Here is a 72,089-nt window from a genome sequence, read left to right as displayed (position 1 = left end):
GCTTACCACTACCAACCTGAAACTGAACCTGATTCGGGGATGTCTGATCCACTCCTACACAGGAATGGGAGAGAGACAGTCTTGGGATTGTGTGGTCTGCCCCCTCACAGGGGCAGGAGAGGCACAGTCAAACCAGTAAGCCGCGGCTCTCTAGAAAGTCTATTTGTAAGTGTTGTCTGATTCTTGTACCTGCAATTATTGTTCTGTGTTTCTTTCTTGTGCTGTGCCTGACTGACAGATGGACGATGGGGAACATTCCTTCCACTCCCCTAGACTTAACTTTAGCTCACTGGAAAGAAGTTAACAAAATTGCCCACAATAATACTGTGGGAGGTGTCTGAATGATGTGGTTAATTGGACTTTGATGTAAAAGACAAAGAGAAATTGAAAGCAAAAGGGCCTAGGACGAGATTGAGTACTGAGCAGACTAGATCTAGTGGTGAATTAGGAAAGAAAGTAAAATTAAATCCAATTGGAAACCAGAAAAAAATTGTGTTGCGGAAAAGGAAAAATTTCCTGTATTGTTTCAGGACTGATCTGGACTGTTCTCTGTTTTCTGTATCTCCTGACTGTGATGGACAAAATGGGACAGACTCACTTAGCCCCCTGGATTTATGTTTAGCTCATTGGAAAGATGTACAGGTGACAGCTCACAATCAGAGTATGAGTGTCCACAAAAAAGAACTCTGGGGGACCTTCACCCAGCCTTCTTAAGCAGAAAAATATCTGGTGTGCAAAAATGTTTTGTTAGAACTATCAAGCCCTGGAAAATGAAGCTGGAGAATGCTAAAATCATTTGTTAAAAGTTTTGTCTTAATTTGGGTGTTACAGGAATAAGATTGGCGAGAATACCTCTTGCCACTGGAAAATGTACAGCCGATGTTTATTTTGTGTGCTTAAAGATCTTTTGAATATATGTATATGTGTAAGTGTTCATGTGTGAATATACACATGTTCAAGAGTATGATGTAAAATTCAGTGAGTTTAAGTTTAAATTCAAATGGTCATCAAGTTTGGGCATTACCAAATGCTTTAAAGGATTATTGCGTTCTTTTAAAGAGAAACCATAGTTTTAAAAAATGTTTCTTTAATTAAAAAAATCAGGGTTAAGTGTCAGAAATTCGGATGTAAAGGTTTATTACTGTTAAAAAAAACTGCTTGGGTTTCTCAGTCAGAGACAAGTAGAAAAGGACAGGAAAAACCTAGGACGGGCCTGTGTGCCTATCCTCAGGAGTGAGGGGTGATCGGGCAAAGGTGCAGCTTAGCCAGCCCACGTGGTTACACAGGCCCTGGAGGGAATCCACGTGGTGGGATAGCCATAAGGGGGTGTCCATTCATGGTGGAAGAGGACAAGCCAGCACCAAGACAGTTCATCAAGCTCTGAGGAGTAGGATGAAGATAGGTTGTTGGGTAGGATAGGCCAATAGAGGCCTTTCTTTTGTCTCTTTTGTTTTTAGGTGAACTTTGGAAACCTTGTGGTAAAAATGAATGATTTGACTGGAATTTCTAAAACTGCCCCTTGAGAGATACTAAGAATTGGAAAAGTTTTTTAAATGGTTAAAAAGTTTATTTATCTGATGTGATTCGATTCCTGTGCTATTTTTGCCCTGTGGATGTATTGAAAAAACAAAGGTGTTGAGACTGGATTTCTTGTTTTTGTAATTCTGGTGAAAACACGATGTTAAATGTACTTTTGTTACAATTGTTTTGGGTATCAGTTTAATGATTCAGGTACTAAACTTTATGAGTATACTGTTATGTAATAGTAATTGAAATTCTTGCATTAAGGAAAAGTTGTCATTTGAGTTCAAAGGTCTATATGCAGTAACTGGGACTGAAGAGAAAAAAAAGGCTCTTTTAAACAGGCAGCCCATAGGCAAAGAGCGGTACCTGGTTTCAGAATGCCTGTAAGCTTCAGAGTTGTTCCAGATAAAAGCTAAAGTGTTAGTGTTAAAGCAGAGGTTAATAAAAGGCTTTTCAGATCAAGAATGCATTTCTGGATAAGAGATTTGAAAATAAAACTTGTTGTAAATGTTTGTTTTAAGTTGGATAGAGGAAAATGATGGCTACCAAAATGAGTGTTTAATTGCCATTCCAGTTTGTTTGTAGGTTTTTTGTAACAGTTTCCAGCAGGGCCAGAGAAAAGGACAGGTGATTCTTACAAGTTTGTCAAGATGTAATATTGGACCTTAATAAGTTCCAGGTAAGAGCATGCTTAAAAACTACTTCTGTGTGGACCACCTTGTTGCTTTTAAATGGAGCAAAGTGGCCTCTTGTAAGACTCATTGATCTGAAATCTGTGGTTCGAAGCCAGCTCGGGCAGAGAAAGGTCCCTGTGAGGGTCTTCATCTATAGATGGCCAGCAGAATGCTGGGAACAGAGTCGTGAGTCGCTTTGAAGCTCAAAGTAGTAGGGTGCTAGTCTTGAGCTGGAGAGCTGAGGAACAGCACTCAGGCCCTGAGTCCAAGTTCAGTGACGGACCAAGAGAAATGCCAAAGGTGCATTTACACCAGGTTGGAAAAGTCACTCCTAGGACAAAAGTGATGGAGCATCCAGAGGCAGTACGCCACTTCTTGGATGGCAGAGATGATTTCAGATCCTAGAATCACTCCTGTTTGGCCTTTCAATTGTTAATCAGAGCTGAGATGTCCTAGAAGAATAGTTCGTAAGCATGCCTTTTATTTCCCATGTCTCTCTACTTTGCAACTGGACAGGAACTTGCCAGTTATCTGTGATAGTGGGTAGTAAAGCTAAGTTTGTTAAATGGGGGATAGTTTAAAAATCCCGACCCCCTGCATCTGCTCAAAGCCCTAACTGGCAGTGAATTTTGAGCTGGTACATCTGTTCAGAAAAGAAATCTTATATTGAGATCTGTTAAAGGCCTGCAAAGGTAATGTAGGCATTTTTTACGTCATCAGAGATAAGTTCACCAGCCAGTCAGGAAAAAGCTTTTATAAACTTGAATGTTAGAACGCTACACTGCTGTAGCCCAAAAATAAGTTAAAAGTTAATTTTCAGTTTGGAGTAAAGCTCCCAATGGACATCTCATCCTGGCAACCACTTGGTAAAGTAGGCCAAAGTTCTGTAGGTTCCTGGCTAGGAAAGGCCAAAGCCCCTGAGTCAGCCTGAAGAAGTTACAGAAGATGGATGATTCTCACCCATCAGATCCCCTTTAAAGATCAAGGCCCAGAGAAATGAATCCAAAGGCCACTGCCTAAACCAGTATGGTTCCAGCCTGGAAGAGCCAGTGTAAAAGTAAGGATTGTCTTCAACTGTCAAGAATGCTTGAGTAAGTCTTTAATGGTGTGAAGAAGAAGAAGAGAGTATGAGTGGGGATGTGTTAAGTTTTATAAGACACAGCTTATAACACAGTAGAAGGAAAGACTTCAGAAAGAGAACTGGGGAAACAAAATTATTTCCTTTAGATTAAAAGGTTTTGGCATGTTAAAAGTGAGGAAGACAATCCGCAGAAAGTTTATGAAGCAAATGGTATGAGTATGTCTTAAAATTAGAGCTTATGAGTAAAGTTGTTATGTAATCAAATTGGCCATAATATAAATAGGGTCAGAGTTGGGGCTTCATTGTGAAACTATGTTTATCTGTACCTGCATCTGCAGGGCTAAGGGACTTGTGTGACGTCATCTAAATGATAACCAGAAAGATCTCATGTAAATATCTTTAACTACTTCACTCCCTCACTGAGACGGTTTTGTACGTAAAGCCTGGATTTTCTCATGTGTAGCCTTAGGATCAGGTTTGGGATCCCCTCCCATATTTCATAAACTTGAAATGGCATTTGTTATGCTTGTCTGGATTGTGGGACCCTGTATGATTACCAATTCTCAGTCAGAATTTAACTTATAAGCAAGGAGATCCATGATTGGTTCTCGAGTTACCTATCAGAAGGGGGGAATGAAGAATTAAAGTAAACTCCATTTTGAGACAGTAGCCATTTTGCTCTTTATATTAAACTATGAGGGGCCCAGAGCATGCATGAATTCCAGGAACTGACTTGTTTGGGCAAAAACTGCTAACCTGTAAATTTCTTGAACAAAGCTATCTTGAAGACAGAACAGGAGCTTAGAATGGAAGTCTCAAAAAATCTACAGGAAATCAAGAAAGAAATGGAAGCAAAAATGGATACAATGCACTTCTCTGTTAAAGAAGAACTTAACATCATGAGAAAAAAAATGCATGAAAAAATAGATTTAAAATACAACTCTTTAAAAGAAGAAATCTCCATGATGAGAGCTGATCTGGCAACCATAAACAGCTCACTGTCATCCATAAACACCACAATTGAAGCCACATCACAAAGAATTGACCATATCAAATCCCGAATCTCTGTTTTGGATGACGATGCAGCTGATAAGGACCAGAAAATTACCACACTCCAAGAAACAGTTAAACTCTAGGGCAAACTAATCCAGGAGCTGGTGGAAAAAGACAAGAGATATAATCTGTGCATAATTGGAATAGATGAAGGAGTGGAGTACCAGAGCAGAGGGCTACAACATAATTTCAATAGAGTTATTGCAGAAAATTTCCCAATCTCACGAGGGATCTCACCCAAGTCACGGAAGCCTATAGGACACCTGGCAGATCAGACCCTAGAAAATCCTCGCCAAGGCACATAAAAATCAAGACTTCAGATCTCAAGAATAAAGAGCAAATTTTGAATGCAGCCAAAATGAAGAAAGAGCTATATTCCAATGGAAAAAAGATCATAATCACACCAGACCCCTCCACACCAACCTACAATGCATGAAGAACGTGGGAGAACACAATGCAAGTCCTCCAGGCCAAAAATTGCCAACCCAGAATTAGATATCCAGCAAAACTAGAATTCACCTTTGAGGGAAAAAACAGATCTATGCATAGCAAAAAGGATGTAAAGGAGTATGTGAATAAAAAACCAGCCTTACAGCGAATTCTAAGAGGGGAACCCCTTCAACAGAAAATGTACAGGACCCCCAGATAGAAACAGAAAGAAACTACAATAGCAAGAGCCCAACAGAAAGAGCAGCTCAATAAAGACAAGAAAAAAAGGAGAGGATAAACAGCCTAACAGGAAAATGGAAGGGGAAAAACCACTCTTATTCTTGATCTTTTTGAATATAAACAGTATAAACTCTCCGATAAAGAGGAGCAGACTGACAGAGTGGATCCCCCAAAAAAGTTGCTATCTGTTGTCTTCAAGAGACCATCTTACAGCAAGGGACAAAAACAGGCTCCAAATGAAAGGACAACAATAAAGTACGGTTCCCTTTTGGCCACATCCCCTCCAACATTTGTTATTGTTAGTTTTCTTGATAGGGGACATTCTTACTGGGGTGAGGTACAATCTCTATGTTGTTTTGATTTTCATTTCTTTTATGGCCAGTGAGGTAGAGCACTTTTTCATGTGTCTCTTGGCGATTCTCATTTCCACATCAGAGAAGTCTCTTTTTAAGACTTTAGCCCACTTGTTGAGGGTGCTGTTGGTTCTTTGAGGTTTTTTTTTTTTTCCTTATTTATTGACAAAGTGATGTACAGAGAGGTTACAGTTTCATATGTTAGGCCTTGGATACATTTCTTGTACTGTTTTGCAGGAATTTAAATAATTTAGTTATGCATATATTTTAGATATGAGGTATTTGTCTGTTGTATGGCCGGTAAAGATCTTTTCCCAGTCTGTGGGCTTTCTTTTTATCTTGCAAGCTATGTCCTTTGTCCTGCAGATGCTCTGCAGTTTGATGCAGTCACATTTGTCCATCCTTTCTTTGATTTGTAGCGTTTCTGGTTCTTTGTTAAGGAAGTTCTGTCCTGTGCCAAGGAGCCCAAGTATTTCTCCTACTCCTTCCTTTAGTGTTTTCAGGGTATCTGTTTTAATTTTGAGGTCTTTGATCAATTTGGAATTGATTTTGGTGCAGGGTGATATAAAAGGATCTACTTTTAGTTTGTTGCAGGTGTTGAACCACTTGTGCCAGCACCATTTGTTAAAGAGGCTATCTTTCTTCCATCCTATTTTTTAGCTCCTTTACCAAAGATTAAGTAAGCATATTCTGTGTGTTCATTTGTGGATCTTCAATTCTGTTCCATTGGTCTTCAGGCCTGTTCTGGTGCCAATACCAAGGTGCTTTTCTTACTATAGCTTTATAATACAGTTTGAAGTTCAGTATTGCAATTCCTCCACCACTGTTCTTTCTGCTTAGGAATATTTTTGCTCTTCTGGGTCTTTTATTGTTCCATATGAATTTCTGGATTGCTTCCTCTATTTCATTAAAATGGTTTTGGGATATTAATGGGTATGGCATTGAATTTGTATATAGCCGTTGGCATATGGGCATTTTGACTATATTAATCCTCCCAATCCAGGAGCATGGGAGGTTTTTCCATTTCCTTAGTTCTGTCTTAATTTTGTTTTTCATGTTTTTAAAGTTCTTATCATAGAGGTCTTTCACTACTTTGGTTAAGGTTATTCCTAAGTATTTTATGTTTTTTGAGGCTATTGCAAAAGGAGTTGCTTTCCTGATTTCAGCCTCAGTCTTTGGTTCATTAGCACATAGAAATGCTGTGATTTTTGAGGGTTTATTTTATATCCTGCTACATTGCCAAAGTTTTGATCAGCTTAAAATAATCATACATCATGATCAAACTGCATTCATCCCACGGATGCAATGTTGCTTCAATATGCACAGTCAATTAATGTAATCCACCATATCAACTGGAGCAAGGTAAAGAATCACATGGCTATATCTCCAGATGCAGAAAAGGCATTCTATAAAATCCAGCACCCATTTATGATAAAAGCCCTGGAAAAGTTGGGATTCCATGGAACACTCCTCAGTATAATAAAGGCAGTCTATGACAAACAGCAAGCATAATTCTTAATGGTGAAACACTAAAGCCATTCCCTTTAAAATCAGGAGCTAGACAGGGATGTCTGCTCTCTCTCCTCCTTCTTCCACATAGTACTAAAATTCCTAGCCATAGCAATTGGGCAAGAAAAAACATAAAGGGGATCCATATAGGAAAAGATGAAGGTAAACTTTCTCTCTTCACAGATGACATGATCCTATACCTAAAGAACCCCATAGACTGTACTCCCAAGCTACTAGATTAACGTATATCTATAGGTGATTCAGTCTGCATTATTTTGTAGAACTGTTGTAAAAATAAGGAATCTCTAAAACCATTATTAACTCAAGTAAAAGTGGAAAAATTTTCTTTTCACATACTGTGTCCCACAGTTAATCCTTACAATACTAGAGTTGTGTGAACTATTCTTTGTTACAAATGAGCAAATAACTTCTCAGAGGAATAAATTGTTGATTTAAAGTCATAGGGGTCATGGCTTATGGAACTGGAATTTCTACCCATATTTCTTTGACTTCAGAGACCTTGTTCTCACCATCAAGCTATCCTGTAATGCCTGTTACTAAAAGAAACAATCAAAAACAACGATATAATGTTCAACTGAAGGGCAGAGTTAGTTTTGCATTAATTTTTTAATTAGTGAATTGGGCTTTTTCTATGTGTTTTCTTTCCATTTATTCCATGAGAGGATTGTGTGAACAAGAGATAGCACAGCATGGTGTTCTGTACTGCTACCTGGAGTTTTCCTAAGTCCAGGCAAGCCTTTAATTCCAAGATCATGTTAGCCCATAGTTGAACTTAAAATAAGCCCAGTGCCAGTGGCTAACATGTACAATCATAGATACTCAAGAGGCTGAGACAGGAGGATCACAGTTGGAAGCCAGCCCAGGCAAGAGAGTCTTTGGGACTCTTATCTCCATTTAACCACCAAAAAGCCAGATTTGGAGCTGTGGCTCAAGTGATAGAATGTTAGTCTTGAGCAAATACGCTCAGGGACACCCAGGCTCTAAGTTCTAGCTTTTGGACTGGCTCCAAAGGAAAACTACAACAACAGCAAAAAGATCAACTTAAAAGAAATAGAATAAAAATCCAGCCTGATGCACATGGCTAAGGATCTATTGTCCTTGATACTCCCATTCTTAGATGGCAGCTAATCTATTTATATGTTCAGAGAGGCAAATATTCTCAGAAGTCAATATTGACATTTTGAAAGAGTCTTCTCTGCTTAGTTTTCATGAATGGAAAAACTTTAATTAAAAAATTCTAGTAGCAAGCTTGTGATGGCATTTAGTAATAGTCCACATTTCAACTAAATCCACTTCTTCATATTTAATAAGAAATGTAAATATAGTATTGACCCCCTAAAAAGAAAAGAAATATAAATGAATATACTAGATTAGTATTGTAGGAAATATAGCATGATTCCTTAGTCAAAACTTCTGTACAGCTTCTGAACTCCATTAGAGTTTCTCATGTAAACATATGCATTTGTATATTTGTGAGTGTGTGAGTATTGATGCAAGGGCATATGCCAGTGGAGGTATCCAGTTAATTTTCTTCTCTGTGGTTCTCAATATTCTCCATAGCTCTGTTCTCTGTACTGTACCACTGTTCTTTGGGGAAAAGCAAGTTTAGTTCTGTGGGCCTCTGTTCACAATGTTTTCTTTAAAGACATCTTATATAATACATGTGACCAATTTGTTAGTATTGAATTCACATCCTCCTGCCCAAGTGAGGGTTAACAGATTCTTACATTTTCTCTTTAAGGCACTTTGCATCCTTCCTGCACTTAGAAGTATCAGACTGCACCTCAGCACTACAATAAATTGAACACATTTCAGTGGTGAACTCACCAACAAAAAGGCACAAGAAATACAAAAACGCATGACCCTATACCACAAAAAAGACAGTACAAAAGTGAAGCAGTGAGGCAGAATCTTACCTTTTTTCCACCTGATGTTGGGAATGTATATTTTGGTTAACTCATATTTTTCATTGCTCTCTGTAAGTCTAAAAATGAAAAATGCAAAATCGCATGAGTATTCATCTTGCAATTATATATTTGTGTTAGTATGTGGGTGAATCCACAAATGTGAAATTGATAAATGAGGAAAAACTTTGCATACATGTATTTCTGCATACACATGTGCATATGCACATGTGCATGTGTGTTTATAGGAATGTATTAAGATATTGTTGAATTATGGTTAATATTTTATTTTTCTATCAATATTATCTAAGGAAGCATTATTAAAATGAAGTTAGACCTGATTACAATAGCATTGTTTAGATGCAGTCTGAGGGAATTAACTCATTCCTTCCAATTTTTACTAACAAACCCCAGCATATCACCTTACTTGTTTAATACATTACATGTCTTTGATTTAATTTTTATTCATATACTAATTACTAATTTTATGTAATTGTCTAAGATGATTTACTCAACCCAGTCTTTGAGGCAGTTTTGAAATGACATTCCTAGGATGAAAAGGTAGCTGTTTTGTAAGAATTTGTGATCAAATCAAATAGGCCTCCAATCATCTTTCTTTTCTCTTATACTTGTCACATATCTAGTCCAATTCAAGATAAAAGGCCAGAACAAATATTGCAGTACGTTGTGTATTCAGCATCTATCTGTATGTCACCTTAGACAGCCTGCCATAGATGATGCACTCACCCATGAACCTTTGGGGGTCCTCGAGGTTTGCCAACATACAGGTAGTGACCTTGACCTCATGGATCACCCATTACATTCTGGCCCTGCACTCCAGGCACCATGGATACAGAGGAGTTCCCTTGGAAATGTCAATGCTATAAGTATGCACCAATTATCAATTATAGTAATGCTATAAAGACAGTGGCATGGGAAGAGTTGTTCTGTGAAAAACCTCAGAATGTGAAGTTGAACATCATGTTCAGACAAAACTAATGCCTGCAATTCATTTCAGTGGTACTACCCTTGAAGGGCAAGTCAATCCCTTTTAATCTTAAATGAAAACAAGGTAACTATCGTTAAAAGAGGGAATTAGAGCTTAAGGGCCTACAGTACTATTTCCTCTCATTTTACAGAAAAGTCAACTGAGACTCAAGATTAAGAATCAGCTCCCCCTGGCCTTTTACCCAGAAAGAGCATTCCATTTGGGATTGAGAGCACAGATTGCAGATAGACTAGCTAGTTTCTAAACTGGTTTATAATCCTAGATCTGCCACTTGTGATCTTAACAAAGATTGTTTCAGTTATCTTTAACCCCTTTTCCCTTTGTGAATCAGAGGTAGTACTAGTATCTACCTCATGGGATTGTTGAAAAAAACAAGTGAACTCTATCTCATTAATAAATGTGAAGTGTTCTGAATAATTACTAAGCAAGTGGCAACCGTCTATTGGGTAAGACTTTCAGAATTTTCCTAATGCTCTTTTTCTTCTCTTTAAAAATTGTTTTTCTTCTGTGGACCCAAAGTGCATCTCATATATGCAAGTTGTGCCTAGGTGGCATAAATATTTTGTCAAATATTTTGAGCTAGGGTGTAGCTCAATTGCTCTAGTCTAACAGGTGAGAGGCTTTGGGTTTCATACTAGTATGGCACACACATGCATGTGGGTATAAGTGGAAAAACATTTAAAAAATATGTGTGTTTGAGCACATTAGAAGTAACTAGTATGCAAATGTCCTTTTAGACACACAATTATTATCATTAAAGGTGTGATCTAGTACCTCCCTACATTGAGAAAGATGCAGCTAATTGATTCCCTTTGTCAGCAAATGAATATTGCCAAACTTGTCAATTTAAAATAGCAAATAACTGCTGAGCTATCATTCCTGACTTTTGAAACTACTTTAATATCAAATTAATACTCGATTAAGATCAAAGCTTTTGGGCTGGGAATATGGCCTAGTGGCAAGAGCGCTTGCTTCCTACACATGAAGCTCTGGTTTCGATTCCCCAGCACCACATATATGGAAAACGGCCAGAAGGGGTGCTGTGGCTCAGGTGGCAGAGTGCTAGCCTTGACCGGGAAGAAGCCAGGGATGGTGCTCAGGCCCTGAGTCCAAGGCCCAGGACTGGCCCAAAAAAAAAAAAAAAAAAAAAAATCAAAGCTTTTGAAAACTATTTAATGTCTCAACTTGCTTTCTGTAAAGTTTTGTTAGAAAAATTCATGTTTGGTTATTTGTTCCTATTTCTCTTAGAGTTTATAGTTGAAAACCCATGGGATGATGACTTGATTCTTAAACTTTTATCTGGGCTTTCTAAACCAGTGAGTTCTTACCCAAATGCTTTTGAACACCAGTATAGACTTCCAGCCATCAAGCCCAAGACTGAATTCCAATTGGATGAGAATTAAAATGGAGAATATAGTTTTGAAGTCTTATTTGCTTGTGCAAAATTAATGTGTATATGAGATGGTAAAAATAATATATCCTGGAACACATAGCGAAACCAGTTAAACCAGAAGGAAGTGTGGTATTTAGTAAATACTAACATACTGTGGGTTTTTATTTGTGACAAGTCTGTTCTAGTTATGTAAAGAGTCAACATTCCAGGCTCTAGTGGCTCATGTCTGTAATCCTTGCTACTCAGGAGGCTGAGATCTGAAAATTGTGATTCAAAGCCAGCCCAGGCATCAAAGCCAAGGAGACTCTTATCTCCAATTAATTACCAGAAAAGTCAGAAGTGGCACTGTGGCTCAAGTGGTAAAGAACTATCTCTGTGCAACAAAAAAAGCTCAAGGACAGTGCACAGACCCTGAATTAAAGCCCGAGGATCAGCACTCCCCTCTGCCCTTCCCCAAAAAAGGTAACCACAGGGCAACTAGATGTAGATTGCACAGAACTTTGTCCTTTGTTGTAAAAACATATACATGGTCCCAAAACATTATTGACTCTTTATAACAGATTTTTTACATGTTGTTACTGACATCTCAAGAGTCATACAATGCAGAAAGCATGGGTACCCTTTCTTATTTTTTAAATTTAATTTTATTGCCAAGGTGCTGTACAGAGTGGTTACTGTTAGATACGTAGGGTAATGAGGAAATTGTTGTCAATCTTGTCACCCCCACACTCATTTTTCTCCCACTTTCTCTCCTCCCCCAACAGTGGTACCCTTTGTAAAATGTGAAAACCTTGCTGAGAAGGAGACACATGCCCGGGGCCACACAGCTCAGTGTTCTGAGACATCAGAGCTGCACTTGCACCTCTGTGCCAGAAATTTGCTAAGAGGCCTCTTTGGTGCCAGGAATTTTTTTTCACTTTTCGTCTAGACCTTTCCCAATGTATTATATCTACTTTTGTTTATTAGAGCACTTGAACACCAAGAAAAATTTTACAGATTATTCATTGTGCTATAGTCATTAATAATTCAAGCATTTTTGTCATTTTAACACCTGTCTTCCAAGGTTCTTTGCTAGTCACATCAATTATCTTCTTGGAGAAAGAGCTTTTGCCCATAGCTGTAAAGCTACCCTTGGAGATGAGAATGGGGCAAAAAATCAGCAGAAATATGTTTTAAAGGTAAATGATCTGAGTAGGTTATTATTTAAGCGATATAGAATTAAATTTCATAGCAAAAGGAATTTGCCTTTTTTCCCTTTAAACTGTGTTTTCATTGAGATCTGAAGTGAACAATTACATAAGAGCTATCCTGGGAAGTCTCAGAATTGCCTTGCCACTAAAATGATCTTGTAGGAGTAAGCCTCATGTTGCAAAACAGTTCATAGTTTGTCATCATTTTCTACACCATGTCCTTCATTGGGATGGATGGGCATTGTTTTCTTGATATTCTTTCCACAATGTGAGATGCGATATGAATACCATTATCTGATCTGTATTGCAGGTCCAGAAGCCTTCCAACCCCTGGGAATTCTAGCTTGGGACCCAGCTAGAGAGACTGAAGCCAACCATGGAATCCATGTTTATCAAATTCTCTTCTGCCCACTTATCCCATCTCAGGATACCATTTTCATTGTTTCTAGAATGCCATTGTTCTCTATAAAAATACCCCTGAAAACGTGAGGTCCCAGTGTCTTGTCATCTCTTTTACTATGAAATGCTCCACATGACTGAGCAAGTTCACAGCGGTGAGATCATTCATGAAGACTTTAAGCCAGAAAATTTCATCCAGGGAAACAGGCAAGTGCAATGAGACAGGCCTCTTTCACACTTCTCTAGTAGCTTTTTCAGTTTGTACTAATGCATCTTGGTCCTTGTTTTTGTTTAATCTAGATTTTTGGAACATAATGATGATGATTTAGTTGCTGTCTTGGTGCTGATTGACCTGGGGCAGAGTATAGATATGAGACTTTTTCCAAAAGAAACAACATTTATGGCCAAGTGTGGAACTTCTAGTTTTCAGTATACATAAATGCTCAGTAACAAGCCATGAAACTACCAGGTATGGGAGTAAAAGAAGAGCTTGAAAACATGTTCCTATAGCTCTCCCATTAGATGTTCTAAGTGAAATTGGAGTTCTATTTAGTGTGAACTGGTGTTTTGAACAGATGAAGGAAAGGTCTGTGAAACCTTCAAAAGGAAGTCATGCTTCCAGGATCCAGCTTGATCTGTAGATGAGAGCAGCTTGGTGTCCTTTTGGGGCCAGGATTAGCCGGGAGACCCAGCCTACTGACCTTAGGCAGAATTGAGTTGGTGCTGCATGCCCCTTGCTATTCTCACAGGCAAGAAGGTGGAACTGATGGCTATAGATGGTGCCACCAGATGTCTTTCCAGATTAGTGCATACAAAAGATTGCTGGAAATGGATTACTGTTATCCTAAAGGAATGCTTCAGAACTTCCATCATGGGTAGCCACCAAGTAAAGAGAATACTGATGAGGACAAATGTAAAGTTTGACGCTAGGGTAAGCAAATCTGCTACCCAGGATCCATGTGGGTCGAAACTATGGCTTTTCAGAAGCCATAGTTAGAATGGGCCAGGATGGGAGTCTGGATTCTATACTGTGACTGCCAGTGGGGTCTCCAGCTGCATGAATGCTATTAATCTAGTATCTCCTCAGGCCTAGAGGGGGACTGTCAGTCTGTTATTCCACAGACTTGGGGCACAATGGAGGGTTCTTTTCAGTTATAAACACATTGTATACCCAGAGGCCCTGGAGCAGTCAGAAAATAACTACCACAATCCCAGGGGAGGGAGTTGGAACTCCCAAGATGAGGGATTCGACAGTTGTATTTGCCACATGTAACATAATAAAAGACTTGGGAATAACATTAGGTACAGAAGTACATAGCTTTGGCAGGGACCACCTTGGGAGGCAAGGCCATTGCTCTCCCATGTTAGCTTCAGGCAGGGCCTAGACAGGCAGTGGGGCAGCTCAGCACATTTCAGAAAATCCTTTAAGCCCCATGGTTATATAGCTTAGCACCCAAGTTAAAGTCACATCTTTATAGGCTTTATAGAAACAGGCAGGCAGGCAGGCAATCAGGCAGGCGGGAAGGCGGGAAGGCAGGAAGGCAGAAGATAGACCTAAGCCTAGGTGTCTAGTGGTGCTGGTGTCATTCTGGGTGTTCCAGGTGGGGGCTGGCTGTGGGTTCCGACCTATGTTGTGCCTTGCGAGCCATGGGGATGTGGAGTCTGGAGATTTCTTTCCACACTCTGTCTCAGGAGCTCAGAGCTGGCCGGCAAGCATGTCAACTAGGAGAATTCACTTCATAGAAGGCGATTGCCGTCCTCCCCCTGCTATAACTTTATTCTTTTGCCAAATGAATGGGTGAACTTCCCTTGTGCATATATATATATATACATATATATGTACATATATATATATATCAGTATATTTTTTGTTGTCGTTTTTGTTTCTTTATTTGTTTTGTTCTTTTTCTAGAGCTGAAGATAGAACTCTGGGGCTTGCACTTTCCAGGCAGGCACCTTTCTGCTGAGTTAATCCCCCACCCCTCATTTTTGTTTTTAATGGAATGGGGTGCTTGGCATTTCTGAGCCCCGGGCTCTGCAACTCTACCCCTCCTGTGATGCCTAGTTACTATCTATCCTTCCTCCAACTGAAGAATTGTTCTTCTCTCTCTCTCTCTCTCTGTCTCTCAGAGATAGAGACACTTTGGGGGGGGGCAGTGATTTCCAGGTAAGGGTATTATGCAGCCTGCCATGAAACAGACCCTTAGAACTGAGATAAGGAAGGCAGTGGCCCAGGTTCCCCTCCCTCCCTTCAGGAAGGCATGCATTCTGTCAGACAAATATTAATTACTGGGGATTGAGGGGATGAGAAATGCATCCCTCTGGAATGAAGGAATGCATTCTGTTGACTCTCTTTGAAGCAAAGATGGCACTTCTTTGTCAAGTTATCTTTTTGTTTGTTTGTTTTGTTTTGTTTTTTGTTTTGCCAGGCCAGGGGCTTGAACTCAGGGCCTGGCCACTGTACCTGGCTTGTTTTTGCTCAGCTAGCCCTCTACTGCTTGAGCCACAGTGCCACTTCTGGCTTTTTCTATATATGTGGTGCTGAGGAATCAATCCCAGGTCTTCATGTATACAACGACAGCACTCAATCACTAGGCCATATTCCCAGCCACAAGTTATCTTGTCTCATTTCTCCCCAACTGACATTGTTCCTTTATTAAGTGAAGTAAGTCCATGAATGAATATCTGCTATAGTGGCTGTAAGCTTACCACATCTCAATTTCACTAATCTACTCAGTGGCTACATTTCTCCAAAAAGGACTTTATGCCCATAATTTAATTGTTAATTAATTATTTTTCCCCAGTCATGGGGCTTGAACTCTCGGGCACTGTCCCTGAGCTTATTTTGCTCAAGGCTAGCTCTCTACCACTTTAGCCACAGTGCTACTTCTGCCTTTTTCTGTGTAAGCGCTACTGAGGAATCAAACCCAAGGCTTCATGCATGCTAGGCAAGCACTCTACCACTAAGCCACATACCCAGACCCCTTTCTTCCTTTCTGTCTCACTGTTTGGCCCCTCCTTTCCCACACCTGCCCATCAAACAAATTGCTTGTAGATCCCAGAATTGTGTGTGTGTGTGTGTTTGTGGCATGTGTGTGTTTGTGTGTGTGTGTGTGTGTGTGCACACAGATGCCAGAACTGGGGTTTGAAGCCAAAGGTTCGTCATTCTCCCTTAGCTTTTTCCCTCAAGGCTGGTGCTTTGCCAGTTGAACCACAGCTCCACATCTTGGCCTATTTGCTGGTTCCTGGGAGATAAGAGAGAAGGGCAGAATTTCCTGCACCATCTTGCTTTGAAGCACACTCAGACCCTAGCCACCTGGGGAGCTTGGATGACAGGCTTGAGCCACTGACACCCAGTTTAGATCCTTATTATTGTTGCTATTGTCCATTTTTTCCCTAATGTGAGAGAACCAAAAATCTTGACTAGAGTTCTGTTGTGATTTTTTTAGGCTGGTTGTGGGACTTTGACTCAGGGCATCAATGCTGTCCATTAGCTCTTTCACTCAAGGCTAGCACTCTACCACTTTGAGCCACAGTTCCACTTCTAGTTTCCTGGTGGTTCATTGGAGACAAAGTTCTCACAGACGTTTTTGTCCAGGCTGACTTTGAATTGTGCTCTTCAGCTCTCAGCCTTCTGAGTGGCTAGGATCACATGCATGAGGTAGAATAAATTTTGAGTCCTAGTGTCAAGTGTAAGCAGGATATGAGGTGTGGAGAGGCAGGGAAAGCTCTTCCTGCACTATGAAAACCAAGAAAAACTTAGCCCTCTCACATGGCACACTGTGGCAAATTTCCTCCCTATTCCTACATTGATCACACATAGCCAAATAAGCCTTGGACCAGAGATGAATAGACTCCATTTTCTTTCTTTTTCTAGGATTGAGGGAGGAAATCAGTTAGCAAAAAGCAGCCCCTTGGAGAATAGAAGAACTTGGCAGTGAGGCAGCTGACTTAACTAAAGGAATGTGACAGGCAAATACAGTTGATTTTATTCTTGTGAAACAACAAACAAAAACAAAAATCCTATCCTTGTGCTGATCAAATAGCACACACAAAAGACTATCTTAAAGGAAGAGGATACAGAGCTAGGTGCTGATGGCTCACACCTGTTATCCTAGCTATGCAAGAGGCTGAGGATCTGAGGATCTCCTCAAGATCCTCAAGACCTGAGGATCATGGTTCAAGGCCAGTATTGACAAGAAAGCCCTTGAGGCTCCTTATCCCCAATGAACCACCAAAAAAAAAAGCTATATATGGAGCAGTGGCCCAAAGTGGTAAAATGCTGGCCTTGAGGGGAGAAAAAAAAGAGCTCAGGGATAGCACCCAGACCCTGAGTTCAATTCCCAGGACTAGTATCAAAAATAAAGTTTTATATGAGACCCATGTAAATCCTGTGGCCAGCCCAGTCAGTGCCCATTACAGGAGCGAGTCCCAGGAATTTGAAATGGGTTATCTTCTTTAGGAAATCACCACCACCTTACTTTTTTCTCAGTCATGGGACTTGAACTTAGGGCCCGGGGACTGTCCCTGAGTTATTTTGTACAAGGCTTGCACTCTACCACTTGAGCCACAGCACAACATCAGGTTTTCTGGTGGTTTGCTGGAAATGAGTCTTACCAACTTTTCTTCCTCCAGCTGGACTTGAACCATGATCCTCCAGATCTCAACCTCCTGAGTATCTTGGATGACAAGTGGGAGCCATCAAGAGCCTGGCAGGGAGGCCCATTTGAGAAGGAGATTTTTGCCTGGTCAGAGGCTGTGGTTAGATGAGTGCAAAATGTTCTTGGGACAGGAGCCCCTTATCAGGAAGTGGGTGCTGAATTCCATCTGTCATAAAGATGAGTGTGCCCAGCTTGAACAACTCATTAATGATGGCCTAAAGATATAGGATCTACCTAGCTTTGAATATTTATATTTCCAGTATGCCTACTTCTGCACCTCCCACCCACAGTACTGAGTTTTGAACTTAGAACCACACATGCTGGGCAGATGTTCAGCTGATGAGTTAGCAACTCTAGCCCCTCAACTGTTTTATATTTTTTATTTTCATTATTACTTTCTGTGCTGGTCGTGAAGCTTGAACTCTGGGGCTTGGGTGCTGACCTTGAGCTTTTGCACTCAAGGCTAGTGCTCTACTGCTTTGAGCCACAACTCCATTTCTAACTTTAGTTGTGGTTCATCAGAGATTAGAGTCTCATGGACTTTCCTGCCTGGGGCTGGCTTTGAGCCACCATCCTTGTCCAGACCTCAGTTTCTAGAATACCTAGGATGACAGGTGTGGTGGGCCACTGGGGCCAGTTTATGTAGGTCTTAAGATTGCTTTTCTCTCCATGATGACATGGGCCAAATCACAGCTACTTTGCTCTGTAGCCTGGGCAGACAGAAAGCTACCTCTTGTTCACAGACACATTCAAATCTATCCTTTCCCCCATTTCACAGTTAATTCAGAGTTGTGGCTGAAGCTGGCTCTGATGCCCAAAGAATTCCATCAAACATCATCCATCTTTCTCAGGACTAAGGATCTAGAATGTGCCTGGTTACTGGAATGGAAAACTGACCTACCCTGGGTCAGCCAAACTTTGTGTCTTTGTATCCAGATCCTAGGACCTACTGTTTGATGTGACTCCAAGAATTGAGTCAAGAGGCCTGGAGGGAGATGACTTATGGACCAGAGCAGCCGAGCTGCAGCCAAATGGGATGGTTGCCTCCCAAGGAAGGGTACTGCCCTAGCCTGTGTCCTGCAAGGGTTAACAGGATGTCTCTAGGAAACAGCCATGTGTCTCACATTCAAGCTCATTGGACAGCCTAGGGGTGGGGGGCACATGAATCAGTTTCCAGAACCAACCCAGAGGCTCTGGGAAGCCTGCCTGAGATTTTCAGTTATCCTTTAGCCACGTTGATTGGGTGCCCACTCCTGCACCTGCCTCCTGGGTACCATCTGCTAATGAAAACTGTTAAAGTACAATTCCTCCTGGGGCAGTGGGCTGGAACCAAGGCAAAGTTTACTCCATGATCTCTCAGGCATGTGTGGGTTCTAAAATTGACACCACAGATATTCCTAGAAGAGAGACCAGATAAAGAATTAAAATTTCCTGTTTTTTATTGCATAGTAAGATGACTAGCGCTAACCATAATATCCTGTGTATTTCAAAAGTTAGGTAAAAGGATGTTGAGTGCTTTAATCACAGAGGAATATGGTGGCCAGGTACAGTGGTATGCACCTGCAACCCTGGCTACACAGTTTTTATAGGTAAGGGAATTGCTTTCAGTCCAAACATGTGACTCTGAGATATAAGTAAAGCAAAAAGGGCTGGAGCTGGTAGAGTGCTAGCCTACCAAGGAAGAGGCCCTGAGTTGTGTGTGTGTGTGTGTGTGTGTGAGAGAGAGAGAGACAGAGAGAGAGAGAGAGAGAGAGAGAGAGAGAGAGAGAGAGTTTTAGAGAGAGAATGTTTGAGAGGGAGCTATGTTTAATGGGATAGAACCATCATTCACCTCATTATACATGCTAATTAAAAATAATTTAAGCCGGGCTGGGAATATGGTCTACTGGCAATAGTGCTTGCCTCGTATACATGAGGCCCTGGGTTCAATTCCTCAGCACCACATATACAGAAAATGGCCAGAAGTGGCACTGTGGCTCAAGTGGCAGAGTGCTAGCCTTGAGCAAAAACGAAGCCAGGGACAGTGCTCAGGCCCTGAGTTCACGGCCTAGGACTGGCCAAAACAAAACAAAAAAAATAATAATTTAAGCCAAGTGCTGGTGGCTCATGCCTATAATCCTAGTGACTCTGGTGGCTGAGATCTGAGGAGGCAGGTTTTAAGTTTTCCAGGTAGATCTCTGAGAGACTTTTTATCTCCAATTAAACTGCAAAAAGCCAAAAGTTGAGGCATGGCTTAAGTGGTACAGTGACATCCTTGAGCAAAAAAAAGTCAAGTGTGAGGGTGAGGCTGTAAGTTCAAGTTACATTACTGGCACCAGAAAAGAAAGAAAAAGAAAAAGATTTCATACAAGTAAAAGCACATGCCAGTGTAGGTTATTTTCCTTCCTTTCTTATTACAAAAATTTAAAACTGAAATTAGGCACTGTCTCCAAGTAGTGCAAAAATAGCTAAATGGAATAGTCCCAATAAGCTGGGAATAGACTTTAACACACTATTTAAAAGTGTGGCCTATATTGTGAAAGATATCATAAATTCCTGAAGAAAAGCAGTGTGTGTGTGTGTGTGTGTGTGTGTGTGTGTGTGTGTGTGTCTGTGCATGCATGTGTGCTAGGATAATTACCTAATTATTTTGAGCCAAAATAAAATGCTACCATAATACCCAGTGTTCACCAGAATCAATTCCAGAGGGGTAAATAATCCGTTATAAAAGGTGGAACAACAGTTGGGCTGCTCATGGCTCATGCCTATCATCCAAGCCACTCAGGCAGCTATCTGAGGATTCTAGTTCAAAGCCTGTCCAGGACAGGAAAGTCCAGGAGACTTACTACCTATTAATTACATGCCCAAAAAGCAGTGTGCTGGGAATATGGCTTAGTTGCATAGTGTTTGCCTAGCAGGCATGACACCCTGGCTTCGATTCCTGAGCACCAAATAAACAGGAAAAGTCGGATGGCTCAAGTGGTAGCATGCTAGTTTTGAGCAAAAGAAGATCAGGGACAGAGTCCAGGCCCTGAGTTCAAGTCCCAGGACTAGAAAAAAAAAGCAGGCAGTGGAGTTGTGGCTCAAGTGGTGGAGCACTAACCTTGAATGACAAACATAAGTGACAGCTTGCAGGTTCTGAATTTAAGCCCCAGATCTGATACAAAAATAAAACTAAAAGAAGTAATGAAAGTAGAAAAATGGCAAATATCTAATGTTTAATGCCTTGATGAGCTTGAAGACATGTTAGGGCTGAGAACTGCAGATCAATGGTAGAATATACTGCCTAGCAATCGTGACACTGTGGATTTGATCTCCAGTACTACGATATAAATAATAATAATGAATTGTTTAAAAAAAATTACTGAAGCACCAACACTTCGTGTCTGCTGTCATCCCAGCTACTCAGGAGGCCACGGTTCACAAACAGCCTGAGCAGGAAACTGTGAGCCTTGCCGCCAAATAATCACCAAAAAGTCGGAAGTGGAGCCACATCTTTCCGACCTTCTGTTTGCTGCCATGGATGAGGAGGCCGGGCTGAGTGTACAAGCTTCCCCATCATTCTTCCCGCCAATCAGTAGTGTGAAGGGCTGTGGGGTGTAGGGGCGGGCCGCCTTTGCTGGACACTTCCGGGCACCAGCCAATAGAAACAGAAATTGCTCAGCCAATGAGCGTCACTCGTCTTCTCGGGTCTCTTGAGCTACCTTGGAAATGGACCAGGTGATTCCAAACACGGAGGGGAGTGAGGGGTGCGAAGTTGGCTATTGCTCGTCGATGTCCCCGCCTTCGGGCTGGTTTCTCCCCCTTCCTATCCCGGAGCAGTGGACCCGCCTGCAGGAGGAGGCAGAGCCACCGGGAGCCCTCAAGTGGATTCTCTGGCTTCTTTCTCGCCCAGGGGCCGGTGAGGCACCCGGGGGCCTTGGAAGGGTTTGTTTCCTGGCTTGGTGTCTCCCTCAGCCGCCTCAGGTATCGTGCAACTCTGTGGGTCGCTCTTTAGGCCTGTGTCTTGGCCTTTCTCCTCAAACTCTGCTCCGAGGGGCCTGGGTGGAGGCCCACGGGTCCCCAGACCTGGCTAAACCAGGGTGGCGGTTGGGGAGAAGAAACGCGGGGTGCTCCACTGTGGACCCCGAGCCTTGGCCCGCTGGGTGATGCGGGTGGGGTGAGATGGTGGGGTTTCCGGTAACCTAGAAAAAGGGAGAGCCAGCTGGGTGACTGTTTCGGGGGAGCAGAAAGAGTTGTGGAGATAGACCATGGGAGGGTTCCTTGGATGGCGGGTGCTGACTGTAGAGTGTCTCTCTATAGATTCATTTTCTGTAGTTTTCTGTATTTGAGTTAATTTTCCAGGTAAGAAGTTACAGTTGGTTTTTTTGGTATGTGTGCACACATGACAGTACAGAACTTGAACTCAGGGCATAGATGGTGTCCCTCAGTTTTTTTCTGCACTCAAGGCTTGGTGCTGTGCCATTTGAGCCACGCCTCCACTTCTGGCATTTTGCTAGTTAATTGGACCTAAGAATCTTTCAGGAGCTGGGAACTCGTGCCTCTTGCTTATAATCCTAGCTACTCAGGAGGCTGAGATCTGAGGATCATGGTTCAGAGCCAGTGAACCACTGAAAAGCCAGAAGAAGAGCTCTGGCTCAAGTGGTAGAACACTAGCCTTGAGCACAAGAGCTCAGGGACAGCACGCAGGACCTTCAGTTCAATTCTAGACCAAAAGAAAAAAAAATCCCCGGGACTTTCCTGTCCAGGGTGGCTTGAAACTAGGAGCTTCAGATTTCAGCCTCCTGATTAGCTAAGGGTCACAGGTGTGAGACACTGGCACCTGGTTAGAAGTTTCTTTTTCCTCTTCCTTCTAGTCTTGGGGAATTGAATTGAGCCCAAAACTTTATATCTTTATAGGCCAGCACTGTACTACTGAGCTACATCTGCAGCCCAAGATCTTATCGAAAGAAAATTGAATTATTTATGACTTGCCGTTTCATTAGTCTTCTTCATTATATCATTACATACGGGCCTTATCTATAATTATGTTAATTATTATCTAAAATTATGAATGGGATTTATAAATGCTTTATTTGCATATTGTGCTATTCACACATTTATTTGCAAATTTGCATATGCATCCACACATCATTCATCCACCTTGTATCTCTCAGCGTCATTTCTGTTTTCTTTTTAGGAGCTAAAGATTCTTTCTTGCCCTCTGTGAGGAGTCAACCCACCAATGGAAAACTTCATTCTCTGTGAGGAGATTGGCAGGGGAAAAAAGACAATTGTCTATAAAGGGCAGCAGGAGGGAAAATCAACTTTGTGGCCATCTTTTGTATGGAAAAGTGCAAAAGACCAGAAATTACCAATTGGGTAAGTCTGCAGTGTTTCCATCTGCCTTGGGAGAGGCAGCACTCTGATCAGAACAGCGACTAGCCAAATGCTGAGTTTGCTAGTGGACACCTGTAATCCCAGCAGCTGGGAGGTGACAGGATGTCAAGTTCAAGAATATCTAGTTAGACACTGTCTTAATAAACCAAAGGCTGGGAATGTAGCTCAGTGGTAGAGCCCTTGGGCTATCATACACAAGACCCTGGGTTTGGTACCATCAAAACAAAATGAGAGAGAGAGAGAGAGAGAGAGAGAGAGAAAGAGAGAGAGAGAGAGAGAGAGAAACAAGTTAATAAATGAGGCCATTGGGCTGGGCAGTATGGCTCACCTGTATAATCCTTGCTACTCAAGAGGCTGCGATCTGAAGATCACGGTTCAAAGCCAGCCAGGGCAAGAAAGCCCTGGAGATTTTGTTATTGTTGTTGGTCATGGGTCTTGAACTCAGGGTTTTGTGTTTTTCTTTTACTTTTTCACTCAAGGCTGGTGCTCATCACTTGAACCCCACCTTCATTTCCAGATTTGTGCTGGTTGATGGGAGAGGAGAATCTCTTTCCATTTGTGTGCTCGGGGTTCGAACTGGGATCCTCAGAGCTCCACCTCCCAAGTAGCCATCCTAACAGGTGTGATGTTTATAAAGATCATGCATTGTTAGCCTATTTCCCTATGGCCAATGTTCCTCCCCCTCCTTTCTAATGTCTGGAAATAAGTAAATTACATCATTAAAAAAAATCTCCTGATTACACAGTCAAGTAGGTTTTATGATCAATAGTTCAAGAACTTTTTATCTCTCCTCTTCTCGGTAGGTCCGTCTCACATATGAAATTAAGCACAAGAATATTGTGACCTTTCATGAATGGTACGAGACCAGCAGTCACCTGTGGCTCGTGGTAGAGCTCTGCACAGGTGAGAGTGGGTGCCATGTGTTGCAAGAATTGCTGTGAACATAGTCATAGCACAATCTAGCATATTCCTTGAGCAGATCAGTGACCCTTGTGATATTCTTCATGTGTGAACAGGTTAAGAAGAATGGGAGCCCAGCACAGGCCTGCAATCCCAAGTACTCAGGAGGCTGAGAGCTGAGGATCCTGGTTTGAAGCCTGCCTAGGCAGATAAATCTGAGAGACTCTTCCAATTAACAGAGGCTGGAAAGGGAGATGTGACACAAGTGGTAGAGCTCCAACCTTGAGAGGAAAAGCTAAGGGATAGCTCCCAGGCCCTGAGCTCAAGTCCCAGTACTGGCACATGCATAGTCAGAAATCCATCTCACCTTTGATTAAGATCTGCACTGGTTTTGTAAGGAAACAATCATAATGGCAGCTAATACTTAAATATTCATTGAAACTGTGATTAATTAAAGTACTATTGAGCCAGATGCCAGTGCTCACACCTCTAATCTCAGCATCTCAGGAGGCTGAGATCTGAGGATCGTGGTTTAAAGCCAGCCTGTGCAGAAAAGTCCATGAGACTCGGAAAAAGTCAAAAGTGGTGCTGTGGCTCAAGTGGTAAAGTGCTAGCCTTGAGCACAAAGAGGCCCAGGGACAGCACCCAGGCCCTGGGTTCGAGCACCAGGCCTGGCAAATAAAAACGACTGTTGATTCTAAGAACTTTAATGTTAGCGAGGGAATGAGGGAAAGATTCAAACCCCACATACCAGACTCAGAGAAGATGTATCATTAATTTCTATCTCACACCTTCAGTGTCTACCAAGAAAGAGGATGGTTCCTACTTTCAACCCTCTTAGTTTCAACCCTCTTAGTTTGAACAAGTCCTTTCAAGTTGAATTCTGGTTGGCTCACACCTATAAATCCTAGCTACTCAGGAGGACATCTGAGGATCACAGTTCAGAGCTAGCCTAGGGTAGAAAAGTCCATTTGGTGAGACTCTATCTGCCGTTAACCAGCCAAGAGCTGGTTTGAGCATGGCTCAAAGGGTAGAGCACCAGCCTTGAGCAGAACAGCTAAGCAAAGGAGTGAAGTCCTGAGCCAAATCTCAGTGCTGGCACATATTACTCCCCGCCAAAAAAAATTATAAGACAGAGCCTCATCCACCCTACAATTTTTTTTCACCAATCCTGGGACTTGAACTCGGGGCCTGGGCACTGTCCTTTGGTTGCTTTTGCTCAAGGTTAGCATTCTACAACTTGAGCCACAGCGTCACTTCTGTTGTTTTCTGCATATGTGATACTGAGGAATCGAACCCTTGGCTTCATACATGCTAGGCAAGTGCTCTACCACTAAGCCACATTCCCAGCCCATACCTTACGTGTTTATAGTTTGTTACTATTATTATTATCAAAAAGAGAATTGCACTTGAGAAAAGCTTGTAGAGATTTGAGCTAGCAAATGTCACCACCTAGTGGCCATTTCTTGTCACAGTAGTTTCTTTGCACACTTTGCTGGGAATCCATTGGAGAAGATGGGTGTGTCAGTTGCCACCTCGGCTTTTAGCTTGAAAGTTTTTATATTTTAGCACTAATAGAGGGGGGTGAATGGAACTAGACACCAGTAGCTCGCACCCATCATCCTAGCTACTCAGGAGGCAGAGATCTGAGGATCATGATTCAAAACCAGCCAAGGCAGGAAAGTCTTTAGGACACTATTCTCTAGTAAACTTCCCCCAAAGAAAAGAAAGAAAGAAAAAGGAAAAGAAAAGAAAAAGCTGGAAGCCGGGACCTGTGGCTCAAGTGGCAGAGGACCAGCCTTGAGGGAAAAAAGAAGCACAGGGACAGCCCCCAGGTTCTGAGTTCAAACCCTAGGACCAGCAAAAATCAAAGCATTAAGTTTGCATCCTTCTATGCATACATTGAATAATAATCAAGGACCATCAAATGTTTAGATAGTTTAACTTCTCAGGAGGCGTGAGATCTGAGAATTGAGGTTCAAAGTCAGACTAGGCAGATAAATCAGAGAGGCTCCCCCCTGCACCCCCATTCACCCTGCCAGTCCTGGGGCTAGAACTCAGGGCCTGGGAACTGCCTCTTAATTAGTTAATTTATTTTTTTCCTGCCTGGGCTGCCTTTGAACTGTGATCTTCAAAACTCAGCTTCCTCGAGTAGCTGGGATTATAGGTGTGAGCCGTGGTACCCAGCTTCACTCTTTCCTTAAAATGGTGGTGGGTTATGGAGGTGACTTTTACTCAACTCCTTGCAGCTGGCTCCTGAGAGACAGTTATTGCTCAGGACAAAAACCTTCTGGAAGATGTAGTCTGAGCATTTGGTGCTGATGTGATTGCTGGATGACACCTTCTCCACACCCTGGGCTTTGTGTTTTGTGACATTTCTCCAGGCAAGATAAGCCACTAATTTTCATTTCCTAACTTCTTACCTCTCAGATTACAGATTTTTTCCCCTGCCCTGTTCTGGAATAAACACAGCATCTGGGCTCTGTCCCTGAGCTTTTGTACTCAAGGCTGGCGCTCTACCTCTTGAGATACAGTGCCACTTTCAGCATTTTGCGAGTTCTTTGGAAAGAATAATCTCATGGACTTTTCTGCCCAGGCTGGCTTTGAACTGTGATCCTCTGTATCTCAGCCTCCTGAGTAGCTAGGATGATAGTCATGAGTCACCAGTGCCCGACTTTTTATTATTACTACTTTTTGTGTGTGTTTAAGGTTGTGATTTGCATTTATAACCAGAGAGAGAGTTTCGGTGTTATGTGTGATTACCTTGGCTTCCTCCTGTTTAGTAGCAGAACCATCATGGCATGTTCTGAGCTCCAAGATTTCAAGGTAATTTTGAAGAGCCCTCAGTTGACAAGAAAAGGTCCAAGGAGTGGCCAGCAAATGTGCCGCTCTTTCAGACTATGTTAGCTTTTTAAAAAACATTTAAAATTTTTATTTTTTGTCAGTTGTAGTCCTTGAACTCAGGACCTGGGTGCTGCCTTGAGCTCTTTTGCTGAAGGCTAGCCCTCAATCACCTGAGTCACAGCACCACTTCTGGTTTTCTGGTGGTTCATTGGACATAAGAGTCTCACAGACTTTCCTGCTTGGGCTGGCTTTGAACTATTATCTTTAGATCTCAGCTTCCTGAGCAGCTAGGATGGCAGGCATGAGCCACTGGTGCCTGGCTTTCAATCTTTATTTTAAAATCTTTATGTTCTGCTCATGAGAATTGTTATTTTCCTTCTACAGAAATCCCACTGAATTGTGCCCTAAGCATATCACTTTTCTCCTCAGCTATGGCAAATGGAAAATCTATAAGAGAGCCTATGACAGAAGAAAATCTCATCTTTGTTTCTATGACAGTGCGGTATTTTGAACTTGGGGCCTGTGTGTGCTAGGCAGGTGCTCTATCACTTGAGCTAGGTCCCCAGTCCTTTGTCTTTGATGTGTTTTTTTTTCCACTTGGCAGTAATTGGATTTAAACACAAGTCCCGGTGGTTGCTCATCTAAGCCACACCTGCAGCTCTGTTGACTCTGATTTTGAGATTAGGGTGTGTCACTTCTTGCTTAGACGTGGACTGGGATCCTCTTGATGTTTTCTTCCTGGCATAACAGGCTTTGACTCCCATACTCAGCTTCTTCTGTTTCCAAGGAGTCTTGTAGACTTCTCTTCCTGGGTTTTCCTAGATTTTAATCCTCCTGTTTACATTCCTGTGTGCCTGAGATGATAAGCACCTGCCACAACACTCAGCTTTTCTTGGTTGAGATGGGGTCCTGCCTACCTTTATCCCCAACTGGCCTTGAACCAAAAGTCCTTTCAACCTCTCAGGACAGCTAGGATTAGAGGAGTGAGCCATTGTGCCCAGCTTGGTTGTATTTCTAAGATGTTGAAAACTGAAAATTGTAGTATAGAAGCCCATGGAATCATGAATGTATTCCCTTATTCCTTATTCTCACCAAGCGCAAATATGAAAGTTCCCTTTCAAGTGTTTACTGAAGTAAAGCTGTACATATTTTTCATCACTTATGAAGTACTTGATCTATTTTATTATGTTCATCCTCCCTATACAAGCCTACTTGTACAATATAATAAAACTAATATTTTAAGTTTTCTACTTAAAATACACATAGAACCAACCCAGATGCCCCTCAGTAGATGAATGGATCAGGAAAATGTGGTACATATACACAATGGAATTTTATGCCTCTATCAGAAAGAATGACATTGCCCCATTTGTAAGGAAATGGAAGGACTTGGAAAAAATTATACTAAGTGAAGTGAGCCAGACCCAAAGAAACATGGACTCTATGGTCTCCCTTATAGGGAATAATTAGTACAGGTTTAGGCAAGTCATAGCAGAGCCTCACAAGAGCCCAACAGCTATACCCTTATGAACACATAATATGATGCTAAGAGAAATGAACTCCATGTTATGGAAACGATTGTTATATCACAGTTGTAACTACTTTCAATGTCCCATCTGTATCTGTAGCTTCTATTATTGATGATGTTTTTGTATCACATTCCAGTGGTTGTACCTACACTATCTCTGTAATCTTATCTGAGTATATTGGGAAGCGTGTATACTGGTATTAGAAGTAGGAAATTGAAAGGGAATACCAAAATTGAGAAACACAGGGTAAAAAAAGACAAACTACAAATGCAATACTCGCAAAACTCTATGGTGAAAATGAACTGAACACCTCAGGGGGGAAAAGGGAAAGGGGGGAAGGGGGGTATGAGGGACAAGGTAACAAACAGTACAAGAAATGTATGCAAAGCCTAACATATGAAACTGTAACCTCTCTGTACATCAGTTTGATAATAAAAATTTGAAAAAAAATAAATAAAAATAATGAGACTTCAAAAAAAAAAAAAAAAGAGGGCTGGGGATATGGCCTAGTGGCAAGAGTGCCTGCCTCATATACATGAGGCCCTGGGTTCAATTCCCCAGTACCACATATACAGAAAACGGCCAGAAGTGGCGCTGTGGCTCAAGTGGCAGAGTGCTAGCCTTGAGCAAAAGGAAGCCAGGGACAGTGCTCAGGCCCTGAGTCCAAGCCCCAGGACTGGCAAAAAAAAAAGAAAACCTGAAATTTGTAAATAAAAGATACAATAAATTAGCCAGGGAATAACCTTAAAGTGACCCCAAAATCACAGTGTTATGTTAGCAGAAATGAACTAAAAGCTTTTTTATTTTGATGAGAACCTAGATCCTTATTATACCCTAACATTTTCTTGAATGTAATAATAATTATTATTATTTATGTTGTTCCTGAGTCTTGAACTCAGGACCTAGGCACTGTCCCTAAGACTTTTTTGCACAAGACTGGTACTGGGCTTAGGCTGGAACTTTGGAAAACTGAATACCACTAAATCAACTCTTGTATATTTTTAAGTTTTCATCTGACCCCAAGAACCAGCAATGGGGCTGTAAATCCTGAGGACCTTGCTCTAAACTCCCTCAGAAGAGCCCTCCTTTAAACAAGGTGAGTGAGCACTCAGGAGTACTTGTCTGCTTAAGAAATAGGCAGCTTGGCACTGTGGCTCACACCTGTAGTCCTACCTACTCAGAAGACTGACATCTCAGGATTACAATTTAAACCTCGTGAGACTCTTATCTCAGGTGAACAACGAGGAAATCGGAAGTGGCACTCTGGCTCAAGTGATAGAGCACTAGCCTTGAAGAAAAGAATGTCAAGGACAGCTCCCAGGCCCCAAGTTCAAGCCCCAGGATTGGCACAAAAAAATATGCACTGAGAAAAGAGTAATGGTAAGCCAATGAATGAAATAATGTTCATAGTTATAAAACTGAAAGTTGTTCTATGATCTTCATTGTTTTTCTTATTAGGATTGATAATTGTTATTATGTACTCATAGTTGATTTTTGTTTTGGTAACATTTAACATTTTTTTCAGGGTCATACAAGAAGAAAGTCATACAAGAAGGTTACCATGTAATATGTCTATCTCTGTCCAGTTATTTTTTTTTAATTGGCTGTGGGGCTCGAACTCAGAGTCTGGGTGCTGTCCCTGAGCTTCTTCTTTGTTTTCTTGTTTTTTTTTTGATGCTAATAAAGATGTAATTGAGAAAAACAAAACAAAGCACAAAACACAAGGAAACTAGTTTTCCATACATGGGAACTGGGAGGAAGGTTAGCCTCTGAGGAAGCATTCCCTTGCTATTCTACAATGTCCCAGTGTCAGAAATACTCCCACCAACTAAGGGAATGAATGCCTTAATCTAAAAGGATAGGGAGATATAGGCAACACCTTAGCATCTGTAAACATTTGTTTTTGTTTGTTTGTTTTTTGCCAGTTGTGGTGCTTGAACTCAGGGCCTGAGCACTGTCCCTGGCTTCTTTTTTTTTTTTTTTTTTTTTTTTTTTTTTTTTTTTTTTTTGCTCAAGGCTAGAACTCTACCATTTGAGCCACAGCACCACTTCTGGCTTTTTTTTTTCTGTATATGTGGTGCTGAGGAATCGAACCCAGTGCTGCATGTATACCAGACAAGTGCTCTATCACTAGGCCATATTATCAGCTTTTACAGTTTTTTGCCAGTCTTGGGGCTTGGACTCAGGACCTGAGCACTCTCCCTGGCTTCTTTGCTCAAGGCATTCGCTCTACCACTTGATCAACAGCACTACTTCTGGCTCTTTTTATATATGCGGTGATGAGGAATCGAACCCAGGGCTTCATGCATGCTAGGCAAGCACTCCACCACTAATCCACATTCCCAGCCCCCTGAGCTTCTTTTGCTCAAAGCTAGCACTCTACAACTTGAACCACAGTGCCATTTCTGGCTGGTTTTGCATGGTTCATGGGAGATAAATAGTCTCACAGACTTTTCCTGCCCTGACTGGCCTCAAAGTGTGCTCTAGATGTCAGCCTCCTGGGTGGCTAGGATGACAGGTGTGAGCACTGGTGGCTTTGACTGTGGTTGTGATGATAAAGAGTGGAAGATTCATGGGCATTGTTTTTGCCCCTCTCTAAACCCTTTTCCTCTGCTTCTTTCCTGTCACAGCAGAGAAGTTGCTGTGTCTGAAAGAGCAGGACTGGAATGAGTTCCTGCAGCAAGGCTGCTTGTAGATAGACTCCACCGAGAAGACCATGGCGACCTCCCCCACCAAGCCCAACCTCCTGTGCTGTTTGTGTGTGGTGGTGACTCACCAGGACATGGTCACACACCTCCTCCACTCCCCCTTGGTAGGTCTTGGGAAGAACATTCTAGTGCCTTGTTTTGGTGCCAGTACTAGGGCTTGACCTCTTAGCCTCATGTCCTCCCTTGGCTTTCTTGATCCTGGACTACTACTGCTTGAGCCTCATCTATGCTTCCAGCTTTTTTTGTGGCATAATGTGGGATGAGAGTCTTTTGGATGTGTCTGCTTGAGCTGGCTTCGAACCAGGATCTTTTGATCTCAGCTTCTGGAGTAGTTGGGATTACAGGTGTGAGCGACTAGGTTTTGTCTTGATCTTTCTCTGCATCCTGCATGTGCTTTTAGCCTATTTTTAAATCCTTAGCTCCTTCCTGTGGCCAACCATTTACCTCTTAGTCTGAGTTATTCGCTTAGCTGTTCCTTTTTAAGTGGTGGTTCGTGGACTGAATGTACAATGCTTAATTTTTATTCTAGTTCCACCTGCTCACCCAGCATTTAAGGATCCCTCCAAACTGGGATGTGTATGTATATGTAAAGTGTGGCTCACCATTTTAAGAAGTTACTGTAGCCTGTGTGATGCCACAAGTGCAGTCCTAAATGAGCACATACTCTGACTTGGGCCATTTCTGGAGACTTCTTGATTATAAACTTCAAAAATTAAAAGAGAGTCATTATCCTGAATGTTCTAAATATACAAGTCTGAGATTATGGGGAGTTGTAGAAACTTGAAGAATGGTTGTGTATTTGATGTGAAAAAGATCAGTGAGTCTATGTGCCAGAAGTGGGATTTGAACTCGGGACCTCTTGTCCATTCAAGTCTCATACTAGAACATGTGAGCCACACCTCTACTTCTGGCTTTTTGCTGGTAATTTGGAGACAAGTCTCTCAGAGTTGTCTTCCCTGGGGCTGGCTTCGAGCCTTGGTCCTCAGATCTCAGCCTCTTGAGGATGACAGGCATGAGCCAGCAGAACAGGTGTTATTTACAGTCTTAATGGGATTGTGATCTACAGGTCTCCCTGCCCACCCACTTTTTTTGTAGCACTGTGTTTTGGACTCAGGAGCTAAACTTGCAGCTGTTTTTATATTCATTGGTTTGTGAATGAAATGTTAAGTGTATTCTTTGGGTTGTCCTGGATTGTGATCTGCTTGTTGGTGCCTCAGAACAATGTAGGATGGCAGGTGAAAGCCACCACTGCCTGGCTTCTCTTGCTTTTTGTAGGTACAGCATGCCAGGTGGAAAAGAACAAGTAAGGTCAAGCATTAGAAGGTTCCAGTAGCCTTTGCAACTGAACCAAATGACTATATTCCCCCCAATCCCAGCCTCGACTTCTCACCCTCTTTTGTCTCATGGACATCCTTAGCTTTGAAGGCCTTCCTTGGCACTTCCTGCCTCCCTGCCTGCTTTTCCAAGCCTGTGTTCTGTGCTCTCTTGTGTAGATTCTTGAAGGTAGCTCGGATGATCACCTTGCTTGCCTCTCATACCACCGAGATCCAGGATAATGTGCCTGTCATTGAGGTATGTTTTTCTTTTTCAATTTTTGCTGGTCTTCAAGTTTGAATTAAAGGCCTTGTGCTTGCTAGGCAGGTGCTCTACCACTGTCATGCCTGTAGTCCTTTGTGTGTTGGTTATATTTCAGATAGGATTGATTTATGGCTAATCCAGCCAGCCTGTGATCCACCTTTTTGTTTTAACTTCAGGACTGTGATCTGCTTGTTTTTTTTTTTCCACAGAACACATTTATTTCAGTTTCTTAAAATATTTGGAATATGAAAACAATCTGAATGTTTGGCTGTACCAAAAGATCTGCCTGTTTTTACTTCACATGTAGTTTGGAGGGCTTGCCTGTCGCTGGATATAAAATACTTCCCCTAACCATTGGGAGTCTCATGAACTTTTTGCCTGGGCTGGGTTAGAACTGTTATCCTTGAAGTCTCTCCCTCTCAAGTAGCAAAGATTACAGTATTGAATCATACCCAGTCTTAAATTATTTATTGGCACCAGTATTAATTGCTCCCCCCCCCCATTTTACTCTTTTTGTCCTGGTCTTCTGGCTTGAACTCAGTGCCTGGGCACTGCCTCTGAGCTTTTCTCTCAAGGCTAGTGCTCTACCACTTGAGCTTCATTGGTTTTCATGTGCTGTCCTTCCACATGATTGGCTTTCATGTGTTGTTATGTTTTATCCTTTGCAACGGGAGTTTCTCATACGTGAAAATGGAGAAGAATCCCAAGGCCTATATGGGAAAGAGGAAGGACTTGGGGCCGGGAGAAGATTTTTGTTGTGCTTTGGCTGAAAGTTTTGGTGTGGAGGACTTGCTGAGTTTAGTTGGAGCTGTCCAGTGGATGGAGAAGAGGAGGACACAGCTTGTGCTCTGAGAGAAGGAGTGCTCCTGACTGGGTGATTGGCGATGGCAGAGGCCATGTTGCCTTTGCTTTGGAGATGGGGTTTCGGGGTCCCTTGTGTTCTCAAAGTGCTTCTCCAGACCTTGTTTCTGCCCCTTCCCCATGCTGAACAGAGAGAGTGGGAATAGATTACTTTTTCTTCTTCTTTTTTTTATTTGTGTGTGTGTGTGTATGTGTGTGTGTGTGTTTGTGTGTGTGTGTGTGAGTGTGTGAGTGTTGTGGGGCCTGGGCACTATCCCTGAGCTTGTTTTGCTCAAGGTTAACCATCTACCACTTTAAGCCACAGCACCACTTTTGGTTATCTGGTGGATAATTGGAGATAAGTGTTTCATGGGCTTTCTTGCCCAGGCTCACTTAGAACCGCGATCCTCTGATCTCAACCTCCTGAGTAGTTAGGATCATAGACTTGAGCTACTGGTAACTGGCTTTCATATCTATTTTTAAAAAATACAAGTAAACCTGTGGCAAGGTAATTTCATATAAGAATTCCTGATTTTCAATGTATAGGATCATTAGTCAGTAGTGGTACTTGTGTGTGTATATACATGTGTGCATGAGTATGTGTGTATGTGTGTTATATGCATAGGTAATGTCACTTGAAATCAGAACTTCCAGCATTCACTTGGCTTTTTCTGATCACTGGTGCTCTACCACTTGAGCCTTGCTTCAACCTCCAGCTTTTTGCTGGTTAATTGGAGATATGACTCTCAGTGGGCTTTCTTGTCTGGGCTAGCTTTGAAACTTGGGTCTCAGATCTCATCCTCCTGAGTAGCTGGGATTACAGGTGGGAGCCACGAAGTGGTTTCCTCTCCACCCTTTTGAAGGTAGTTTTTAGCAGATTTCATTATTCCATTTCCTTACATAAATTACTTTGTTTAAATTCAACTTCATTTCCCTCTTCTTCCTGATTCCCCTTCCTGGTGATTCTCATTCCATGCAAATCCTGTTTTCCACTCATGCTACAGTAAAAGCAGTGATGCCAGTTGTAGTGTGTGCATGTGTGTTTGTGTGTGTGTGTGTGTGTGTGTGAACATTGGAGTTTTACACAGGCAATCTGTTACCATATTTTTCCCTTTTTTATTTATTTATTTATTTATTTATTTTTTTTGGCCAGTCGTGGGCCTTGGACTCAGGGGCTGAGCACTGTCCCTGGCTTCTTCCCGCTCAAGGCTAGCACTCTGACACTTGAGCCACAGCGCCGCTTCTGGCCGTTTTCTGTATATGTGGTGCTGGGGAATCGAACCTAGGGCCTCGTGTATCCGAGGCAGGCACTCTTGCCACTAGGCTATATCCCCAGCCCTTTATTTTAATTTTTTAATAATACATACTTATTGTCAAAGTGATGTACAGAGGGGTTACAGTTTCATATGTAAGGACATGGGTACATTTTTTGTACTATTTGTTAACTCCTCCCTCACTCCCCCTCTCCCCTCCCTTTTCCCTCTCCCCCCAGGAATTGTTAAGTTGGTTTACACCAAATGGTTTTGCAAGTATTGCTTTTGCAGTCATTTGTCTTTTTATCCTTTGTCTCTCCATTTTGATATTCCATTTCACTTCTCTAGTTCTAATACCAGTATATACAGTATCCAGGGCAGTCAGATGAGATACAGTGATAGCACGGGGACAACCACAGGAAGGGGATACAAGAGGATTATCAAGAAAAGACGCTATGGTTTCATATGGCATGTCGAGAGTAATTACAACAGTGATATAACACTCATTTCCATAACATGGAGTTCATTTCACTTAGCATCATCTTATCTGTGCATAAGGTTATAGCTATTGGGCTTTTGTGATCCTCTGCTGTGACTAGCCTAAACCTGTGCTAATTATTTCCTATGATGGAAACCATAGAGTCCATGTTTCTTTGGGCCTGGCTCACTTCACTTAATATAATTTTTTCCAAGTTCTTCCATTTCCTTACGAATGGGGCAGTGTCATTCAGAGAGGCGTAAATTTCCATTGTGTATATGTACCACATTTTCCTGATCCATTTTTCTACTGAGGGGCATCTGGGTTGGTTCCATATTCTACCTATGGCAAATTGTGCTGCGATGAACATTGTTGTGCTAGTGGCTTTAGTGTGTTCTTGTTTGTGGTCTTTTGGGTAGATGCCCCAAAGTGGGGTTTATGGGTCATAGGGTAGCTCTATGTTTAGCCTTCTTAGGAATCTCCATACTGCTTTCCAGAGTGGCTGAACAAATTTACATTCCCACTAACAATGAAGTAGGGTACCCTTTTGGCCACATCTCCTCCAACATTTTTTATTGTTAGTTTTCTTGATAATGGACATTCTTACTGGGTTGAGGTGGAATGTCAGTGTTGTTTTGCTTTGCATTTCTTTTATGGCCAGTGATGTAGAGCACTTTTTCCTATGTCTCTTGGCCATTCTCTTTTCCTCATCAGAGAAGTCTTTTTTTTAAGTCTTTAGCCCACTTGTTGAGGGGGCTGTTGGTTCTTTGCGGTTTTGTTTTGGAGGAATTTAATTTTTTATTTCTGCATATATTTTATATATGAGGCCTTTGTCTGTTGTATGGCTGGTAAAGATCTTCTCCCAATCTGTGGGCCTTCTGTTTATCTTGCAAGCTATATCCTTTGCCCTGAAGAAGCTCTGAAGTTTGATTCAGTCCCATTTGTCCAACATTTCTTTGGTTTGTTGTGTTTCTGGGCCTTTATTAAGGATGTTTCATCTTGTGCCAACGAGCCCAAGTGTTTCTCCTGCTCCTTCTTTTAGTGTTTTCAGGGTATGTTTTTATTTCAAGGTCTTTGATCCATTTGGAATTGATGTTGGTGCAGGGTTATATATAAGGATCTCGTTTTAATATATTGCAGGCATTGAACCAGTTTTACCAGTGCCATTTGTTAAAGAGGCTATCTTTCTTCCATCCTATTTTTTTAGCTCCTTTATCAAAGATTAAGTAGGCATAGTTCTGTGGGTTTGTTCCTGGGTCTTCAGTTCTGTTTCATTGGTATTCAGGACCGTTCCTGTGCCAATACTAAGCTCTTTTTATTACTATAGCTTTGTAATACAGCTTGAAGTTTGGTATAGTAATTCCTACAGCACTCTTCTTTCTACTTAGGATTGTTTTTGCTATTCTGGGTCTTTCATTGTTCCATATGAATTTCTGGATTAATTCCTCTATTTCATTAAAAAATGGTGTAATATTAATGGGTATTGCATTGAATTTGTAAATAGCCTTTGACTTTACAAATATTGCCATTTTGACAATATTAATCCTTCCAGTCCAGGAGCATAGGAGGTTTTTCCATTTCCTGAGTTCTGCTTAATTTTGTTTTTCATGTTTTTATAGTTCTCATCCAGACGTCTTTCACTTCTTTGCTTAAGGTTATTCCTAAGTATTTTGTGTTTTTTGAGGCTATTGCAAGAGTAATTGCTTTCCTGATTTTTGGCCTCAGTCTTCAGCTGTGGGAGAATAATTTCTCTGACCAGTGGGGGACTTAGCCTCAGCACAGATATTCTGATGCCTTATTAGCAAACTAATAGGCCTATGGGGAAACCTCTCCATTAAAGAGTCTCTTGTGTTTGTTGGCCAAAGGAAGCCACTTGGTCATGAGAATCACCCCTTCCCTCTGTATAGAGCCTCCCTGGGGAGACTTGTTTGCCCAGCTGCTCCAGTGAAAGCTTCTTACAGTAAATAGGGAAGTCAGTGGTCTAAGATAATTAGTCTTCAGGAAATAGTAGCTAGGTAATAGAGTTCTGCCTTGACTGGTTTGATCCTTTGTTGTAATACTGACCCCTTTGTAGTAGCAACACACTTTGTTGTAGTGACTACCTTTGACTACCTTTGTAGTAGCTACATCCTTGCAGTAGCGACATCCACAACTTTTGTATTGATATGGATACCTTTCTGTATTAATTTTACTCTTGAAGTTGTGAACTGATTTCTAACCCTATATAAATCCTGGCCCTTCTAAAGTAAAGTGTGCATTGGTCCACTCGCCTCTGCATCCCCCATGTTCTGACTAAGGCTGCAGTTACCCAGGTCCAACAACCAGGATTATAGAAAAGCCATTGATTTTTTGATGGTTTATTTTTATATCCTGCTACTTTGCCAGAGTTTTGGGTCAGCTCAAGTAGCTTGAGAGTAGAGTCTGTGGGGTTCTTTAGATACAGGATTGTGTCATCTGCAAAGAGAGAGAGTTTGACTTCATCTTTTCCAATTTGGATCCCCATTATGTGTTCCTCTTGCCTTATTGCTTTGGCTAGGAGTTCTCGTACTATGTTGGAGAAGAGAGGGGAGAGAGTACAACCTTGTCTTGCTCCTGATTTTAGAGGAAATGGCTTTAGCTTTTTCTCATTAAGAGTAATGTTCGCTGTCGGTTTATTGAAGACAGCCTTAATTACATTCAGGAATGTTCCCTGGAATCCTAGTTTCTCCAAAGCTTTCATCATAAATGGGTGCTGCATTTTATCAAATGCTTTTTGTTCATCTAGCAAAATAATCATGTGATTCTTGACCTTGCTCCACTTGATGTGGTTGATTATTTTGATTGACTTCCGTACATCGAGCCAACTCTGCATACTGGGCATGAATCCATTTGGTCATAGTGTATGAATTTTTTGATGACCTGTTGAAGTTGATTGGCCAGAATTGTGTTGAGAACTTCTGCATCAATTCTCATCAGGGAAATTGGTCTATAATTCTCTTTCCTTGCTGAGTCCCTGCCTGGTTTTGGGATGAGGGTTTTACTGGCATGTGTGAAAATATCCCAGTCATTTCCATTCAGTTGTACAATAAGCCTACAATGAAACAAAGGTGAAAACAGAGAAGCTTCTGGAGATTAAAGTCCCAGTGTGGCTCAGTGTTGGATTGGTTTTGAAAGGCTTTAATGAAATCTAAAACACAAAACTACTTGGATTTATGGCGTCTCCTCACTTCTCCAGGAATTGGGTAGCTTGGCTGCTTGCTTTGACTTGTCCAATCCAGCTAAGTTGTGCTGTGTGCTTCTTTTTTTGTCTTGAGACCTGGTGACTGAATCCATGATTCTGTGGGCCAGAGAGCTTCTCCAGCACTGAAACCCTTCAAGAAGCATAACAGCTGGGGATCCTGAGTACTGACCAAGGCCTGTCGCGTGGGGATGTCAGTGCCTGCCTGGGTGGAGGAAGATGGTAAGAGCAGCTTCGTTTGCAAGAAGCCAAAGTAGAGGCAACACCTAAGTCCTACAGTGGGCATGATGACAAACATACTGTCATGGGTCCTTGAAGAAAATTGTCTGCATACAAGAAAATACCATAAGGGCACACAGCCAAATGAGGGGAAGGGGGCTTAGAATAACAGAGAAAATATATGACCAAAGTGCATTATATGAATATATGAATGAACTCAGAATGAGGTCACTTTCTGAAAAAGCTAATGAAAAAATTAGCTGGGTGACAGTATCTTATTTACATAATCTTAGCTACACAAATGCAAGATTTTGAGAATCATGGTTTGAAGTTCAGGAGACTCTGAACTCCACTAAAGTACCAAAAAGATGGAAGTAGTTTTTGCTCAGGTGGTGAGATTGGTAGCCGTGAGCAAAGAAGGTCATGAAAATCGTCCTGGCCATGAGTTCAAATTAAAGGACTTGCAAACAATAGAGAAAGCAAGCAAGGAAAGAAGAAAAATACACCCCACCCCCACCCCCTATACACAGAGAGACAGAAACAGATAGAAAGAGACAGAGAGAGAGAGGAAATTAAGAAAATAGGAAGGCAGTCATGAAGGAAGGAAAAAAGGAAGGAAGGAAGGAAGGAAGGAAGGAAGGAAGGAAGGAAGGAAGGAAGGAAGAAAAAGAAAATGTACTAAAGGTTATTATTAAAGTGATTTAAAGAAGTGAGCTTATAAATGCCTGCAATAATAAGGATGAATATGCACTGATGAAAATGAAAAGAAAAAGTAAAAATGAGTTCTCCTGGATTATCAAGGTTATGCAACAGTTTCCACGAGACAGGACAACAGAGGTGGAGAACAGATGACCACTAGCTAGGCCTAGGGTGGTGGGGGGCTTGGGGAAGCAGTGGGAGTGGCTACAGGGGGCATATACCCCAGGTGTCTGCAGTACAGTCACCCTGGAGGCCGCTGTGTCTTCATGAATGTTCTGCTGCTTTGCTCTGGCTTGGTTTGGCTGAAGAAGATTCTGGTTGAAAGCCGTGTACCAGTGCACATCGTGGAGAAATTTGGGGACAGAGCTCTATTGCCAGCTTTTTGGAGGGGAATTAAAGGTAAATTGTATGGACTTCTTGGACAGTCTGGCTTTGACTGACAAAAAATGATTGGGAAGGTGGACATGTGTGTGTCCGTGTCTGCAGGTCTTCTCCGTGGCAGTTTTCATGGAATGTTCTGGGTTCTTATTGCTCTGTGTGTACTCAGGATGCAAAGTAAAGGAAGCTGATGCAACTCAGAGAGAGAAGAGTAGACATTCCCCCCAAACTACTCTTTAAGGAAAACTTAAAATGTGGATATTAGACCATTTTAAGCTCCACTAGTTCTAAAGCTATTGCACTGTCCAGCCTCCTTTGTGGTAGATGGCTGTTATACATTTCCACCACATGGCCTCAGTAAACAGGCATTGTGTGTGTATATATAGGCAGGTTAGGGGCGGTCTAACATCAGCTTCACTAACTACCCTGGTGAAACAGTTTTCAGGACAGCACAGCATTGGAAAGGCGAAGAGCTGTTATTGATGGAAATAAAAAACAAGCAAACATAAAGTCTGGTGTTTCATAAGAAGACAAATATTGGATGGCTAAGTGCCCACTGATTCCACTCATGGTGTTTTCAAACACACACACACACACACACACACACACACACACACACACACAATGCATCCACACAAAAATTCAAATATTAATGTTTAAAGTCATCTGGTTTACAATACTCAGGTAACAGTTGTGAAAGTGTAATGCATGACTAACGAAAATATATGCGAGATTGGGAGGAGTAATATGTGCATACATTGTTTTCCGATCTTTTTAGAGAAGGAGAATACAACAATACAAGGTGATGATGACACACAAATATCGCAAACATTCAAAATATTATAAATATACTTTATTCATGGTGATTTTTTTTTTTTTTGGCCAGTCCTGAGCCTTGGACTCAGGGCCTGAGCAATGTCTCAGGCTTCTTCCCGTTCAAGGCTAGCACTCTGCCACCTGAGCCACAGCACCCCTTCTGGCCGTTTTCCATATATGTGGTGCTGGGGAATTGAACCAAGAGCTTCATGTGTAGGAGGCAAGCACTCTTGCCACTAGGCCATATTCCCAGCCCTCATGGTGATTTTTATGTATGTATAAATTACCAGATTTTTAAAACGTGCAAGGTAGAAAAATCTCATTATGTCTGATATGTAAACATTGGAGAAATTAATCATACAGTAGAGAAACTGATGGGAGTAACTTAGCTGTCTTAGCATTCATCATTAAAGACTTGGTGTGGTATTGATTATTGATCGTAACAATGAAGAAGATGTTTCCCAGGAAATAACACAATACATTACAGTTCTGCAATTTCTTTAAAGAAATGAAATACAGCAATTTTCCCATGTTTTCATTTTTATTGCCAATTTTTATCCTTGCTTACTGAATTGAAAATATTCCATCCAAGTTCATATGATTTCTTCATATGATTTAGTGTACATAATGCTATTTTTGTATTTGAACAGCACACCTTGCTCTGTCTGGTGTGATCACTGTGGACACTGAAGGCAGTGCAGGTGTGAGCTCACCTATGCTGAGGTGGCTTGCAGCACACAGTAGAAAATAAGTTTCTCAATCCAATTTTTCTTCCATACCAAAGTCTAATTCACATCACAGTAAGATCACTGGTCAGAGCCAGAGTCCATCAAACCCCAGTTATGAGCAGGTTCTAATTCCACCCATACTCACATTGACACTAATGGACCGCCAATCTTTTTATCTCTAAGGACAGACTTAAAATCATAGCATGACTGTGAAATGTACTATAATATTGTCTCTCATTTTCAATTGCAGTTCTTCACCGCTAAAGGACAAATGGTGCTTTTTACTTCAAAGGTAATTCCCAACTGTTCATACTTAATAATTTAATTTGCTAGTGAGTAAATAAAAGTCCCTGCAAAGCAACGTTCTCAATAGATTCTTCTTATTTGTAATAGAAATTATTTATCATGGCTTCTTTTAGAAATAAAATGCATTTGTTTATTTTGCAAGAGATTTTGGTTGTAAACCCTAAGTTCTTGTTAACTTCAGCAGGTTAGACTTAAGGGGATATTTTCTATGTGCATATGTAGGATCACAGTCACTGTCATCCTGGCTCTTCAGGAGGATACAACCTGAGGACTGTGGTTCCAAACAAGTCCAGTCATGAAATGATTTTCCAATAAGTTGAAAGTGGGAATCTAGATCAAGTAAGAGTGTGTTAGCCCTGAGCGAAAAAGCTCAGGGTCAATGTTCAGGTCCAAGGATCAAGATCCAAGGCTGGCTCTGTGTGTGTGTGTGTGTGTGTGTGTGTGTGTGTGTGTGTGTGTGTGTGTGTGTTGCTCAAAGCAATTTTTTTTACAACAGGCATGCTTCCCAAATGTAATTTCCTTGGGCTATCTCTTGCATTCTGAACATCTTTTTTTTTTTTCAAATGATAGTCTACATTTTCAAACTACTCCCTCATTCTTTGTGCTCTTTTTCATTATTGTTGAACTTTTCAGATATATCAACATTCCAAAAGAGAAAGAACTTCAGAAGAATATTCCATTGCGGCCCTCTGCCAATGATTTCCAGGAGGATGGCTCTGTAAGTAGTTTTAAGAATAAGCAGGGATTATCAAGTTTCTTTTTTAGTTAGGAGAGGAGTCTGGATAGTCTTTACATAGGAAATCACAGACTTGTCTCTGCTTGATTCATTTCAATGGTGACAGTGTTTAGAGATAGAATGTAGTAGGTCAGCCGGGCACCAATGACTCACACCTGTAAACCTAGCTACACAGGAGGCTAGACCTGAGAACCATGGGTCCATGAGACTCTTATCTCCAATAACTACTCACAAAAAGCCAGAAGTGGTGCTGTGGCTCAACCATGAGAGTTCTTAAGAAAAAAAAGCTCAGGGACAAGCTCCCATGCCCAGGAGTCAAGCCCCAGTAAACAAACAAACGATTTGTTAGGTTATCTTTGCATTAAAAATTAGCTTCAGTGATTTTTGTCTGTGCACTACAGTTGAGCTAAAGAAAGATTTCTTTAGAGATATGAGCTTGTCTTCATGGATGATAATTTGGATTGTCTCCAGAAATACCTGAGCCATCAAGATTTTTAAAAGATCCCATAAAATTATTCTTACCTGTAGGATGATAGTGCACCTTACTGTAAAACTTGATATTTCAGAAATTTGTTGGTGTTTTAAGTATTACTTGATGTTTTTTTCTTCTCTTTCTCTACAAAATTTGAATATTGATGTAAATCAGATGTGAAGGACATGTGTAGAATGGACATTTGTCACTTATAATGGCATAAGAAAATTAATTTGGAATGTTCTTTTCACAGATATTCACAGCATACCAAAGATTTTTTTTCAATTTTACCAATAACTTCTTTGTTAAATACCAAACAGAAGAGTGGTCAGTTTCCATAATCATTGCTTCTCCTTGCTCTTTCATTTCCCCTGGCTCACCACTCTCTCACCAGCCCCTCTCCTCCTCTCCTCTAACAGTAGATTCAGCTTCTGACCTCCTTCTTTTGCCCATCTCCTAAAGTGGAAAAGGTCCAGGCCTCTGTTTGCATATCTGTCCTGCATCCATATTCAAACTGACCTAGCTTTCTACTTGCTTTTCCACCCATACCACAAAGTCCGTTGGATGTTATTTATGAAGTCAAGGTTGAGAATGGTAGCATTGTGCACCATTAAAGTCTGGCACGAAGCCCTCTCCTATGTTTGAACACTGACCATGTGTGGTGTTTTCTGTGCAGCAGGAAAGCCATCTTCCTAAGAAGGACGATCATTGGGACAGATCCCAGTCCCCAGGGGACCCCAGCAGAATCCTGCTCATCCATGGCCCAGTGCAGATACAGGAAGGATGCAAGAGGAAGAAGCAGAACCTCTTCCTCTTCAGTGATTTACTGCTTGTGTCTAATACCAAGTATGTGTGCACTGCTCACTCTCCTGCTCAGCACAAAATGCATTTCACTAGCAAATAGCATTTACACAGCCCTGACTTTAATGCCACAGGTTCTTTTTCAATTTTGTTTGCAAAGAATTGGATTCATTGTTTGTTTCCCACATTTCCCTGAAGTGGTGTTACTTTTGAGAATATTGTCAATAATGAAGAACACCACCAGGCATGCTGTCCTTCCTGTAGCCACAGTGTGCAGACTTTGATGTAGGAACCAGAGTTAGGATCAGGCTGCAGTACACAGAGAGGCCCTGACTCCAACACAGATAGAACAACACAATTGAGAATGTGACAGATCGATGAGCCCCTGTCCATAGTTGAAAACGATTAAAAAAAAAAAAAACTAAGAATAGTTGGAGCTGAGAATGTCACTTAGGGGGAGAGTGCTTGCCTAGCACGAACGAAGCCCTGGGGTCAATTCCTCAGTACCACATACACAGAAAATGTTGGAAGTGGGTCTGGGGCTCAAGTGCCTATCCTTGAGCAAAGAAGCTCAGAGACAGTTTAGGCCCAGAGTTCAAGTGCCAGGAGTGGAAAAAGAAAACACGCTGCAAAAAAAAAAAAAAAAAAAAAATCAAGGGAGTAGTTTGGGAGACTAGTTCTTAACACAACACATTGAACACATTGTGGATGTTAATTAAGAGGTATGGTGTTTGTTGCTCTTTTTAGGTATAAGAAATGCTTTAAGATTAAGAATGTTATCCCACTGCATGCCCTGTGGATGGCTGAATGTGGGGACAATGAGAAGGGTGGTGATCATTCCAGAAAGTCCCTTATTTTGGGCTGGCCCATGGAGAACTCCAAGGCCACCTTCAGGTAAGATTTACGGCTCGCCCCTGAACCTGCAGTGAAATAGCAAAGGAGTAATTCTGCATTCATCACTTAGCTAATTCAGCTCACACTACCATGACTTACAGTAATCTTGATCATTGTTCATGCTACTGTAAAATAAATTTTCTAGGATATGAGACAACATCGTACACTTCAGAAAACGCTTTAAGGAAGTGAAATATTCTAGTTTTTCTCATGTTTCCTGTTGGTTAATTGCAAATTTTTCTATGCATTTCTGGATAAAGAACATTCTATTTAAAGAACTTGTTTCTTCTGTGTACCTTAGTCTAGATGATTATATTTCTTTAAATGTTTGAATAGCACATCAAGCTTTGTTGGTATTATCACAGAGAATTGAATGTAAGGCAAGTGTGAGACTGGCCCATGGTAAGGGAGCTTTCATCACAAGTAGCAGTGATTCTATTCAAATCCACTCTTCTACAGTAGTCTACTTAACATCACAGTAAGATCACCATACAGGCCATAGTCCATCAACACCCCAGTTAACACTAGGGTCGGTTTTGTCTGTGTTCACATGGATACCTATAAATTGACAGTATTTTCACCTTTCATGATTTCTTAAGATCATGTTTATGAAATGCCACTAAATATTGTCTATTGTTTTAATTTGCAGTTCTACCCAAGAAAAGGAAAAATGGTACTCTTTCCTGCAATGGTATTAAGCAAGTGTTTATATTTAATATTTCACTTTGTTTGTGAATGGAGATCTGAAAGCCAATATCCTTAATATATGTTCACTCATTCATTATGGTTGTTATTTATCCTTGTTCCAATTATAAATAACATACATTCTGTATTTTATGACACTTTGATTATAATCTCTAAATTTTCCTTCAGTTTAAATGATGAATTAACATTCTCTGAAAGTATACATCTAGGTCATCAGGCACTGGAGGCTCCATCCTGCAAATGCATAACTGATCCATGAGTGTTTGTGAACAACAAAATGTAGATTGAAAACATAGTAAGTATAAAGACTGATGTGAAAACTCAATTACTAGCTAATAATGTATTACTTTGGGTTCTTATTAAATGGGTCAGGTATACCAGCCTGGAAAAAGAGGAAGACCCGGATGATAGCATTTCACTCCAGATTTTCACCAGTGAGGTCAAGAACAGTTGCCTTGTAAGTGATTATTACAGCAGAGAGGACATATCTAGTTACTTGCTGAGGCTGGAAGGAGGAGAGAGTTTAAAAATTATCAAATGGAAGGAAACATTTTAAGAACAATGATAGGAGGAAAATTGGGAAAGAACAACAATCAATGAGCTTGATTCCACTTGATTCCACTTAGGTGTTATTTATGAAGGTAAATGTGATAGCAATGTGTCTTAGTGCAATTACTATACGCTATTGACAATTATCTTCTATTCTGGAACAATTCTGTGTCCTTCTCTTTGTACAATAGCTTCCTTTATTTCAAAATCCATTTCCAGCATTCATGCTGAATCTTCCTAGGGGTATTATGTATTTTTAAATCACTTTAGTGTAAATTGAGAATCTTTCTTGAAAATACAATACCTGTTACACCCAGCTGGCTCTTGCCTGGAATCATGGCTATACAAGAGTTGAGATCTGAGCATTGTAGTTGAAAGCCAGCCTGGGAGGAAAGACCTTGAAATGCTTACCTCCAAATTACCAGGAAAAAGAGCTGGAATTGTAGCTTTGGCTCACGTGGTAGATTGCTAGACTTGAATGACAATGCTCAGATACAGATCCTGGCTGTGGGTTCAAGCTCCATGAGGTGCACAACCTAACTAAGTGAGTTGTGTTTGCTTATGTTTTTAACATAAGAAAGGAAGACCAACTGGGCAGGGCAGAAAAGTCCCTTTGATACTCTTATAGACAATGAAGGTCCCCAAATCCAGAAGTGGAGCTATGTCTCAAAGTGCTAGACCTCTATCCTTGAGCAAAAAGAACCCAAGGATGGAGTGTAGGACATGAGTTCAACCCCCAAATAAGAACAACAACATCAAAAATGAAAGTAAGACCATTTAATAATGTGTCATCATTCATACATTTATGTCTTCATATATAAAGCTGTGTACTAGACACTATGAAACGTTATTCACTGATTATAGCTAACATGTATAAACAGAAGCAAATTTTAATATTAAATATATACAATTTGTCACAGTTTTGTCATACAGAACGTCATTTCTATCAGTCAGGGAGGTATTCTTCCTGGAATTAAACTACTTTTTCATGTTATTATTATTATTATTATTATTATTATTGTTATTATTATATGTGGAGTAGTTATCATTAATTTCATATATTTTTGTGGAATTAAAAAGAAAGGAAAGGTTCCAAATACTAATAAGAAAATCAGAATCTTTCCCCCAAAGTTTCTTAGAATTTTTCATATAATTTTTATTTTTACTAGTTCTAGAACAGTGTCAGCATACATATTTTTGAAAGTCTTTACCGAATATCATAGTCCTTCATTCTGAAATTTATATACTTCTGAAAAATAGTGGTATTCTTTTATATCTGTACTAACTCTTTTCTACTAAACTTAACTTTAGTGTGTATATGTACATATGTATGTGCAACTTATATATTTGTACATATATTCATATACATGTTACATAAATAGAATGTACGTAAGCCTATATAATTATACACAAATATAGGTGGCTATTCATATACACATAAAACATAACACTCATGTTTACATACACATTTCTAAGTATGTGCACATAAAATATCCAAATGTTTATATACACATAAGATACATTTAAGGTATACATGAATATAAACATAATCATTTCATATATATATATGTATATATATATATATATATATATATATATATATGTATTCTCTGTGTGTGAGGTGTGTGTGTGTGTGCATGATGGTAGGTATTGAACCCGGGACTCATACACGCTAGTCCAGTTTTGCCTTAATCAGCTAAACTCCATGCTGTTTCATATTTTCCAAATACTCATATTTAGATTTCCTCAGTTGTCCCCCATAGTGTTCTTGAGCCAGAACAGAAAGCTCCATATTCAAATATTGCTTTAGAAATTATGCTAAATTATCATGTCCAACTCTTGTTAAAATCAGGACTCATTTGACCTGAAATCCATGAGTCAGGATATGTTCGTTCCATTGCTTGTAATGCCTTCGAGAATATCAACTGATACTTGCCACAATGGGTCACATATATATGCTGACATTGTAGTAGAGTAATAAGGAGTTCATAGTGATGAACAAAACACATCATAAAATGGTACTTTTGTCTTTAAGGGTGCTCTACATGACACAAAATAGTATTGTTCATTCACTATGGCTGGTAGTGAGTGCCTTGCAAATGATCTGAGCCATTTCACAAGCCCGATTCATGGCTGGAGGGAGAAGACAGCAGACAGGTCTGGTGTGGAAAGCACACACTTCTCTCTACCTGACTCCCTCTAGTGCCAACAGGGCTGAGAGATACATCTGTTCAGTCAGCTCTGCATTTCTAAATGTCCTTCAGTGAGATCCAAATTTCCTGACATGAAGGCTGCAGAGGTATGTGATTACTCCTGAAGAGCCAAGTGTCTGCCTATGGATTGATGTTCAGCCCGTGGAAAGTCTCCACATCCATGCTCATGGACCACAGGCAGGTCTTCCCTGAAAATGTCCTTATTTGACCTTGCCTCTTGTAAGACATTTTCACTGAATTGTCGGCTTTGTGAACATTCATTTCCTCTCAGTATTTTCACAGTATTCCAGTGCCTTTTGTCCTCCATATTCTCTGCTGTTTATTCAGCTTTGACTTCTGTGGGCTTTTTCCATATGTCTGAAATGCATTCTCCTGGCTTCATGTTATACAAAGAAATGAATACACAGTTCTACTCAAGGTTTGTGCTCTTCACAGGAGTTGTCTTTAAATACCAGGAAACAAATTGTGCTTTGGAGATAAGGAAACTAATTTGGAAATGACCATATAATGATACTATTTGCATTTTTAACATGTACCATTTATTTCTCACATGTCTTTCTAGCCAATAACAGTAATAGCAAGAAACTCAGATACAGTGAAGGACATTTTCAGGAAGTCACTATCAAGACTGGGAATAAGTATAAGTCACCTGTAAGCCATTTGTAAATTAGAAAGCGATTTCCTGTTGGAGATGACTACAGATGCACTTCCACTCACGTGCCTATTGTGTACTGCCATCATAGCATTGCTGATAGTCATACAGTGATGTCATATTTGTCCCCCTCCCCCGCATCTTTAGTAGTTAGGATTACAGACATGAGCACCAACGCCCAGCTCCCTGTTGCTTTCCATGTAACTCAGTGGGACAGAATGAGCTAGAAAGATTTCTGAATGCTAACAGGTTTCATTCTTCCTTTTTCACCCCCTGAGTTCTCAATAAAAGTCTGAAAGATATAGTCAGGCACCAGTGACTCACACTTGTAATCCTAGCTTCACAGGAAGCTGAGATCTGAGGATCACAGATCAAAGCCAGCCTGGGCAGGCAAATCCCACATTGTCTTCTCACATAATTAATCAGCAAAAAGTCAGAAATGGAGGTATGGATCGAGTACCACATGGCCTGCCTTGAGCAGAATGAGCCAAATAAGAGCTCAAAGTCTTGAGTTCAAGCCCCAGTACCTGTGTACGTACACACACACACATACACACACACACACTTTGGAGGACAGTAGAAACAAGGTCGAATATCTTCATTAACCATCTAAAAGGAAATGAAATTACTATTCATGCGAAAGCAGCATTTAATATTGACCTGACAAATGGCTTGGATTTCATTCTATTATGTCAGTCCTTTCAACTTATGTTAAAACACTGTGCAGTTGCATAAATATTTAGTCTTTCATCCATCCTCTGATGAGCTAGTTGTATTATAACTGCAACTGCTGGCAACATAAATGGCCTGATATGTGATTTCCTTTCAGTGAAAATTCTTCCCATACAGGAGGTCTTGTCCACAAAAGAACTGTGATGTGTATGCTTAATGTTTTATTTGAGGAAATCACCATTGAGAACACAAGAAGTGACGTTTGGCCAGGCTCTGGTGGATGATGGCTGAAAACTTTACTGCTCATGAGGTTCCAGCCTGAGGATCAAGGTTCGAAACCAGCCTCTGCAGACACACCCAAGTTACACTTATTTCCAATTAACTAGTACAAAGCTGGAATTGAAGTGGTGGGTCCAGGAGTAGAGTACCACCCTTGAGTAAAAGGGCTAAAGGACAGTGCCTAGGGCCTGAGTTCAAGACCCAATACTGGCACTAAAACAATAATTCTGTTCCCTTATATATTTTAAGTGGGCTCAGCATAAGAAAAATTGCAGTAATAACTGCGATTTAACATTCTCTGCTGGCCCCATGTTGTTGATAAGGTAAGCGCCCTCTTCTGTCCCCCAAAACCGTTGGGTGTAACTGTGTCATTACTATAACATTTCCTTTCCTTCTGTTTTCTTCATATATCACTGCACTATTCTCTTGCTTGTTAAGAGCTCTAAGTGGTTTTAAGGGGCCAAACCTAACAGGCCTTTGGATCTCTCAGCTTCAGAGAGCAGAGTGGAGCTAGTGAGATGATCAGATGCACTAACTATGCCAGGGGGTTCTCAGAACCCTTGTAGTCCTAACAGGTATTTGACTTAAAGGAGTATTTATATTTGGTAAAGATAGGTTGTGTGTTTGTTGAACTTTAGAGGCAACTCTGTGTGTGTGTGTGAGTGTGTGTGTGCCAGTTCTAGGGCTTGAGTTTAGGGACTGTGTGTTGTCCCTAAGCTTTTGTGCTCAAGGCTGGCACTCTACCACTTGAGCCATAGTTCCACTTCTAGATTTTTGGGGGTATTTTTAGTGATAAGAGTCTCACAGACTTTACTGTCCAGGCTAGCTTAGAATCTTGGTCCTCAGATATCAGCCTCCTGAGTTGCTATGATTACATGTGTGTGCCACCAGTATCTGGCTAAAATTAATCTTTTCTGTGGCCATCACTTTCTGGTGTGCTTCCTCCTCCTCCTCCTCCTCTTCCTCCTCCTCCTCTTCCTCCTCCTTCTCCTCCTCCTCCTCTTTTTTCCCCTCTTCTTCATCCTCTTTCTTCTTTTTCTTAAACTCAGGGCCTGGGCACTGTCCCTCAGCTTTTGCATGCAAGCCAGTGGTATTGCACTTGAGCCAAAAGCTTCACTTTTGTCCTCTTGGTGCTTCCTTGGAGACAAGAGTCTCATGGACTTTCCTGCCAGGGCAGAATTCAAACTGTGATCCTCAAATCTTCGCCTCCTGCTTGCTAGGATGACAGGAATGAGCCACCACTGGCTCCCGGCTTGAATGTATCTTTTTTTTATAGCACAGTAGACTGTGTCTAGGTATGACACTATGTGTGTCATCTTAATTGATCACCACTTTGGCAAGTGGTGAAACAATACAATCTAGTAGAACATGGGTATCCATTTTAAATCCATATGTACAGTTGGCTCTTGGTGAGGATATTTCCAGCAATACTCAAAATGTCATCCAAGGCCTGGATGGTTTTCTGTGTCATTGCTGATCATGCATGGTATGGTGCTGTTTTGAACCTTAAATTCTAGTTAGCAGCCCACTCAGGCTCCAAGCTCTTTTCTCACCATGGAAAACAAGTTGCTCTTGTAAATGTAGACCTCACATTAGGGGGAAGGAGGGCTCCCTTTGTCAGTCCCAATTAACAGAAAACAATATTTCCTTTCCCAAGACCTAGAAGCAAAAATCAGAAATCTCTTTGGTCCAATATTGGAAATCTCATTATCCGACCACTTTGCCTGCTAATCGGAGGATCTGGTTTGCCAGGTTACTTAAGAACAATCATGAGAGCTGGAACTGGGGTCATTTCCATCCAAAATAATGACTAAGTAAGAGAGGAAGGAAACATTTCCTAAGAGAGAATTAGGGTCCTATCTGGCAAGAGATATTAGGGAAAAAAAAAACATATACCAGAGGATGAACTATCTTTGACATTCATTTCTGGATATTTCATCATCATTTATGAATTATTAAAGCTTCCTTTATCTGGCTGCACACCTCTTCATTCCAAAAATGAGGAGCAGGAGGAGAAGGAGGAGGAAGAGGAAGACGATGAGAAGAAGAAAAAGATATGGGCACTAGTAGCTCACTCCTGTAATCCTAGCTACTCGGGGGGCTGAGCTCTGACAATCCCAGCTCAAAGCCAGCCTGGGCAGTCTGAGTCCCACATCCTGAGATGGCATCACAGTGATATACCTTAGAGTTACCAGATCTTCCTACTTCTCCTTCAGGTGAAGAAAGACAAATCCCTGGAGGTTGAAGAAATGAACATAAATATTCATAGACCCTCCCACAAACCAGTCACCAAGATGTTGTGTAAGGCTCTGCCTTTTGCTTTTTTGAAGTCTTCTTTTCTTGCTTGTGAGAACAAAGGAGTTGTGGTCCTTCCTGGCAAAGTACTTCAGCTGATCTGATAGGTGACCAATCCCATGATCCATCTTTCTTCCTCAAGCTTGCTCAGGATTTGAAAGTCTGTTTCCTATACAGACAGTTGTGGCAATGCACTGTCCTTAGCTATCTGGGATAAATTCCATCCACAATCTCATCATCACCATTCCCCTCTGAAAAAGTTAACATATTTAGGTTATTTGGTTACTTCAAACAGAATATGGAGGCGAAGGCTGGTGGCTCACACTTGTAATCCTAGCTATTCAGAAGTTTGAAATCTGAACTGAGGATCATGGTTCAAAACCAACCCAGGTAGGAAAGTCCATGATACTCTGATCTCCAGTGAACCACCCAAAAAGCCAATAGTGGCATTGTGGCTCCAAGTGGTAGAGCAGTAGTCTTGCCCCATGACCAACAAAAGAAAGGGAGAGAAAAAGAGGTAGAGACAGAGAGGAGAGACAAAGACAGAAACAGTGACAGAAACCGAGATAGAGAGATAAAGAGACACAGAGATAAAGACAGAGACAGAGAGAAACAGAGGAGTACAGAGACAGAGACAGAGAGAGAGAGAGAGAGAGAGACATGGTCTCGGAGCAATCTCTACCCAAGAGGAACCACCCATAACCTACTTCTTCCAACTATCTTCTAAAGATTTCCCTACCTCCTCATCATATCCTGAGCTGATGGGACCTGTAAGTTCCAATCCTAATAAAATGAGAGCATCTCATGTATTTAACAGTTCCTTATTCCTCTGTGACTTTAATCAACACCAACTGCTCCAACACAGCCCTTTATTAATGCAATCAGTTTGTGTGGCTTCTACAGTCTAACTTGTAGCCTATTTCACTTCCAATAATAATAATAATAATAATAATAATCTCTTTTATTATTATTATGTCCTTAGAACTTTGAGAGAACGTCAAATTATTATTATTTTATTTTTCTTTTGTTGGTCCTGAGGCTTGAACTCTGAGCCTGGGCACTGTCACTGTTCAGGGTGGTTGCCCTACCACTTGAGCTGATTCCTTTTTATTTTTTAATAGTCTAAGGAAATCCATGAGATAAATTATCATGCAGAAAACCTAAGCTAGGTTTTGGTGACTCACACCTGTAATCCTAGTGACTCGGGAAGCTGAGATATGAGGATTTCAGTTCAAAGCCAGCCAGGGCAGAAGAGTCTGTAATAGACTACTCTCTAACCAGCAAACAACTGGGAGTGGAGCTGTGGCTCAAGTGGTAGAGGGCTAGCCTTGAGCACAAATGCTAAGGCTCTGAGTTCAAGCCACAGGACAGACACAAAGACAGACAGACAGACACACACACACACACACACACACACACACACAAACACATCTATACAGAAATGGACCTAGATGCTATATACTGAACGTCTCTGTTAGAAGATTCTACATTGAGTCTCTGGAATTTAGTGTGCCTACAATGGTTCTAGCTTCACTGAGGCAGTGGAAGAAACTTCTAGAAGGAATTACAGACACAGAGAGTGCTTCATCAAGCCTGTCTCACCTGCCTTCTGTGCTCTCATTTCGCGCTCTCTTCCAGTCATTCTGGTCCTAGTGTTCGCGGTGTGTTGGACCACCTTCCACATTGATGGGCTGTTCTAAAGCTTTGTGGAGGAGTGGACTGAGTCTCTGGCAGTGGCCTTCAATCTCACCCATGTGTTGTAAGGTAAGTGGGACACGTCAGTTCTTTCTTCATTCTGCATGGACGTCTCCCAATCCCAAAATCTAACACAGATATGTTCCCCTGGGGCGAAGGAATTTGAGGTCCTATTTCACTCCAAGACTAAAGAGAGGTGTGTCATTTGGCCAAAAGAAATCGACCAGATCACTACTCAAGAGGCCATTTTCTACAAAAAGTCCCCCACTGTCATGAGAGAACCACAGCAAAAATATGGTGACGGCATCGAGAATCCTTTCGTTTCTCTTCCAATAGCTGCATGGTGTTGATTTAGCACAAAGAATGTCCCAGAAATCTCATACTCTGTTATGAAGGGAACTCAGGGCTGATTGAGGCCTGTATTTCTTCTAATTGGATGTTGATTTTGTTCAAGGGGCCATGGAATATGGTAGAAACCACGTGTGGGAACGTTAAGTCAAGGGACCTAGATTTGGACCCCATTAATATTTTTTATCCTTTTTCCTGTTCTGAGTCTTGGACTCTGAGCCTGTGCACTGTCCCTAAGCTCCTTTTTCTCAAGGCTAATGTTCTACTACTAGAGCCACAGCACCACTTACAGCTTTTTCTGTGTGTGTGGCCAGCTCATGCTGGCCTTGAACTGTGATCCTCACTCAGATCTCAGCTTCCTGAGTAGCTAGGATGACAGGTATGAGTCAAAGGAAAAACTGACTTCCTCTATGTCCAAAATTCCGCAGCCATATCTGGCAGTCAAGTTTGCACTAGTTAGCCATGGCCTGATGGAAAATAGCCAATCAAACAAGATTGGTGCTGGTAGCTCACTTCTCGAGTTCTAGCTACTCAGGAGGCTAAGCTCTAAGGATCATAGTCTGAAGATGAAAAATTGCATGAAGCTCTTAGCTCCAGTTAACCAAGCAAGTATGACACAAGTGGTACAGAAAAAACGCTAAGCAGGAATTGGGATTCCTTGAGTTCAAGTCCCAGTATGAACACACACACACACACAAAAGCAGATGAAATAAAAAGCATGGAAGAGATTGTAAGTTGTCACTACCATGACATTCTAGCATCACCACAATAAAGGGATGGTACCATTTATAATAACCATAAAAGAATACTATCATTAAATATTTTATAATCATAGAAACAGTTCCAGAAAAAATGACTTTAGATAAACATTGATCAAAAGACAATAATACACAAATGCCCATTGAGATCCATGAACCACCACACCTGCCTTTATACTCAATCCACACGTGCATAGATCACACCACATGTAAATAATGTCATTATGGACCCATTTCTTTTACAGAGCTAAATCTCAAAACCGTTTCCAGCTCTTATCCTACGGTTCATAGGACAAAAGTAGAATATTTTTATAAATAAATGATGCCGGAGACACTTTGACTAGCCGATTACCTCTCCAGATGTAGCAAAGGATCACCTTAATTTAGTTTTGGGGAAGGGCAGATGAGTGGAGAGAGGGAGGGTGGGCTAACACAGTCATAATATTCAGTGTGCCTAAGTACAAATAGAACCAGGGAAGTCGAGGGGATGGGGGGGATTGGGAGAAATGGGGGAATCATGAAGGAGGTGATGGCAATTGAGATGCCTTGTACACAAAATGACACATTGACTTGAAACACCTTTGTTCAACTACTTCAACATAATTGTATCAAGGTGAGAGAAAAGTTGACAACTAAGGCTACAAAAAATGGCATTTTCCTATGAAGACACCACCACTCCTTCCCCTGCCCCACATTGCAAATAGATGAACTCTAACCTCTTAAACCACCAGAGAAATACCCTAGTGAGGCACTTGGTGGCTCATACCTGCAGGCCCAGTGACTCAGGAGGCCAAGATCTGAGGATCAGTGGTTTAAAGCCAGCCCCAGCAGACTCTTATCTCCAACTAGCCACTGAAAGGAGCTGAAAGTGGGGCTGGGGCTCAAGTGGTAGAGTGCTAGCTTTGAGTGGAAAAGATAAAGCTAACAGACAGTGCCCTGGTCCTGAGTTCAAGATCCAGGACTGGCTCCAAAAGACCAAAGCAAAACAAATTATCATTTTCATTAGCAGGCTCTTTACCTGGCCATGTTATCAATAGAGGGTACTGCATACTTTTCTTGTACCTATGGCCTCTGCACATCACACCTGCAGTGCTACCGCTCCCTTCCTCAATGATCTCCAGCCCATTAGTATATGTAGCCAGATGTCATGCCCACCTACAGAGTCCTTTGTGACATCACAGTCCTGGTAAACACTAGGGCACTGTCATCATGGGAATTTCCATGAAGCATCTCTTAGTGAGACCTATTTTGCTTTTAACTGAAACTGTCTTGTATCATTGTGGTGTTTGTTATTGAGTTTAGTCTTAGCTAAATGGCTTGATGATCCTGAACCACAGTCAAAGTGCAATTGCTAGCTGGCCACTGGTGGCTCACACCTGTAATCCTAGTTCCTCAGGAGGCTGAGATCTGAGGAAGATAGTTCAAAGCCCATCCCAGACAGTTACATCGATCTCCAATAAACTACTCAAAAAAAGCCAGGAGTAGTGCTGTGGCTCAAATGGTAGAGCACTAGCCTTAAGCACAAAGAGGCTCAGGGGCAGTGCCAGGCTCTGAATTCAGGCCCAGGCTAGGCAGAAATAAAGGAAAGAAAGAAAGAAAAAGTAGGAAGGGAGAAAAGAAGGGAGGGAGTGAGGGGATGTCAGGAGGGAGGGAGGGAGGGAAGGAGGAAGGAAGGAAGGAAGGAAGTATGGTGATAACAGGAGAGTGTGTAACAAATGGGGCTTTGACAGGGCTCCAGGCATCTGATGGGTAAAGTAAATAAAATGCAATTAGTCAAATAAAGTGGAAGCATCATCAAGGAGGAAAAGGTCAGCAAGGAAAAGGAGTTTGGGGAATGTCTTTGGGGGGTGAAATTTGTACTCCACAGAGAAGGGATTATAAGTGTGTTTAAGTAAACATAAGTAGGCATTCAAGTAAAATTCCAATCATAAGGAGAATGTAAAACAAAATAACACTTCTTTCCTCTGATACGTAAACATATCTTGTTCAAGCTGCAAGAACATGTTTTTTAATTTAAACAAGCATAGATCGAAGGAAGTTACAGAACCTCTGATCTCAGATCCCAGGCCAGCCTATGTTTATTTTATTTTATTTTTTCCCCAAGACTCTTTAATCTTCCTTTGTTTGATCCCGGAGTGCACAGGTGTTAGATCTTTGCAGAGCACTTTGTAGCTTCCATTTAGTCTTGGAGACATGCCTCTTTCTGAAAAGCCTCCATGGCAGGAAGTCCAGGCCTGCGTGCGACACACAGGCCTCTCCATACTATGTCTGCTTCCCCATTTCTCTGCAGCGGGTCTGGTTGATTCTTTGTGTATCAGGTTTGTTCTTCTACCTCAGCTCAGCTGTCAACCCCATCATCTATAACCTCCTGTCTCATAGCTTCCTGGCAGCATTTTGGAATGTCATCTCCTGCAAACTGGGGTGCATCTGGAATCATCACCCAGTGCCATGTGCCTACAGGGATGTTATCCTGACAGTGCCACCTGTGGAGCTGACCAAAAAGGCAGTGCCCCCTTTCCCCTGTGAATCATCCATCTGCCACTCACTGGCACCCAGACCCCGCTGTACTGATGCTGATCCCACCCCATGAAGGAAAGTTCCAGTGGTACCACCTTGAAGAGGCCTAATTGATTCTTGGAGGTGAAAAATATCTCCAGGACTCAACACTAGAGGAAGGGTCAGCCTGGAATCTTCACCTCCTTGTGCAATGTTAGGGAAATGCAGTGCTTTTAGAACTCATGTATATATTTCTAATTATTATTATTGTTATTATCATTATTATTTTGGTGCTCATCCTAGTGCGTTGAACTCAGGGCCTAGAGGCCATCCCTGGGCTTTTTTGCTCAAGGCTAGTGCTATACCACTTGAGCCGCAGCTCCACTTCCAGCATTTTGGTGTTTCATTGGAGGTAAAGGATGTCACGGGCTTTCCTGCTTTGGCTGACTTTGAACCACAATCCTCAGAGCTCAGGCTCCTGAATATCTAGGATTACAGGTGTGAGCCACCAATGCCTAGCTAGTTGTTGTTGATGTTATTTTAAACAACTATGGAGAGTCAAAAATCAGATCTGGGTCTAAAATGCAGAACCTGTTGAGTTTCTGTTAAGCTATCTTTCCACTATTCTAACACATTAGGTCCGATCACAAGTTCTAAAAAGCCACCTCACTGGCTGGCAAAGCAGTAGACTTGAAGACGGAGCAATTTCCACTCCTAGGAATGGGTTGTGTTGAGGTGTCCAAACCATGGTGCTATTACAAATAGAAAGCACAGTGAGCCACGGGACGAAGGTGCTGGGGTGCTTCTCTAGGCCTTGTGATTCTAAAATGCCTCAATCTATATCTCCTATCTCTTCCATCACCTGCTATTCTAATGTTATAAGGGAAACATTCACGAGATACAGAGAAGCCACATTCTGAGGGGTCCAATTGCAATTCTTTATTAGAAAGCTAGTAGACTTCTGTTCCAAAGACCCTGCACCCCAGGCAGTTGCTTGCACAGAGCTTTGAAGGGCAAACACCACATGTTTTGGGTGAGGGCCCAAACTCAAGAAAAGCCAGTCCTCTAGGGGAACAATCAGATGTGAGCAAAGCCAACCATAACAGGAAATTATAAGCAGGGAGTATTCTCTGTAGCAAAACTTTCCTGGGGCTAAACAGCATAATGCATCCTCATTTTAACAAATGGGCCATCTCACTCACCTCTTGGCTTTTCAGAGCTCAGTGAAAAGCCCCTGCTGCCCATCAAGGCCCAGGAATGGTGTTGAGGATGTTTCTTATTGCAGCAACATGGCTAAATTGGGAATGCATCTTAGTGCTCTTAATTCTTTCTTCTCCAGCCTCCAGATCAGTCAGTCATTTCTCACCAGGGACAGGATCTGGGTCAAGATCACACACATGCACGCATGTGTGCACGCACACACACACACAGTGTGGGTCACTTCGTGAATTGCATTCCAGCTTGAATTTCTAAATGGCGTCTCTCATACAGGACAGAAATGTGGTCATCTGTCTTGGAAGAAAGGGAAGTGTCAACTACTGGCTTCAAACCCATGACTTTGATGGGCTGTCTTTCATCACTTATATAAAGTCCTTTACACATGAAATATGAGTAAAATTGACCTTCAGACTTAGCTTCTATGAAATAATCACAAGTAGTCTGTGCTATATTTAAACTGGGCTACTTGTTTCTTTCTTTCTTTTTCTTCCTCCCTCCCTTTCTTCATCTCTCTTCTTTATTTCTTTGCTTTGATCTTCATTTCTTTCATTTAGATAGGGGCTTGCCTATAACCCAGATGGGAGATGAACCCCAAACACTTCTTCTTCAGCCTCCCAAGTTCTGGGATTACTGGTATACACCACCACACCCGGCTAGTGGCTGGCTTTTCATGTGAAAATATGACCCATGTCCTTTACCATCTTCAGATCTTGGCATACACATATCTTCTAATTTCTACGTCTTTATATAGTTACATATAACTAAATATATGTGTGTATATATATATGTATATATATGTATATATATATATATATATATATATATATATATGTACCTGGATGTTCAAATTAATATGGGATTGTCCCCAGAGAGCCTGCTTGGCTTACTCAAACCACTGCCGTATCTGACTTCTCCATTTGTCCATCTCTCTTATGTTCTTATTTTACTTTGCTTTCTCCCTGTGGCTTCAATTCTTGCTTTTCCAGAATGTACATTTGTCCAAGGAATGCAGTTCTGTGTTTACTTTTATTGCCCATGACTGGAACTCTGCAAATGTATCTGCCTCGATGGGAATGTTCAGTAAATAAATGGAGAGTGACCTGGCTTTTGATTCTGTTGCACAGAGCGAAATAATGGTTCCAAATGGAATCGTGCTAAGAGCTAAAGATAGTAGTATTATTATTCTGTTAGGGGTTTCTGACTTTCAGCTCTTTTGAGTTGTCTGAGTTATGCCTGCTGTGTCTGAGGTTCCAGAGTGGCGTTTACTGGGGCTGAAACGTGGAGTCTGGCATTGGTCTCCAATTATTCCCCCCTGAATTGAATAAGCCATCCCAGTGATAAATTGCAGTCTGGGGTTCCAACATCATCATTTATGAACTTACTGTGGCTTTTCATAGTCATGGTATTCCATGGCTAATGACAATCCACCTTTCATGAACCGGAATTCTCCTGTGATATGGTCGTTGATGTGGATGAACCCAGTTCTGTGGTTTATCTCCAGAGGAAGCTGAAAAGCCACAATACACAAGAGAAATCTCAGGAATGAGTTTCCCTTGTAAATTTGCTGTGGTTTTGGAAGCACACTGAATGGAGAATCTGCCAGGTTCCTTATCAGTGCCAGGAATAAAGTAACCACCAGCGTCAGCAAGCGCAGGGAAAAAGGTGTCGCTAAAACTTGGGTTTATTGGTTTCATTCACTTATCTTGGTCTCTTAAAATGTATGTCAGAGGCGGAGCACAGTTTCTTCTGCCTGTATTCCCAGATATTAGAGAGGTAATCCAAAAGATCATACCACTAGGCCAGCCTGGGCTGAAATATTAAAGAGATTCATCGCAAATGAGTCAGATGCGGTGAATTAATTCCTGTGATCTCAGTCACACCACAGGCTGGACATAGGAGAATGGGGATCTGAGGCCATCCCTGCACAAAAACATGAGCTCCTGCCTGAAAAAAACAAAAAACAAAAAATAATCACCAGGCTGGGGATATGGCCTAGTGGCAAGAGTGCCTGTCTCATATACATGAGGCCCTGGGTTCGATTCCCCGGCACCACATATACAGAAAATGGCCAGAAGTGGCGCTGTGACTCAAGTGGCAGAGTGCTAGCCTTGAGCAAAAAGAAGCCAGGGACGGTGCTCAGGCCCTGAGTCCAAGCCCCAGGACTGGCCAAAAATAAAAATAAAAATAAATAAATAATCACCAAGTACCATTCATTTGTTGATGACTCCTCTCCCACCTCCCCCTCTTCCCCTTCCTTTCTATTACTCCTGCCTCTTATTTCTCTTCTCCTTCTCTGCCTCCTTCCTCCTCCTCCTCCTTCTTCTTCTTACTCCTCCTCCTCCTCTTTCCTTTGTGTGCTGGTCCTGGGGCTTGACCTCAGGGCCAGGGCCCTGTCCCTGAGCTTCTTTGGCTCAAGGCTAATGTTCTGCCACTTGAACCACAGCTCCATTATCAGCATTTTTTTTAGTAGTTGATTAGAGATAAGAGTCTTTCCTGCTGGTGCTGACTTTGAACTGCATTCATCAAATCTCAGTCTCCTGAGTAGCTAGGATGACAGCCGTGAGCCTACCAGAGCTTGGTATAAAGGTTGTCTCTTAATGGCTGAGGTATAATCAAATGAGGCATCTCAAAATGACGAAACAGTCATGAAGCCAGGATGTATAGCTAGGAGCTATTTGGCATTGCATTTGCTAGCGGTCTCAGATTAGTTTGCAAAAACCTTACTATTAAAATATTCAGGAACTTGGCAACATTAGTGAAGGATAGTTTGCAATCAGTCTCACTGGAAATATTTGTTCCAAGGAAATTAGCAAACACTAACTCAGGGATTTGGTAGGCCCTCGAGTCCGTTTATCAACACACTAGCTAGTCATAAGCTGGCATCTTGCCATCCTGTAATGCTTTGAGAATCAATTCTCAGTAGCACTGTCATAATTAGAGATCGCTTGAAGTTGTGGGCAATGCATGGAAACTATAAAATAGTCAACAAGCCCTCTTTTTGACCTAGAGTTATTAGATAAAATAGTCTGAAGCATGCTAATTATGTCCTGAAAGCCTCATCAACATTTTATAACAAAGTGTAAGAATGATACTTGGAGGCTATTCATTAATATCAGGAAGCAAACCTGCAGATCTAATTATCTTTTCTATACAGCTGTTTTTACATATCCCATAGGATCCTGGTTTTTAAAAGACATGCTCATTTTCCTCATCTTTGGTTGGCTGGAGACTTCTTTATTTTTTAATATATGCAAATGTGCTATTAAAACATTGTGCGAATGTTTTAGTCAACAGAACCTAGCTAGGCACTGGTGGCTCACACCTATAATCCCAGCTACTCAGGAAGCTGAGACCTGAGGCTCTAGGTTTGAGGTCAGCCCACGTAAAAATGTTTGAGAGACTCCATCTCCAATTAATCAGCAAAAAGTAAAGATAGAGGCATGACTCGAATGGGAGAACTTTAGCTGAGCAGATGCAAAGCCCTGAGTTCAAATCCGGGTATGGCCATATAAGGAAAGATGATCAAAACTATGCCAAGCAAACACCAAAAGTCATCCAATTTTCCCCCTTTTAGATCCCTTTATGGCACACACACTTTTTCTTTTTAATTTATATTTAAATTGTTATTATAATGAAGTAGTTGTGCAAAGGGATGTTAATTCAACATATTGTATGAGTGCAATGCATCTTGATCCGTGTCATCCCTCCATCACCCTCCCCCATCTCTCCCACCCCACCCTTTCCCCCAAGTGACCTGGCTCCATTTTCACATATGTAACATGATCATGCCTATATTTGCCCCAGATTCTACTCTACAAAGACATATAGGTGACATACTTTGAAAACAGATTTTCTAAATAATGTGAAAGCTTGGGAACTTTAACCTTCAAATAGGGTAGCAATCATTGTTTATGCCTATATCATATCGCTGACATCGAAATTAATTCATTGTTGTGTGTGTGTGTGTGTGTGTGTGTGTGTGTGTGTGTGTGTGTCCTGGAGTTTGAATGAAAGACCAAAACAGTAAAATAAATAAGAGAACTATTTGAGAAAAAAATAAAGCATTTCATCTTTTTTCAAGAGCAAGAAATAACCACAGGCTAAAAACCCATGCCATGAATAGACAAGAATGACTTTTAAGTAAATATTTTTACATGTACCATCTCCATGGAGCTCAGATAAATCCTTAGCTCTATATTTTCTCAACAGCCAGACTATCTTAGTGTAATTCCACTACTTTTTTTCTTCCTTCCTTTGTTAAATGCAGATCTAGCATACAGCCTGGTGTCCTATCTGTCCTTTAATAATTGAGCTGAATTTCTCAGCTTAGCAAGAGAGAGATGGAAGGAGGGAGGGGAGAGAGACAGAGACAAAGACAGAGAGACAGAGATGGAGAGAGACAGAGAGGAAGAGAGAGATACAGAAGGAGGAGGAGGAGGAGGAGGAGAAGCAAGAGAAGGAGGAAGAAGAAGGAGGAGGAGGAAGGAAGAAGGAAGAAGAAAAGCAGAAGAAGAAGAAGAAGAAGAAGAAGAAGAAGAAGAAGAAGAAGAAGAAGAAGAAGAAGAAGAAGAAAAGATGATGAAGGACGACTATTGCTGCTTGACGAGGAAGAGGCCACCTGAGCTATGTGATAGGCAAGTCCCATGGCCAATCCCAAGCTAAAGGGCAGAGTTGGAAATGCAGCCACCTCCTCACCATGGCAACAGAAGCAAATAGAGACGGGAGTGATTATGACTGGGAGGGCAGAGCCAATCAGAACTCACGATACCCTGAACTGGTTACACTGTGACCAAGCTGGAAGTCCAGGAGACCCAGCATGGAAGAATGGTTCTGGAACACTCTGCACTGACTGAGACTGCCCTACTAAGCCCCAGGCAGACTTTTTCTACACAATGCCCACCTTGGAGCTGATCTGATGAACATGCCTGATGTACTTCTCCAGCTCCAAGTCATCCTGAAGCATCCTTCATGAGCAGATCCGGCGGCAGACAGAGACTTAGGCCCAGATGCCTTGGTTCAAATCCTGGCTGGGACACTGGTTCATTATGTGTCCCTCGGGCAGGTTCCCACATCTCTCTGAGTCACAGATTCCATGTCTGTAAAATGAAGAACATGAGCACTATAATGCTATAGATGTGAATTTTAAACATATTACCCTATTACTCTAAGGTCAGTGTCGGACATTTAGAAATTTCCTGAATAAGTTCTAAACAGAAACAGTATTAATCATGAAGATACATCTTTAATACATTTTTTGTTTTCTTGTTCATGCATCTTGAACTCAGGGTCTGGGCACTGTCTCTGAGCTCTTTCACTCAAGGCCAGTACTTGACCACTTTGAACCACAGCTTCCCTCTTGGTTTTCTGGTAGGTAATTGGAGATATGAGTCTCCTGGTCTTTCCTGCCTGGGCTGGCTTTGAACCATGATCTTCAGCTCTCAGCTAGGATTATAGATGTGAGCCACCAGTGCCCGGCGGTCAGTTATTCTTCTGGTTGGCAACAAATGCAAAATTTCCACATTAGGAGATTTGCCAGGCATATAAAATTATTATTATTCATATATACGAAATAAGCCAGCTGAATACAACTCTATCATAAGTGCCTCGGGATTTCATAACTAACTGATGGCAGGAACGTGTATTCAAGATTGCTTCTCTGTTACATGAAAGTTTAATCAATATTATGATAGTTATGATGTCAACCAAAAAAATTGAGCTTGGGCTATGAAGCACAGCTAGGCATACTAATTAGCTTCAAGTCCATCAGCCTCAGTCATCTGGGGAACTAAGTGTCTGAGATTGGTTTGTTAGTATTAAAAGTCAGAAGCCAAGAATCCTACCCAAGGGCATGTCCTCTTTTGCAGATAAGAGGTCTTGGTCCAGGATCAAACGATGACTGGCACATTGAGTTGGATTAGGTCATTTCCTGGGAGCTCACATCTTCCCTTCCAACTCCCTGCCTCGGCATGAATGAACAGCACTCGCACCGGAGTTATTCAAAAAATGAAACTTAAGCAAATGCATTGAAGGGTTTTCCATTAATAGGGTGTTTTTTGTTGTTGTTTCAAATTTCATTCACTGTAGAATTCATTTGTATTCCTTACATGCATACCCACGCTTTATAGGGAATGCAGTAGAGGTGACAATGCGTTCGCATAGAGATTAAAAAGCAAATGGCCTGAATACAAACTGACTCAGGCTCAGATTGAAAGAACATCTTAGAATTTAGTCTTAAATGCTTCCCTGTCATTTTTTTTAATCTATTGGAGCTGTCGTTTCAGAATGGTGTAAAAGAAGAAGAACAAAATCTTCCACTGGCTGCTTGTTAAAAATGATGTGGTAGACTTTACTCTGATTATAATAAACAAGACAGATTGAACTCAACCCTAAATACTATCAAGACAAAGATTTCCACCCAGCAGTCAAGGGGAGAGAAGAGATTAAAAAAAAAAAAAACTACTAAAAAGAACTTGATATTTCATCTCACCCTAGTTGGAATGGCCATCACCAAAAATACAAACAATAAATGCTGACCAGAATGTGAGGAAAATGAACCAAATGACACTGTTGTTAGGAGTGTAAACTAGTGCAACCACTGTGGAGGGAACTGTGTAGTCTTCCAAAAGCTCAAGATAGAACTACCCTCTCATCCAGTGATAACACACAAGATTCCAAGTCACAATACAATGAAGACACTTGCACACCCACGTTCACCACTGCTTGATGCACCACAGCCAACTGATGGAAACAGCCCAGATGCCGTACAACAGAAGAATGGATCAAGAAAATACAAATATAGACATGAGTCTGTGACGGTTAGCTATGAAAGAACCATGTTCCTTTCCTATTTGTGGAAGTTAGGTCTACCTTATAAACATCTATGAAAACACATAACACAGGGCTCTATGCATATATACACAGACTAAATTATGGTACCCTCAGGGCAAGTTTTCCATGGTGAACCGCATTTAAATGACTCAACACTTTAACAGATAAAGATTTACCTCAGAGCCAGTAAAGGTACCTCATATCTATAATCTCAGTTAGTCAGTATGTACACACATGCACACATAATATGCATATAGACCTTCTGCACCGCCCTCATCTCCTGTCAGCTGCTACTTGTTCTCATCCCTGGCTGGAGAGAGAGGAAGCATCTGCCATCACTCAGTCATTTAATGAATTCCCAGGTGCTTTCAATTAAGTTAGTGAAGAGAAGATTTGAGTCTATCCTTCTCACTCTACTTCCCCTGTAAGGAAGCCATTGGTCTCATTGAGGAGCCTTCTTGGGCTCTGAGAAATGTTCCAAGGTATTTCTTGCCTTCTCTCAGTTTCCCAGAGGTCTTGCAATGAGAGTACTATGTTAAGTGTCTAATCCTGAGAACTCCAGTTTGCAATACCGAGTGATTTGTCCCCCCATCTTTCCTTGAAGTTTATTGCAATTTCTAAGACAATTCTAAGACCAATTTCTAGTCCCAGATCTGCTGTTCCCTCCTGGCGTCTCTGCCCCTCCCTGGACTTAATTGTAGAAGAGAAAAGGGTGAATAAATGATTTCTAAGTCAGAATATCTTGGAGCCAGATGCCGGTGGCTTATGGTCATAATCCTAGCTACTCAGGAAGCTGAGATCTGAGGATTGTGGTTCAAAGACAGCCTGGGCAGAAAAGACCCCAATAAGACTCTTCACTCTAATTTAACACCAATAAGCAGGAAGTGGCCCTGTGGATCAAGTGGCAGAGTGATAGCCTTGAGAAATAAAATGCTCAGGGCCAGCACCCACGCCTGAGTTCAAGCCTCAGGATCCATTCACACACACACACAGACACACACACAAACACACACACACACACACACACACACACATGACAGTTCTTTGCAACAAACCTGATTAATGACACATCATCAAGAGCCAAAGAAAATTATATTCTTACATATTATACATAATCCCAAACCACCAGTATGTGGCTTTTCAAGTTGGGATCAAGAAAGCCAACAAAAATATTTGCCTATAAAGGATTCCCTTAAATGGTAAACATTGATCCTTTTCTAGCCTAAAGCTACCACAGATGGAGGACAAGTTTTATTAGGACATCCAGATGGTTCTTTCCCAGGATTAGGACAAACAGAAAACAATCTCTACCTTCCAAATGGCTGTGGAAAATTCCATTCTGTTTAGGTACCACATTTTTTTTGATCCACTCATCTATTGTGAATCCTCTATAGGCTGTTTCTGTATCTTGGCTACTGTGAATAGTGTGGCCATGAACATGGTTGTGTGGGTGTCTTTTGGAACTAGAACAAATCATTAAGTAAGATAAACCAAGTTCTGAGAGACATATTCTCTATGAAATGCAGAAGTTAGATCTAAAATGCACTGGGATCTGATAACATTTTACAGTATTCCAGAGACTCACAGTGAGACCAAAAGAGGCTACTCTTAGGAGAACAACTCAAATGTACAATGCCTGAGTGCCCCTTCATATTTAGATAAAATACTGTACATATGAAAACAAACTCCAATTTATGGAAAAAGAAACAGTGTTCATTGGACACTGATGAAAATCAACTATGCAACTTATAGTTAGAGATGAAGTAGGGGCTGGGAGAGAATGAGCGAACAGAAGACATGCTACAAAAGGAAATGTACTCATTACCAGACTCATGTCATTGCTACCTCTCTGTTAATCACCTCTACAATAACAATAAAGCAAATTAATAATTTAAAAAATCTCTATTCCACGCAGCTGAGTCAATCCAAATTATAAGAATCTTGCAGCAAACTTTTTTGCTTATCTTTACTCTCTCCTCACTCATGTAGATTTAAATGGAAAAATAAATGGCAAAAATGAAATAGCCTTATTGGTCTTTTGGAAACAAAAAAAATACATTTTCTACCATTTATTTGGATGATGATTAAATAGATGAGTGAATAGCCTGTTCAAATTTACCACTCCATCATCCTAACTGAGCCATTTCTCGTGTGCTTTCTTCTAAAACCAGATGTGCCCTGAATTGAGGAATTGATTTATAATAAGAATTACTAAGGAATTCACTTATAACTGAAAAAAAAAACATTGCAATGGTCATAAATTGTGAGAATCTCTGGTGTTCCAAAGCAACTCTTCCAATGAATAGCACTCATGCCTCCTCTACAGAGAGTAATTTATTTAGGAGGAAATTGCTGAGAAAAACACTGAGTAAGGAAGAAGGGAAATATGGTATACAGGGCCTCAAGGAGAATCATGGGAGGCAATCACAAGTGATAATATGTGTATTATTTCTAACTCAGGTCACTATCTAGTGACAGTAAGACAGTAAGAGTCAGATCACGTGACTTGAAACTCATTCCAACACACTCAACACAAACCTCAGGATGTGATGTTCCTGCACTCTTCCAGTGGACAGCCATGTCTCCCCATGATCTGGGTATACTCAGGCCTCCTTGAGCCATGGCACCAAAACTTTGGGCCCAGAGTCTTTAACATCTCTATACTTACTGCATCAGTTTCTTTTCCTCAAGTGCAGCTTGTATGACCCAAGAACCTGTCTATCAGGTTCACTGATTTTTTTTGTGATATACCCTTTACACCCCATAGCTGGACTTTGAAGCCAGCCTAGGCAGGAAAGTCTGTGAGACTCTTCTCTCCAAGGAGTCACCAAGAAACTATAAGTGGAGCTGAGGCTGAAGTCATAGAGCACTAGCATTGAACAACACAGAACAGGACCAAACAAAGTACCCTCAGAGATAGCATCACTGGTGGCTTGTTTCTGTGATCCTAGCTACTCAGAAGTCAGAGATCTAAGGACTGGGGTTCAAAGCCAGCCTGGGTAGGAAAGTCCATGAGATACTTTTCTCCAATGAGCCACCAGAAAACAGCAGTGAAATGGATTCTCCATATGGAGGAGGGGAGGTAACTCTAAATATGGGTGGTCCCCCATTCTCCCTAGTACCTAATCCTGGTGGTTTGTCAGTTCTATAGAGTGGGAACCGTGCTCCCTCTAGGGTGCTCACTCAGGGCACACAATAAGGCCCAGGAGCCTCTGGGAACAACCTAACCTCAAAGGAGGTAAAGTCAGATGATCTGATTGGCCCACGACCACAGCCTCAGGCTGGGACAGGGAGGGCCTCGGTATCCGTGGACTGAAAGCTGTCCTGAAATCAGGGCTCCGGAGATGGCGTGGGTCTCTCTGCAAACTGATGTGATGATTCTATTTGTGTCCTCTCAACCCAAACAATCTTCTTTTGATTTCCCTGGGACCACAAGAGAATATTAATTTGCATGGTCAATTCATCCACAGACATGATGTAATTTCATCTTTGTGAAGCCAGCCTGTTCCTAATTATCTCAGCAGTAAGGGAGTCACCGCCTCTGTGTAGAGACCCGAGCTACCATGCTCAGGATTGCACAGAATGTGAGCTCCTGGGACAAGACAGACCATACACCATTCAGGCACATGGCAGGCCATTCTCCCCCAGGCAAAGTCCAGTGAATATGTCCAGCCTGGTCTGTCACAGGAGCCATGGCTTGAGGCCTCCAGTCTCCTTCCCTTTCAACAGCCTTCCAATCCCCACTGCTAAATTGCCCAGAAACCCAGGCAGATGATCTTTAACAATATGCATCTACATTCCATTGGATTATGTAATCAGTGTGGAAACACTGGAAAGACAGAAGAAACACACACACACACACAAACACACACACAGACAGACACAGACATACACATGAACACACAGACAGGCTTGCAAGTAAAAATAAGCTGGTGCCTATGGTGGCTCACACCTGTCATCCTAACTACTCAGGAAATTGAGATCTGTGGATCATGGATTGAAGCTAGCCTAGGCAGGAAAGCCTGAGATTCTTCTTGTCAGTCAACCAGCAAAAAAGCCAGATATAGAGCTTTGGCTTAAGTGGTAGAGCAGCAGCCTTAAGTGTAGAATCTAAGTGACAACACCCAGGCCCTGAGGTCAAGCCCCAGTAACGGAACAAAAATAAACAAATACATGTTATGTGATCACTTAGAGGAATAAATAATACCAATATGTCTATGATCACACACTTATATACACTTCTATACACTCTATTATATGAAATGTTGTTAGGCAACTTGGTTTTTTCTATTCACTGCCCAACTGGGATATTTTTCTCATATGATTGAGCACTTCATTATTTTATGGATTTGAATCACTCTTTTAGACAGAATTATCCTAAAACCATGAAACAGTTTCCTTTGTGTTGGAAAAGGGATTCATTCCACCATGTCTGTTATTCTATTTTAAAACAAAACACAAAACACCACAATGGATGTTCTTGAGATATCACCATCTTTCTCCAGGGATTTCCTGAAGTGAAATACGTACAGGCAATGCAAGTTCTGGATGAAAAGAAGTGTCTGTACGCATTTTGGAATGGATGTCTAAAGTTCTTTGAGGTATTCTCAGAGGCACATATCTTGGGGAGAGCAGAAATAGTTTGGGAGAATCCATGGGGGGCCTTGGAATGGAGCTGGGCTAGCAACTCGGCCATATTTATTTTACAAATCTCATAGGCTTCGTGACAGCCTAACCCTGTAATATACGAATTAGTGTCTTCTTGGTCAGAGTTGTAGACTCTGTCAATTTTTTTTTGAGGGGTGGGTGTGGGAGGACTTAATTTTGCTAAATACATTGACAGGGCTGAAAGCCTATTAAACAACCCTGAAGAAACCAAAGCTCCATTCATTTGGAGCCAGCGGTCACTAGGGAGCAGTGGAGCGCCACAAACAGGTTCAGGATACTTACAACAAGGTTGTTACAGTTAAAACCATTTTCTTCTTCCTTTCTTCCTTCTTTCCTTCTTTTTAATACTTATATTATCTTTAAATAGTTGCCCAAAGGCTTTGCCATTCAATAAAGCAGTTTATGAATACCATGAACTTCAATCCATGTCACCCTTTTCAACCTTCCCACACCACCCCCTTCCCTCCCTTTTCTTAATTTTGTAGGATACATATTAGATTTTTCTTCTTTGGCTATCTAACAAGTAATTTTGTGTACACAGTGCATCTTGATCTGTGTCGTCTCCAGAATATTTGCAAACCTCCCCCTGCTTCAAACTACCCCCCTTTTTTCCCATTCATGTTGTAGTATATGCAATGAATTCTTGACTACACAAAGTTTGCATGGTTTCCTTGGTTTGTGGTAGCTAAGTGTGAGCCTATAAATCTACACGTAAGCACACGGGGTGGTAAGCAAGTAGTTACAAATGAATTACAATAGAATCTATGGAAAGCTCAAAAAATATAACTTTAGAAAGATGAAGTCAAAGCCCAACAAAATAAGTACCAGGAAATGAGTACCTTCAGGAGATGAGGTGTGGCTAAGGGAGGAGGGGTAGACTAGTGAAGAGAGAAAGTGGGGGAAAATGCATTTCTTATTGAATGGGTTTTGGGTCTCAGAAATCCATCTCAGGGGTGTTGGTTGGGTAGACTAGCTTCATTTTTTTCTGTCAGTCCTGGGGCTTGAGCTTGCCACCTGGGCACTGTCCCTGAGCTCTTTTCCTTAAGGGTAGCCCTCTACCACTAGGAGCCACATTTCCACTTTTCTGGTGTTTCATTGGAGACAAGAGTCTCATGGACTTTCCTTTCTGGGAGGACTTAACTGTGATTCTCAGATCTCAGCCTCCTGTGTAGATGACAGGCTTGAGCCACCAGCACCCAGCACCCAACACACAGCTTCATCGGGGGCAATGGTATGACCTTGCTCTATCATGGTATCTGTGCATGTCATAGGAGACACCTTAGCCACTCCTCCTGAGCTTCTCTTAATCCACGCTAGTGCCTGAATATTGACTTGAGTATCTATGATGTTGTCTATTGAGAAGAAAATACCAAAACTTTCATGGAATTTTTATAACTTAGACCTGAAAAAATTTACAACAAAACATAGCTATTATTATCACATTATGGACAATATTTGCTCAAATAATCTGGCTGCTATTAAGCACAATGTATAATGGATTTGGGGGACATAATGAATACATTATTAAAAAATACCTGCCTGACAGCTTGCCCCCTGCTGACATGCAAGCCTGCTTAACCACTAGTGCCTTAATACTGACTTGAGTTTCTATGTTGTCTACTGAGCAGAGAAGTAACAAAACTTTCATAGAATTTTTATAATAAGACTTGAATAAATTTATGACAAAACGTAGCTACTATTATGCCACTACGGACATTATTCACTCAACCTTTATGGCTGCCCTTAAGAATAATGTATAAAGGATTTGGGGGCATGTTGTATACATTATTAAAAATGTGTGCCTTTCTGCTGCGTCCTGCTTGCCTGCCTACCTGCCTTCCTAACTTCAGTGCCTGAATATTGGCTTGAGTTTTTAAGATGTTGTCTATTGAGCAGGCAAATAGCAAAACTTTCATGGAATTTTTAAAATTTAGGATTGAAAAAATTCACAAGCAACACAGGTACTGTGATGTTATTATGGACATTATTTACTCAACCAATCTGGTTGCCCTTAAGCACAATGTATAAAGGATTTGGAGGCATGTTGTATATATTATTAAAAATGCCTACCTGCCTGACTACATGCCTTCCTAGTCCATAGTGCCTGAATATTGACTTGAGTTTCTACCATGTTGTCTATTGAGCAGGCAAATTGAAAAATTTTGTTAGAATTTTTATAACTTACAATTGAAAAAAATACAACAATACATAGCTACTTTTATGTCATTATGGACATTATATGCTTACCCAAACTGGCTGCCCTTAAGCACAATGTATAAAGGATTTGGGGGAATGTTGTATCCTTTATTGAAAATGCTGCCTGCCAGCCTGCCAGCCTGCCTGCCTGCCAAACCTCTATTGCCTGAATATTGACTTGAGTTTCTATGATGTTTTCTATCGAGCAGGAAAATAGGAAAACTTCCATAGAATTCTTTTTTCAAATTTTAATATCACACTGATGTACAGAGAGGTTACAGTTTCATACGTTAGGCATTGGAAACATTTCTTGTACTGTTACC

General features: G+C 41.3%; 1 long non-coding RNA gene across 1 annotated transcript; it reads left to right on the top strand.

Annotated features, from left to right (window-relative positions):
- The first annotated feature begins 33,071 nt into the window (after nucleotides 1–33,071).
- LOC125366801 lies at nucleotides 33,072–50,335 on the top strand. Its single transcript, XR_007213975.1, has 3 exons — nucleotides 33,072–33,397; nucleotides 34,611–34,617; nucleotides 50,314–50,335. It is a non-coding gene; the product is annotated as an uncharacterized LOC125366801 (long non-coding RNA).
- The last annotated feature ends 21,754 nt before the right edge of the window (nucleotides 50,336–72,089 follow it).

Source organism: Perognathus longimembris, chromosome 18 (assembly GCF_023159225.1).
Source record: "Perognathus longimembris pacificus isolate PPM17 chromosome 18, ASM2315922v1, whole genome shotgun sequence".
NCBI lineage: Eukaryota > Metazoa > Chordata > Mammalia > Rodentia > Heteromyidae > Perognathus > Perognathus longimembris.
Note: the sequence above shows the minus strand (reverse complement) of the source record. Positions and strands in the feature narration are given on the sequence as shown.